Raw genomic sequence first — 72089 nt, forward strand, 5'->3', positions numbered from 1 at the left:
GATCGCCTATCCTGATAAGCTGGAAATCGGAACACGCCAACTTAACAACTGGCGACTACACGTGCCTCCCGACCTCCTTCCTTTCTGCCAACCTGGCGCCTTGCCAACACGCCTACACTGTAGCAGGATGCCACGTCATCACACCCGACCACCAGGGCGGTACAGTTAAATATCAAGATTCCAAAGTGTCTTGATAGAAGTTGGCAGCCCAAGGTGATTGCAATCATAAAATCCAGAGATTTATCAAAGCTTTCCACTGCTGCACTATTCAGGAAACTTAAAGAACATGAGTTAGAGCTCAACAGATTGAATGAGCAAGAATAAGTGGAAAGGAAAATCAAAAGCATTGCTCTGAAGACCAGTGTGTAAAATGAAATGAGTGAAGAAGAAGAAAATTCAGGACAAGATGAAACTCTGAGTCTTCTCACTAGAAAATTTAGCAGGTTCATGAAAAAGAAAAGTCGAGAAAGAACACAACCAAAGAAGAGGTACTCTAAACTTAATGAATCTAATTCCTCTAATTACACTTGCTTTGGCTGCGACAAATCAGTTCATATAAAAGTTGATTGTCCAAACAATCAAAACAAGGATAAACAAGCCAACAAGAAGGTTGAAAGAAGTAGAGGCAAAAGGGCATATATCTCCTGGGAAGATAATGAAGTATCTTCATCAGGTGACCCATCAACTGAAAGTGAAGAAACAAACCTGTGCTTTTTGGTGAACAATGAAGAATCAAGCTATGATTCGATTAGTAATTACTCAACTGATTCAGAAAGCTATGATCAACTGTTAATTACATTTAAAGAAACCCATGATGAAGCAAATAATCAACTTGAACCAAAGGTTAAATCATTAGAAAAGGAATTGTTTGAAGCTAAAACAAAGTTGGTTAACCTTGAATTAACATGTATACATGTTTCTATTAAAACATGTGAAAATTGTAAGGGTTTACAAAAGGAGGTTAAGTATATGTTAAAAACTTTGTCTAATTTCACTAAGGGTAGGGAAAACCTTGAAACGCTCTTAGGGTCACAAAATATTATCTTTAATAGGAATGGGATAGGATACAATTTAGGAAGAAAGAACAATGTTAAAATGTTGTCAAGTTTTTTTGTTCCTACAAAGACAGGTTTTTCTTCTTTCAACAGTTTCAAATCAAAGTACTTTATCTCTTGTTTTTACTGTATGAAATTAGGTCACACATCTAGAACATGTAAGTTTAGGAATTATCTTGTTCCAAAATGATTAGTCAAATGGCTTCCTAAGGAAAGGTGATAATTGGTTGGAGCCAATACTAAAGGGTATCATATGTATAGACTTTCCTTTTGCAGAAAAATGGCATGAAATCAAACAATTTTGACAGTGGTTGCTCCAAACATATGACTGGTGACCTTACTTAATTCACATATTTTGAAGCTTAAAGCATAAGGGCATGTAACCTATAGGGACAACAACCGTGGAAGGATCCTAGAAAGAGGAAATGTTGGAACCAAAGGATCAACATTAATAGAGAATGTGTTATATGTGGAAGGAATGAAACATAGTCTTCTAAGCATCAGTCAACTGTGTGACAAAGATTACAAAGTTAATTTGAAACCAATATGTGTACAATTTCAAATGAAGTCACTGGTAAGGTGATATTCACAGGTAAAAGGGTAAATAATATCTATCTCCTAGATATCATGCATAACTATTCTGTAAATGAGTTCCTTTTATCAAAGGATGATGAGTCATGGTTATGGCATAGGAGATTAGCCTGCATTCATACGAATCATTTAAACAAATTAAAAACTAAAGAGCTTGTTTCTAGTTTACCAAATATAAAATTCCAAGATAACAGATTGTGTGATGCATGTGTGAAGGGTAAGCAAACAAGAGTCTCTTTTAAACAAAAGAATGTAATTTCTTCAAATAAACCATTGGACGTCTTGCATATGGATTTGTTTAGGCCTTCCAGAAATGCTAGCTTAGCTGGAAACTTTTATGCTTTGGTGATTGTGGATGATTTCTCGAGATATACTTGGACTTTATTTTTAGTCTCTAAGAATGATGCCTATGAAACTTTCAAGAAATTGCCTAAAATATTGTAAAATGAAAATGGTTGCAACATAAAATCCATTCGAAGTGATCATAGGGGGAATTTCAAAATGCTAGATTTGATAAGTTTTGTGAAAAGCATGGTATCACACATAGTTTTCATCCCCTATGACTCCTTAACAAAACGGTGTGGTAGAAAGGAAAAATAAATCATTAGAGGAACTAGCCAGAACTATGTTAAACGAATCAAATCTCCATAAATATTTATGGGTTGATGCTATATACATTGCTTCATATGTGTAAAACAAAATTTTGATTAGGCCAATTCTAAAGAAAACTCCTTATGAAATTTATAAAGGTAGAAAGCCTAATATAAGCCATCTTAGAGTTTTTGGGTGCAAATGTTTTGTGTTGAATAATGGAAAAGATGATCTCAGAAAATTTGATCCTAAATCTGATTAGGGTATCACATTAGTTATGCTATAAATGGACATGCTTACAAGGTTTACAATAAAAGATTACTAATTGTGGATGAATCTATTCATGTTGTGTTTAATGAATCTGATAATTACTTACTTAAACCTATTGTGGATGCACTTGAAGCAAATGATTTAAGAACTGTACTTCAAAAGAATCAATTGATTGATTCAAATACAATTGATTCAAGTGCTTCCAAAGAACCTGCTGTGACAACAGAATTGCCCTGAGAATGGAAAACTCCTAAGGACTTGACACTTGAGAATGTGATAGGTACATTGAGAAAGGAGTTTCAACTAGGAATTCTCTAAATAATTTCTGTGAAATGATGGCTTTTGTCTCACAAATGGAACCCAAAAATCTGAATGAAGCTCTACAAGACAACAACTGGATTTTGGCTATGCAAGAAGAGTTAAATCAGTTTACAGGGAATGAGGTATGGTCTCTGGTTCCAAGAACATTCGAGATGAATATAATAGGTACTAAGTGGGTATATAAAAACAAAATGGATGAACATGGGATCATCACAAGAAACAAAGCAAGGTTGGTGGCCAAAGGTTATAACCAAGAAGAAGGAATCGATTATGAAGAGACCTATGTTCCGATGGCAAGGGTAGAAGTTGTCATACTTCTCCTAGCTTTCTCATGCATAAAGGGATTCAAACTATTTCAAATGGATGTCAAGAGCGCCTTTCTGAATAGTTATACAAATGAAGAAGTCTTTGTTTCATACCCACCTGGTTTTGAGGATCATAAATTTCTAAACCATGTGTTCAAACTCAAAAAGGCTCTATATGGTCTCAAACAAGCACCTAGGAAATGGTATGAAAGACTGAGAAATTTATTACTATCACAAGGCTATAAATATGGTACATCCGAAAAGACCTTATTCATTAAGAAAAATGGTGAAGATATTATACTTGTACAAGTATATGTGGATGATATCATTTTTGGTTCAACAAATGAGAGTTTATGTGAAACATTTGTAAAGGTCATGAAGATCAAATTTGAGATGTCTATGATGGGAGAGCTGAATTATTTCCTTGGCCTGCAAGTTAAATAGCTAAAAGATGGGATCTTTATAAATCAAGAAAATACTGCAAGGACCTTTTGAAGAAATTTGAGATGGATCAGTGCAAAGCAATCAACATCTATTTCTACAAGTTGTCATCTTGATCAAGACCCTGCTGGAAAACCGGTTGATCAAACTAAGTTCAGATGTTTAATTTGTTCTTTATTGTATCTAACAGCTAGTAGACCTGATATAATGTTTGCTATTTGTATGTGTGCCAGGTTCCAATCTGCACCCAAGGAGTCACATCTCAATGCTGCTAAAAGAATTTTGAAGTACTTACAAGGAAGCAAAGAAGTTGGTCTATGGTATCCATGTAATGTGTCTTTAAGTTTTATTGGTTTTTCTGACTCAGATTTTGCAGGTTGTAAAATAGACAGAAAAAGCACAAGTGGAACATGTCATATGCTTGGGTCAAGTTTAATATCTTGGCATTGCAAAAAACAAGTGTGTGTAGCTTTATCCACAGCTGAGGCAGGATACATTGTTGCAGGAAGTTGTTGTGTCCAAACTCTATGGTTAAAACAACAGCTAATTGACTTTGGTATTGTGTTAAGTAAAATACCTCTCTTATGTGATAATACTAGTGTTATTAACTTGACTAAAAATCCAATTATGCACTATAGAACTAAACATATAGAGATAAGGCGTCATTTTCTACGTGAACACATTGCGAATGGGAATTGTGAAATTAAATTCATAAGAACTAAACTACAGCTAGCTGATCTAATCACATTCTTGCAAAAGAAAGGTTTAATTTCTTAAGAAACGAATTAGGCATAATAAGCTTGAACTGCTATCTGCAATAAAACTATAATTTTTTACTTGTTGGTTTAACATGTTGTTTATCTGGTCCAGGATCACATGCATGATTAGGAAAGAGAAACATTTTTTTTCTGACCTTTGACTGACATTAAGGGGTGGTTATTGACCAACAGATTTATGATAGCATTGTTTAGGAAATCCTAACTGAAAAAATGCATTGATTGGTTTGTATGATTCAAATTGAAAATTGGTTTCCTAATATATTCTTCCTCTTTTCGAAATGGTACAACCCTGCACACAATAGAATAATATTTGTACTGCATATCTTCCATGACATTTTCTCCAGCTTCTCACTCCACCTTTTGAACCTTTTTTTTCTATATAAATTTGTGTTTGAACAAATTGCTCACTTCACTTAACTACATTAAAAACTCTCTCTTACTATCCAGGTTATTTCTTCTCTCTGTGACTTCTCTATCAGCACTACACTGATAGTGTTTCATTTCTTTATTCTCTAACATAGTTTCTAGCACTTCTCTCTATTATGTACAGACAAGTAGCATTAGAATGGCCTCCTCCTCACTCAAGAAAAGAATAGTCCCAGAGCAATCCAACAATAACCATGGTGTGCTCGAAAATTGGTTTGCTGGTGATGTAGAAGCAATGACAACCTTCATGCATGAGATGAGCAAAAAGCATATCAACATTCTGAAGGTACTAGAAATCTCTTGGTTGAAAAGAGAAAACTTGGAAGAACCAAGAGTTGTGCTGAAACATCAAAGGCTGAAACACTTATTGGAAATGACCGAGAACATATATCCTGATTTGATAAAGGTCTTCTACACAAATATCACTCTGGATGGGCGAAATCTAGTTTCATATGTCATGGGTGTCAAGCTACCATTTCAAATCATGTATGTAGCAACATAGAAGGAATAAAGTGCTATGTATTGAAGGTAAGCAAAGGGAACACTGTTGGAATTCAGGAATTCAACAAAATCCAGTTTTACAGAAGTTGTGTAAGGAACCTTGCTCTGTCTGAAAATCGGTTCCATGCATGTAATCTAAATGTAACCCCTCGTTTCCTGGCTTACATCATTGCATGGAAACTCACACCAAGAGGTAATAATCATGTTGTTCTTCGTGAGGAAGATTTAATTCTCATGTATTGCATAATGAACTGAATCAAAATCAATTGGGTCTGCATTATGATGGAACACATGTTGAAATCCATAAGACTTACTGATTATAAATTTCCATATGCTATTTTCATTTCCAAACTAATTGATTATTTTGAGGTGGACACTTCTGGTGAGAGGAATGAGACCATTGGGGCTGTTAATGAGATAGATAGGTCTACTCTCACCAAAATGGGTTTTCAAAAGGAGGAGAATGGATGGGTGAATACAGCTCCAAGAGTGGAACATGAAGGATTTAATCATGGCAATCAAGATGAAGGGCACAATGGTGGAAGCTGCAGAAGCATCATGCTCTGAGATGCACAACTTCTCTCCTCATGGAATACACTAAGGAACTCCTGTTTCATCCATGTATGAGGAGTATTTTGCAAATGATATGAATGCTCTCATTGCATATCAAGAACCTGAGTACCGTGGTGAACCATTATCCATCTTTGAAAGGCATGTTTTGTATCGAATGGACACACTATCTGCAGATCAAATAGCATACTTTGAGATGACATAAGCAAGGTTTCAGAACTTGGATCATTAGATTGAAGGTGTCCAGGAGCAAATGATAGAACTTTGTTATAGGGAGAAATAATTTTCTCTATCGATTTGGGAATTGTTTAAATCTGAACTGTGTTTTATGATTCTTGCACAAATTTTATTTTTTTTCCCTGCACTGGTTTTGTTTTGGACTGTAATGTGCTTAAGCACTTTGAATTTTTTTAAAACTATTCTGCTTGTATGTTCATTGGTGTTTGTTTATTTATATGTGCCCTAATTATGTTTGATGAAAACAAAGGTCCTTTGTTGGAAGATATTTTGTTTTGTTTTGTATTGTCAAAATGCAGGTGATATAGAACTGGTTGTGAGTCTTCCTTCAAAAATGGAGATTTGTCTCCATCAAACAATGGGAGACTGTTGGGATAAGTGAATATTCTACTCAACTTTCATGAAGAAATGTTTGATGAAGACAACTTGTTTGAAGGTGTATGAAAAATGTATTTCATGGCTTTAGTTAGGTTAGAATTATTTAAGTAGTCTTTTGCACTTTGATTCAACCTCATTTCATGGCTTTACAGCACAAAAATTTAATCTGTTGCTTAACAAAACAATTGATTCATTGGTACTGCATCAAAATTGTTTTGCTTTTTCAAGATTCTGTTTTGACTCCAAAATTATGTTTTGTTCACACTTTCAGTTTTCAACTAATCAGAAAGTGGTTATGTATCACCAAATGTATTTTCAAAATACAACTCGTTCTTTTAAACTTGAATATGTTATTTTATAACAATTTTTAACTATTTTTGGGAAAACTGTTTTGATTTTAAACCTATAGATAATGAGCTTAATCTCGGGTCAAATCACCCCTTGCAACTACAAAGTGTATATAGTTTTTGATGGGTTGATACCAAGGGCCTCTTCCATCAGTTTTCAAGTGCTTTTATTAACTTTTTCAAGTGATCTTAGTGTTTTGAAAGTTTTTCTTAAAAACTTTTAAGTGTTCTTATGTTGGTTCTTTTGGCTTGGAATTCAAGGTTCTGCCAAGTGTTGCAACTGTGAAGGTCCTGGTTTGAACACTTGAGTCTACAATCAAGGTGTTTCCTTTCCTAATTATTTTTTATTGTAAAAGTGTCTGTGTATGTTTCTTGATAGTTTTTCTTAAAGTAGAAAGCTACTGAAATAGGGGTTTCTTCAGTTTGTGTTTTTGGTTCTTGTAGGTTCAAGAATTGGATGGTTTGTAATCTTTTTGTAAAGATTGTTGTGGTTCTAGTGGAATCCATATTAGTATAAGGTAGGACTGGATGTAGCTCACATTGAGTGAACCAGTATAAACCTGTGTGTGCTTCTCTTCTCTCTCAATCGTTGCATTCAAAACTGAAATCTGGATATCTGTGATAAAATAAATCTGTTTTTCTAAAATTGAATCTGTTGTTTTAACTATCGTATTGGCATAAATCACATTCTATTTTCCATATTTTAATAAGTCTTTAATCAATCTTTGAACTTGAGGGAACCTTAATCTTTGACAGATTTACTCTTAAAGATAAGACTTTTAAAAGCATTCTTGGTTTAAGATTTGATATCCTTGTTTTTGTTCATAACAGTTCATTGTATAAAGATCATAATTGATAAGTCATAAATAAAATTTGTTGATTCTAAGTTAATCTATTCTATTCCTGAAACTACTTTCTGAAACCAGGAAATCAATATATTTTTCTTTAAATCAATTTTTTATTTTTCTGTCAGGATTTCTTAAGTAGTATTTTTGCAAAAATTTCTCTAAGTCCAATTCACCCCCTGTTAAGCTTAGACTCTCATAATCTCAACAAACACAACCCAAATACATAATAAGAAGACTACAAAGAAGTCACTGAAATTGACTATCGTCATCTGCTTTGAGTGATTAACAAAATTGGATATGATTCAGTACAAATCAAATTTGACACTAATGTTGCACAAATGATCAATAGTTGAGAAAATGCTCAATTCTACACACACGCGTGCAGTGTGAATAGACATGGAGCAACATATTTATCTAAACCAATGATTTACACAAAACAACTCTCATGAATTAATTCATGATTTAGAAAATAATACATATATCGACCACCTCGACATGTATTTCATTTATAAAAAAAAACTAAATAAAATTTCAATTTTTTTACTATAAATTATTTTTTCCTATCCATAATTATTTAAAAACTACTTTTTCAAATTTACCAATATTTTATTTATGTAATTCATTATTCACTATTCAATAATTTCAATTATATCAAATACTTTCCATTCGTATTTTAACAACCTCTCTTTTCTATTCTTGTTCACAAACTTTTCTTATTTACATATTTTTTTTAATTTAAATTTCTTTAAAATAATGTACTTGTAAAGAATTATTTATTCAAAACATTACTTCTCTAAATTAATGTATTAAATACACTTATTTTTTTAAAAAAAATAATCTACTTTTTACAACTTAATAATTTCAGTTATATCAAGCACTTTCCATTATTTTTTAAAATTCGTTCTTTTCTATTTTTTCATGATTTTTTCTTATTTACATATTTTTTAATTTAAACTTTCTTAAAATATATGCATTTATAAATATTTATTATCCAAATTTTTACTTGCATAAATTGTAATATTCTAAACATTTATTTTCTTAAAACAAATAAATTTTTACATTTTTTTCAAACCAATTGTATTTTATTATTTTTTGTCATAATCCTCCCTCTTTTATTTTAAAGAAATATATATATATATATATATATATATATATATATATATATATATATATATATATAAATTCCAGCTTATAATTCAGCTTTTCGAGAACTAGAAGACTGATTTTTCTGGTCTGTCAGCATCCAACCGCAGAAGAATTTGACTTCTGAAAAAAAACCTATTCTTCTTCAACTTAAACAATAAATTATATCTATGTATGTAAAAGGAACGATTTATTATTGGAAAGAAAATAAAGTGTTGTAGCTTGGTGAAAAATTCACAACACTGTTGTAGAAAAAAGTAGCCCAGAAATATCGTATTTTAATTATGAATAGAAAACCATGCTATTTTTGTAAATTTTTCCTAGAATATGCTAGCCGAGAAGAAAAACAGTGCTAAACAGGTAAAAATTTCAAAACAGTGTCATGAAAGCTGGCAACTTATGGTTTGGTCCCGTCCTACTTTTTTTTTTTTCTTTTAACGGGAACCTCGCCCTACTTTCTTTCTTTAACAGGTCTATATGCCCATACACATTTTAAATTTTTTTGAAAGTCTAAAACCGTGTAAATCAACTCAAAACTGTGACTTCCAAATATATAGAAATTTGTTAACTCGTTCTTTTTAAAAAATAAATAAGTATAACTTAATGAAAATATAGATTTCTTTTTAATAAAATTCTAAATAACTCAATATTTTTTTTCTAATTTATGGTTAACTATTGAACATGATAATATTTATCATTTAAATAAGTAAAACATTCTTTATTATCTTTAAAGTTAATTTATTCGTTAAAGTAACTAGAATATCTTTCCATATTAGGTTATATCTCTCTAACAAAAGAGATGTTTCAAAAACTATTACTTTAAACATTTTTTTTTCTAGATTCCTGGTATACAAAAAGTCTTATTTTCCTAACAACAGAAAGAAAGAAAAAAAATCTTAAAACCGTATTATTTGTAATGCTACAATATTTTGAAAAAAAAAACTTCAACTTGCCCAGACGCACTAAACATTTGCTACAACTCTATTATTTTATAATTACACCTAGTTTAACTCATATGTTTTTCTCATTAATCATGCATTAATGCTTTGTTTGAATCATAAATTAGATTTGAAGGAATAAATTTGAAATGATTTATGGAGAATTTTTTTTTAAAATGAGATGTTTTAGATTAAGATAAACAAAATGAAAAATGAAAAAAAATTATGAAAAATTGTAAGTAATATGAAATGTTTTTTATATTTATTATATATTAAATTAGTTTTACATAAATTTATTTAATTTTTTATTTTATAATATAATATAATTTAATATTATTTTATCTTTATTATATTACATTATATTATATAATACTATATAATCGATTATATTTAACTAATCAATTATATATATATATATATATGTGTGTGTGTGTTATGCTTATTTTTTAACATATAGTTGTTTATATATGAAATTTATAATATATAGTTAATTATATATATAATCAATTATATTATATATCATAATTAAATTAATATATTTTAAAATTAATTTATAATTTTATTTATAATTTAAAATTAAAATTATCATATTTAAATTTTGTTTTGAAAGTTATTGATATATAAAATATATTGATAATCGATTTGAATCGATGATATATTAAAAAAATATATAATCGATTTGCTTCAACGTAATTATTATCTTTCTAAAATACTTTTTATAATTGATTATGTATTAACGATTAATTGATTATTTCTCTAAATTTTTTATTATCATTTACTATCTCTTAAACAAAATTCATAATAGTAAGTAGATAATTATAGCATACATAACTGTCTTTTCTTGTAATTTAAACTAAAGAGCTAGGAATCCTTTTTCTTTTTGCTTTCCTACGCTTCTCCTTTCTAACATAGAAAGTGAAATGATTTCCATAAATGAATCAGGATGAATAGTATTTATTTGCTTTAAGATGGAGAAGTCAAATTGTTTTGAAAGCTGCCAAATTAGCAAGCAGAGATCCAGCACATATTATGGAGGAATAAATAATTCATTTCCACGAACCAAATAAAAGGACCCTACCCTTCTCCGAATGGTACACGGGATTTGTCTTCTTGTCCCCATGCCGTGTTGTTGTTATCCGCGCCATCTCTCCCCTTAGCTGGCCATGCTCTGTCCCCACCATTCACTCAATGCCAACCTACAAATCAATTCCCTTCAATTTCATTACCACTCACACTATCCCCAACTATATATATCCACCAACACTTCCCTCTTCTTCACCAACTACATTTCCCTTCTTTCTCAAACAACATCAACAAATGGCCTCTCTTACATCCTCAAGCCTTCTCCTCACTCTTCTTCTGGCTGTTTCCATTCTTGGTTTCAGTTCAGCCAGGAAGCTCAGTGAGTCAGATTCCCAGTTACAGTTCCAATACCACAGAGGACCTCTCCTCACAGGCAAAATCTCCGTCAACCTCATTTGGTACGGCAACTTCAAACCTTCCCAGAAAGCCATCGTCACTGACTTCATCACCTCCCTCTCCTCTCCCAAACCCCTCACACCCCAACCATCGGTTGCCACGTGGTGGAAAGCCACCCAAAAATACTACAAAACCTCATCCCCCAAACTCTCCCTCTCCCTTGGCTCTCAGATCCTCGATCAAAACTACTCCTTCGGCAAATCACTCACCAGCGATCAAATCCTCAAGCTCGCATCCAAGGGTCCTCAGAGAAACGCCATCAACGTGGTTCTCACGTCTGCTGACGTGGCAGTGGAAGGCTTCTGCTCCAGCAGGTGCGGGACTCACGGCTCCTCCATGGGGGCGCGCGTGAACGGGAAGAGGTACAAGTTCGCTTACGTGTGGGTGGGTAACTCCGAAAGCCAGTGCCCGGGGCAATGCGCGTGGCCATTCCACCAACCCATTTACGGTCCCCAGAACCCAGCTCTGATTGCGCCGAACAACGATGTTGGTGTTGATGGCATGGTCATCAACGTGGCTAGCCTCTTGGCTGGCACTGTCACTAACCCTTTCGGGAACGGATACTTCCAGGGACCCAAAGAGGCTCCTCTCGAAGCTGCCTCCGCCTGCACCGGTGTCTACGGGAAGGGCGCCTACCCTGGCTATGCAGGGAACCTCTTGGTGGACCCCACAACCGGTGCCAGCTACAACGCCAATGGTGTCAACGGAAGGAAGTATCTTTTGCCAGCTCTCTTTGACCCTAAAACCTCTGCTTGTTCAACCATAGTCTAAAACCACCACTCAGCTTTCACTTTTCACCCTCTTTAGCTGTTAGGCAACACGAACATTCTTTCATTTCTTCATTCATTCGGCCATGATACAAGAGAATTATAGTGTTAACTAGTACGATGCTTAGTTATAATAAACTTTTATATTGAGATGTATTAGAAACTATAGCACAATTATATTAATAATATTTTGATTGCTTTTTATTTTAATGAGTGTTTGCAGAAATTATAGCTGTCCACTTTACAAACATGAATAACTAAAAAGGTAGCCAACAGAAAACCTAAATAAATTTTCCCCACGGAAAATGAGTTAATAAAAAAATATACATGTTTCAAAATAAAGTAAGAAAAAAATTAACCATTACAATGGCAACCACATCATTTAAAAAGCACACAATCAAATATGAAAGCTTTTTTTTTTTATCATATTGGGCTAGATTTAAAACCTTATTATCAAAATGATGGGATAGATTTTTAAAACATTGCGAGTTTGGAGAGATAGTATAAATGTTACATGACTTTATTACTTTATTGTGAGAAAGTAATCAATGACAATTTTTTATCACATAAAAAAAAGTTGTGTTAATGTGATAATTTTAGTCTATGTTAAGTGGTGTTAAGGTGATATAATTTGAATTATATGTAATTGACACGATTTTAGTAATAAGTATAAAGTTATCTCAACCTAACATGATTTTGGTTAATAAATTTTTTTTAAAGTTACACTTTAAGTTTTATCACTTTAATAAGACTTGAGTTTTAGTATTTTTTTTTTTAAAAAAAAGTGTTTATTTCTTTATTTTTTTAAAAATGGAATTATTAATTTAACAAATTTTATAAAATTAAGAAAAAAAAATAATTGAAAAATGGTGTTAAAACCCTAAATATAAAATGTAAATTAAAAGCTTAAAATATATAAAAATGCCAAAAAATAATAAAAGTTAAACGGTTTATTTTTTGAAAATTTTGTAAACCCAATTCTCCTTCGGATATTGGTTGTTGCATTCCTTATCTCATTTTTAACGCGTTTCAATCTGAACTCTATCAAAAGTTAAGATCATATGAAGTTTTTTCATACAAAACTTTATAAAAATCATCAATTTCTTTCCTATCCTGATTTCTTTTACAAAAATTTCTTAATTTTATACAAATTTTCAAATTAATAATTCAATTAATTATTTCAATTTTTTAAAAACCAAAAGAAAACAAACATTTTTTTCAAAAAATAAATTCAGTGAAATTGAAAGTGTATCCTTAAAACAAAATTCGTTAATCAAAATCGTACCTCCTTACAACAACTCCACTTTGATATGGTCAAAATCATGTCACCTAACATGACTTACTGACAATGAAGTCGTGTCACATTGACACAACTTCTTCCAACTCATAATTTTTAAAACCAACCACATTTCGATAGTAAGCATGTAAAATTGTCCTAACATAGTAAAAAAAACAAATTATGAATAGTGAAATTTTGTCTAAAATGACTTTATAAAAAGATCGTACAACTTTGTTGAGATTTGTAGTATAACTTTAATAATTTTAAGTTTTTTTTTTCATTAAAGGTAGAAGTTATGTTTGTAAACATCATCTTAAGGTTTTTTCCTTTCAAAAATGGAATTAAAACATGATTTTAGAATGTTTATTTTTATTTTAAATTTAATTATAAAATTCATGATTAATACATCATTTCGTTAATCTTCTTTACGTCACCTTCAGTGAAAACCAACTCCACATTAGAACAGGAAATCAACCAGAGAGAGTGTTCCTTGAGTAGTGATCAACCTGAAAAATGCACGTGGTTTCGATTTCAAAATGAAAACATACTATTGTTCTGCAAATAAACTAATCAGAAAAATGAAAAGCAATCTTGAGAAACTAAACAGAAGAAAGGAAAGATAGATGGAGCTTCAACTAAGAGATGAAGATTTTCTAGGGCTTGAGATGCCTCCTCCGAAACTACGAAAGTGTGTAAAAAACATTAATGCCTCATTCGAAACGAAACTGAAAATAGTGGGAAACAAAAAACTTTCCTGCGACTCAATAAAAAATTGTGGAGAGATATCAGGATTTTCCAAACATCTGGTACTTGCGTGTTTAATGAAGGTTATTATAACCTCTAATAAAAAACCCCTCTTAAAATTAATTTTTTAGTGATTATTAACACAAATTTAGTTTTTGTTTTCTAGGTTTTAGTTGACTTCATGTTAGTAAGCACAATTTTAATATATTGTAATACATACTAAATTACAGTATTTGGAGTTAATTTTTTGTCATGTTTAGAACTTAAAAGTACACAATATTATTGAATAGATATAAAAAAGTTATATATGAGAGTTTGTGTTAATATTTTTTGTTTTTATTTTTGTGTGAGTATTGTTTTTGTTATAATTCTTATTAGGTAAGTCTTTGTTGTGTTGGTGTGGTAAGTGCTAGAATATTACGTGGAGGCTTGAATTTCCTTTTCTATGCTATGACCATGTACGTACTTTTTGTTATTATTATCTTCCATCAGTGTGGTTCTATTAGTTTATAAATGCCTTTGAATTGTGTACTTGGTATTTTGTCATGGAAGGGATGCCAAATATATTTGATCGAGATGGAATAATATTATACCTGTAAGGAACTTGTGAAAATTGATATTTTCCAAGCTGGTTGTGACGATAATCCATACATTCATATAATGGAAAAGGTTGAAAACTAGAGTAATCCATCATATTGTTTTTGATGTAGATGTATATTTGATGAAGAGCCAACAATTTTCCTCTATTTTTTTAGTATTGAGTGCTAAGGATTTGTTTTTTGTTTTTCTAGGCATCATGCTAAATAACCTTTTCATGAACTTTAAAGATCCAATGAGCTCCTCAATGTAAGCGCTAGAGGTCCATAAACGCTATTTGGGCTATTTCTTGAGATCTTCATGAAGTAAGCACAATTTTTAGAATACTCTTCCAAAGGAGTTAAACTTCTTTATAATGACTTGGAATCCGCAAAAAAAAATGCTTGAATGTTTTCATTCTCCTTCATGTTAAACAACTTATATTGGAGAGTCAAAAGAATAACTTTATTTCTCTTACTTCGTGTGTATAACTAGTGTGTTCCACATCTTTACACATTTAAGTGCATGAATTTTTGCATATTCATCTTTAGAGATGTCACACATGAGTATTAGACACATAGTTTTCATTCTGTTATTACAGTTACATATCACTGTTATATATACATGTATCCCATGCATCCCATGCATCCTTCTCAACACAATAACTTATATATTCAGATATACTTTTCTCTTTCTCCTTTCTTTTAACATGGTATCCAGAGCTACCTCTTTTCCATGACCTCTTCCGCTACCTCTCCTTCTACCCCTCCTTTATCACCTTCTTCCTCTATTTCTTCTCCTCCTTTGTTGCCAATGGCGTCTCCTTCCTTACGCCATTTTTCTAGTCCGATTACCCTCAAACTTACAACTGAAAATTTTATGATTTGGAAACAACAAATTTTTGCTACTTTTCGTGGTCTTGATCTCCTACATCTCCTTGATGGTACTCATATTCCATATGAGTTTCTCCCATCTAATGATCAGGATCAAGAACCCACCATCAACCCATTTTTTCTCCATTATCATAAGCAAGACCAGTTTATCGTCACCTGGTTGCTGGCCTCCATGTCCTCCTCCATCTTAACCAAAATGGTTGGTTTAGACTCTTCTGCTGCTATATGGACACACTTATCCACATATTACGCCTCCCATACAAGGGCCACCATCAAGAAACTTTGCCTTCTTCTTCGCACACCCAAGAATTACAGAACCGTTGCAAACTACCTTTTTGATATCAAAAAGACTGTTGATTCTCTATCTGCCTTTGGTGCTTCCATTTCTAACGTCGAACACATAGATGTCATTCTTAATGGTCTATCGGAGGAATATGATGATTTCATCATTGCGGTTCTCTCGCGTTCTGATCCCTACACTGCTGACGAACTGGAGTTTTTACTCCTTGCTCAAGAAGAAAGGTTTGAGAAACATAAACTCATTCAAAATTCCGTCATTCAAGCCAATTAGGTTTCCACGCAATGGTTTTCACCTCGTCCCACCAAGAAACCCAATTTTCACACCAAATCTTACTACGGTGGTCACAACCAGAGTCACCCATCGTATCCAAACTTTGTGCCTTTCTTTTCTGGACCAAGACCTATCACTCGTCCTCTTTTCCGCCATTCTGCACCTTGGAATTCAAGTAAACCCCATTGTCATATCTGCCACAAACAAGGGCACACTGTTGATACCTGCTGTCATAGGTATGATCCTCCTATTGCTTGTTCGATTACAGCTAACATTTCTCAATCTTCCATCTCAGTCGGTGATGATTCTGCTCCATCTATTCTGGGTGCTCCATCGACCATCAAAGATCCTCTTGGTACCCCAATAGTGATGCTACCAACCATGTCACTAGCGACCCATCTGTTTTTCACAACAAATTATCATAGCTCCGAATCTTTAAAGGTTGGCAACGATCAAGGTATGAATATTATACACACTAGCTCTACTTTCTATATTGCACCACACACACACATAAAGTTTCTTCTACATCATCTGTTACACGTACCACATATCACCAAAAACTTGATTAGTGTTGCTCAATTTACAAAAGAAAATAATGTTTATTTTGAATTTTATCCTCACTCTTGTTTTGTTAAACATCAGGACACTCATCAGATTCTCATTCAAGGAATAGTTAGATATTGTCTATATGTTTTTCCTTCTTCCCCTGATTCACTCTCTTACACCGCTAATCATGCTTCATACAAACCGAATGTTCCTCCCTTACAACTCTAGCATAACAGGCTTGGGCACAACAGTTTTGCTATTGTTCAGCGTGTTTTAAAATCTTGTAATATACAATATAACTCTCAGACTCAATTTTGTAATGCATGTGTGATCGATAAGACACACCAACTTCCTTTTCATGCTTTTGTTAACAGTTACACTCCACCTTTACAATTGGTTTTTGGGGACCTTCACCTGTATGTGCCTCCAATGGTTCACGCTATTATATCTCTTTCCTTAAATGAAAGGGGGTCACCATTTTCAATATCATCTATGGCCTCCCCTTGTTTTTTTCCGTGTAAAATGACATACCAATGTTCTGACATAGGATCTTTGATGTAGAAAACCTGAGATGCTTGTTGAACCATTATAAATGGCCCATCTCGATACCCTATCTTTCGAAAGTCCACTAGTGTGAATCCTGATTCAGCAATAAATGGAACAGAAAACTTACTATAGCCAACCTCCCATATCTCTTCTATAAACTCATAGTATGCCATTGATCCAAGTACAAAATTTGTATCTTTCGAAGTGGAAAATTGCATTGACTCAGTTTCAAGAGTAACACTAGAATTTTGAACTGTATTCTTTTCATCCATAGACTTCGTGTAAAATATACAATTGTTTACTTTGTACGCAGTACAAGAAATGACAACAAACTTCAATCCAACAACCAACAAGGTCAAGGTCTCTGATGTCGTTGAATCCTTTAACACCTCGTCTTTAAACCAAGGCATGAAAGTTCTATTATGTTCCATCAAGACCCATTTCTCTGCTTGTCTTGGTTTATATGCCTTCATAATGGCTTTATGAGCTTCTATGTAAGGTATAACTTCATCTGTGTTATTGTTGAACAAGCTGCTTTGATGTCTTCAAATCCAAGAGGAAAGCTTGAAGCCCTTGCTGCTGGGTGTGTGTGTGTTGTCTAGTTGTTTGAAACTTGTTAATTCACTCCTTAAGTCGATCCAAGTTCATTTGAATCTTAAACCTTTTGAAAAGATGTATCTTCTAAAAGGCTGTCAAAAATTCAACAGGTTGTTTTACCTTAGCTGTTTTTGAAAAACTTGGTTGACTTTGTTGTCAAACCAAAACAATCGATTGTTTCGACAAAACAACCGATTGTTTTCCTGCAAGCCTTAACAAAATTCTGTTAAGCGGTTTTAATATGTTTTAAATGATCCTAACTAACTTGGCTCCTTTATTAAATGCTTTTGACCACTTGGTGGGTCTATATAAATGTGGTTTTACGCTCCTAATCTTGGAGTAACAGAAAGAGTTTATCAAAACAGTTTTTCCAAGATTTGAAAGAGCTTTGGATCATTCTTAAGTGTGTGGAATAGGATTGGGTTGTAATTCTGAACTTTAAGCTTTGTAATACCCAGGTGTATTTTATTCCTTTCTTCCTTGATTACTGTATTTCTGTAGTTGTGTTGCCAAGGAGTGTTGTGTGTTCTTGAGGTGTTCAAGATCAACATTCTTGGTATGGTTTGCCAAAGGTAGTGTGTTTCATGAGGGGTTCAAGGTCACCACTGTGGTGTGTGGTGTTTGTAATCTGGTTTTGATTGCATAGTGGAATACCCAGTGGTTTTTGGGGACTGGATGTAGCTCTTGGTGTAAGAGTGAACCAGTATAAATTGCTTGCGTGCTTATATCTTACCCTTAACTCTTTAAATTTTGTTTTTAAGTTGTTTTTATAAACTGCTCATAAAAACAACCATTTGTTTCGACAAAACAACCGATTGTTTTTCTGATATCATCTTAAAACAGTTTTGGTTCTTTGTTTTCTTGATTCTTTTCTCTGTAATTCAGCATTGATTTTTCATTATACCTTCAAAGTTTGCAAAAATCCCTCTTAAACAATTCACCCCCTCTCGTTTAAGGCCATATATTCTAACAATTCAATATATACAAATGTGCTTGCAAGACTTTTGATCGAGATTTGCTTACAATATTCACACCACGTAAACATTTACTTGTAGAACGCTTGTGGTGCCATGAATTAGCTGGAAGACCTATTGGATTTTCTTTTGACATGTACTCTGAACAAAATTGAATACTTTCTTCAGCTATGTAGTTTTCAATCATTGAAGCTTCTAGACGATAATGATTTTTCACATAACCTTTCAAACTTTTCATATACTGCTCAACAAGATGCATCCATCTTAAGTACACTGGTCCACACAATCTAACCTCTCTTACCATATGCACAACTAGATGAACCATGATGTCAAAAAAAGATGGAGGAAAAACCATCTCCAATTCACACAACATAACAACAATTTCATCTTCAAGTTCATCTAGTTTTAATGGATCAATGACTTTACAACAGATGAAAGAGAAGAATGAGCACAAATGGGTTATGGTATGTCTAACATTTTTTAGTAAGATCCCACGAATAACTACCGGTAGCAACTGTTGCATCAAGATGTGGCAATCATGAGACTTCAACCCAATTAATGTCAAATCTTGCATTGACACTAGGCTCTTCATATTTGAGGAATGTCCTTGTGGAACTTTCACACCTTTTAGACATTGAAAAAAACTTATTTTTTCATATTTTGACATGGTGAAACAGGTTGGGGGCAAATATGTACACTTACCCATTTCTATGGGTGCCCGCTCGCATCTTATGTTCATCTCAATCAAATCTAAACGAGCATTTAGACCATCCATCATCTCAATCATATGTTAAGAAGTGTACCAATTAAGTTATCACATACATTCTTCTCAACATGCATTACATCTATACAATGGCTAACTTCTAACCTCGACCAATAGGAAAGATCAAAGAAGATTGATTTTTTCTTCCAAATGTTTGTCACAGATGACTTTTTTTTCGACTTATCGAAGGTATGATCTATGTTATTTACCTTTTCGTACCACAACACCGGTTAATAGAGTTGGTGGACTTGTTGAACAAGATGCTTTGATGTCTCCAAATCCAAGAGGAAAGCTTGAAGACCTTGCTACTAGGTGTGTGTGTGTGTTGTCTAGTTGTTTGAAACTTGTTAATTCACTCCTTAAGATGATCCAAGTTCATTTAAATCTTTAACCTTTTGAAAAGATATGTTTTCTGAAAAGCTGTCAAAAATTCTACAGGTTGTTTTACCTTAGCAGTTTTTGAAAAGGTTTTGAAGAACTTGGTTGACTTTGCTGTCAAACCAAAACAATCGATTGTTTCGACAAAACAACTGATTGTTTTCCTGCAAACCTTAACAGAATTCTGTTAAGCGGTTTTAATATGTTTTAAATGATCCTAACTGACTTGGCTCCTTTATTAAATGCTTTTGACCACTTGGTTGGTCTGTATAAAGGTGGTTTTACGCTCCTAATCTTGGAGTAACAGAAAGAGTTTATCAAAACAGTTTTTCCAAGATTTGAAAGAGCTTTGGATCATTCTTAAGTGTGTGAAATAGGATTGGGTTGTAATTCTGAACTTTAAGCTTTGTAATACCCAGGTGTATTCTATTCTCTTCTTCCTTGATTACTGTATTTTTGTAGTTGTGTTGCCAAGAAGTGTTGTGTGTTCTTGAGGTGTTCAAGATCAACATTCTTGGTGTGGCTTGCCAAAGGTAGTGTGTTTCTTGAGGGGTTCAAGGTCACTACTTTGGTGTGTGGTGTTTGTAATCTGGTTTTGATTGCATAGTGGAATACCCAGTGGTTTATGGGGACTGGATGTAGCTCTTGGTGTATGAGTGAACCAGTATAGATTGTTTGTGTGCTTATCTCTTACCCTTAACTCTTTAAATTCTGTTTTTAAGTTGTTTTTATAAACTGCTGATAAAAACATCCGATTGTTTTCACTAAACAACCGATTGTTTTTCTGATATCATCTTAAAACAGTTTTGGGTATTTGTTTCCTTGATTCTTTTCTCTGCAATTCAGCATTGATTTTCATTATACCTTCAAAGTTTGCAAAAATCCCTTTTAAACAATTCACCCCCCATCTCATTTAAGGCCATATATTCTAACAATTGGCATCAAGAGCTTGGTTCTTGAAAGTTATTCAAGTTTTGATCCTAAATCTTTGTTAAATGGTTGAAAAGTTTTCTTTTGGGGAGGGTGCCTGTTTAAGCAAACCACCTTTGTTCTATGGTATGAAATATGAATTGTGGTGCATAAGAATGAAATTCTTTGTTGAATATATAGAGAGAAAAATCTGGAATGTTATTACAAATAGCTATCTCATGCCTATATCTGAAAATGTTTCTTCTGAAAGAGAACATCTTGATTGTGTAGTTATGAACATCATTGTATCTGCACTTGATTCTAATGACTTTCTCAAAGTTTCAGAATGTAGTTCTTCCAAAGAAATGTGGAATACCCTTGAAGAGTATCACAAGAATCCAAGGAGTGCCTTGATGGACAAAGAAGAATCTTCTGCTGAATCTTTCTCTTCAAAATCCAAAAAGGAGGTTTGGATCAAGTCAAGCAAGAAGGAAAAGAAAGCAAAATAAAAAAGAAGCCAATCTGTGTTTGATGGCCAAAGAAGAAGATGATGCAAGTAGTGTAAGTTCTTGTACTTCTTTAAATGCTGAAAATTATAGTAAACTTCTTCAAGCCTTTAATGAAACTCATAAGGAAGCTAATAGGTTGGCCCTTTTAAATAAACGGTTGAAAGGTTTAAACAAATCATTGGAAAATAGAGTCAAGACTTTGGAAGAAGAGTTGAACCATTCAAAAACAGATTTTGAAAGTTTGGAAATGATTTACAAAAACTCTTCTTGCAAGTGTGATTCTAGCTTTTGTGAAAATTGTGAATCACTTGAAAAGAAAGTCCACTACCTTTTAAAAACCATGGACAAGTTTTCCAAAGACCAATCCAATCTTGAAACTGTTCTTGCTTCTCATAAATGTGTTTTTGGCAAGGCTGGGTTGGGGTTTAATCCAAACAGTAAGAACAAAGCTGTTTCAAAACCCTTTTCAAGTTTCTTTGAAAAACAACCTGTTTTATCGAAACAACCGATTGAAATTTGTCATTACTGCATGAAAAGGGGCCACACTATTAGATTCTGCAAAGTAAAAAGGTTTTCTGTTCCTAAAGGTATTTTGAAATGTGTTCCTAAGGTTTCTAAGGTTCCTACTAACATCATTGGACCCAAATTCATAAGGGGACCAAATCTTGCTTCTTAATCTTTTGTTGTAGGTATCCTTGGCAGCCAAGAATCAGTTTTGGACTTGAAGAGTGACTGCTAAAGGGAAAACCATCAAAAGCAAAGTTTGTCTATATGCCTGTACTTTCAATTGTATATGTCTTGCAAGGTTCTTTGAATGTCAAGAGACATCCTTGGCACATGCATAGTGTTGATCAAAAGAGAAACCTCAAAGAAAGTATGTGTGTTTGATGAAATCATTCATAGTGGTCAAAGTTCTACAAAGGTTTATGTAGAAGAAGATGAGCAGAACATCATTGGATGCAAATGGGTTTTTCATAAACAAGTTGTATGAATCTGGAGTAATTACAAGGAACAAGGCAAGGCTTGTGGCTAAAGGTTATAATCAAGAAGAAGGCATAGATTATGGTACAACCTTTGCTCTAGTTGCAAGATTAGAGGTTGTAAGGTTGTTGTTGGCCTATGCTTGTTTGAGTGGATTCAAATTGTTTCAAATGGATGATAAAAGTGATTTCCTTAATGGAATCATCAATGAGGAAGTCTATGTTGAAGAACCATCGGGCTTTGAAGATCATCAACATCCTAACCACGTATACAAGCTGAAAAAGGCCTTGTATGGTCTTAAGCAAGCTCCAAGGCAGTGTGAAGAAAGAATATTTCTACCAAATCCACCTCTTGAGTAATCATTTGACCAACTTGAATTGCTGGATGAAGAAAAGATAAGGGGAGAAATTGTGGTCTCCTTGCTAAAAATTTTGGGGTCTATGGTACTTTGATTCTACTGCTATCATAGCTCTGATACACCATAGATTTTTGCTGCAATTTTGATATGGTATCACAGGTTTGTTGCTGCAATAGTGTTGCTACACATACTGGTATTCTGGTTTTTCTTAATCCTGATTTTATCCCTTCTTTCATTCTATTTGAGAAGACAAATAGGGGGAGAATGGTGTGGTTTTATGTGTTGTATTATTGCAGCTACATTTGGTGTTATCTGGTTTTATCATGATTTAAATTCTGCTATTGCCATGCTCTTATTCACCATAGTTCTGTTGCACACAAGTCTCATTTTGGCACTAGTTTTTATGGTTATTTGACTAGTTTTTCTGCTTAAAGACTTATGCAGAAAACTGGTTTTGTGTGCCTTGGTATCCTGCTAGTATACTTGCTTTGTATATGCACAAATTCTGTTTTGTAGGACCTTTCAAGTTCAAAAACAACAACACAAACAAACCAGGGATTTGTCTTCATCAAATAGGGGGAGATTGTTGAACAAGATGCTTTGATGTCTCCAAATCCAAGAGGAAAGCTTGAAGACCTTGTTTTTGGGTGTGTGTGTGTTGTCTAGTTGTTTTGAAACTTGTTAATTCACTCCTTAAGATGATCCAAGTTCATTTGAATCTTTAACCTTTTGAAAAGATGTGTTTTCTAAAAAGCTGTCAAAAATTCAACAGGTTGTTTTACCTTAGAAGTTTTTGAAAAGGTTTTGAAAAACTTGGTTGACTTTGCTGTCAAACCAAAACAATCGATTGTTTCGACAAAACAACCGATTGTTTTCCTGCAAACCTTAACAAAATTCTGTTAAGCGGTTTTAATATGTTTTAAATGATCCTAACTAACTTGACTCCTTTATTAAATGCTTTTGACCACTTGGTTGGTCTGTATAAAGGTGGTTTTACGCTCCTAATCTTGGAGTAACAGAAAGAGTTTATCAAAACAGTTTTTCCAAGATTTGAAAGAGCTTTGGATCATTCTTAAGTGTGTGAAATAGGATTGGGTTGTAATTCTGAACTTTAAGCTTTGTAATACCAAGGTGTATTCTATTCCCTTCTTCCTTGATTACTGTATTTCTGTAGTTGTGTTGCCAAGGAGTGTTGTGTGTTCTTGATGTGTTTAAGATCAACATTCTTGGTGTGGTTTGCCAAAGGTAGTGTGTTTCTTGAGGGGTTCAAGGTCACTACTTTGGTGTGTGGTGTTTGTAATCTGGTTTTGATTGCATAGTGGAATACCCAGTGGTTTCTGGGGACTGGATGTAGCTCTTGGTGTAAGAATGAACCAGTATAGATTGTTTGTGTGCTTATATCTTACCATTAACTCTTTAAATTCTGTTTTTAAGTTGTTTTTATAAACTGCTCATAAAAACAACCGATTGTTTTTCTGATATCATCTTAAAACAGTTTTGGGTATTTGTTTCCTTGATTCTTTTCTCTGCAATTCAGCATTGATTTTCATGCGCTTCTTCAAAAGACTCAGCTCCCACATCACGAATCATGTCCTTCAATCGATCATCATCTACATCATCATTTATTGCATCATCCATGTTAGACCTCACATATTCTTCAGTTACGGAAACACGTGGTAAATTTAATAATTCACCATGCCATGTCCAAGTTGTATAAGATTGAAGAAACCCATCACACAGAAGGTTCTTCATGATTATCTTAACATCCAGTATCCTTCCATTCAAACAGTTAACACACAGATACCTAATCTTTTCTCCATCATGACCAGTATTATTCGCGTTACGCTGCACAAATTATATAAATTCTTCTACTCCTCTTTCGTACTCATCACTCATGAGAACAAAATTAATCCAATTTCAATCCATTATATTTTGTAATAGTCATTCAGGTGTTTTCTAATAAGTGTTCTATCTCACGCGTTTGCCGAGGGTCGAACACCCCCGGACTCTGTACCATCGCGTATCAATTATCGAGGGTCGAACACCCTCGAACTCAATACCAACACAATAATTCTATTCTAAACTAACAACTAACATAATATAAATTAATAATAAATACAAATTAAATAAATACTAAATAATATAAATTTAAAAAATACAAATTATAATAAATAAAAAATAAACAAATTCATATGATTAAAAAGATCAAAAAAATTTAAAACACCACCAACCTTGTGCGTGAAGGCAACATTGGTGAAGAGTGGCACGGGACCGACAGCAACAGCGGACACAGCAGCAACAAAGGAGCAAAGTAAAACCCACACAAGAAGCGACAAGGGCAATGAAACAGTACTTCGAGCAATGTAAGAAAACAAACCAAGTAAGAGAAACGAAAAAGATTTATAAACCATTGGTGAAGAAGAAAGAGAGCTTGAACAAACTTACAATGGCACAACAACACAATGAAGCTCGCAGAAGAAGAGAGGAACACCAGAGCAGGAACAGAGCAAAGCGCAAAGAAGAGAAAGAAAATATGAAAATGTAAGTGGCGCGCTTTAGAGTTAGGGTAAAAAATGATTTAAGAATGCAACTATTTGTAATAGTTGCATTCTTAAAATCATGCATTTTGATTTAAGAATTGCATTAATTTAAGAATGCAACTATTAAAATAATTACATTCGTAAATGAAGTTAATTTAAAAAATGTCACCACGTTTTAAATAAATGCATTTAACCGTAAAAGCACATTAAATAAATATTCGTTGTTTTTTTAATTTTCGGTTCCTTCACATAAAAACTGTACAAAAGAAATATGTGAAGTAACGAACATGCATTTGAGAAATTCATGCCTGCATGTTGAAATTGGAAGGATGGATCAATTGCAAATATTGTAGACCCCATTAATCAACGGTTCTCGAAAGGAAATAATGAGATGTATCCACATTGGGTGAGTATGTGTTCAAGAATGGGTGAGTATGTGTTCAAGAAGATAGGGATGTCAGACCAACCATGGCTACTGTTGTACTCATGCTTAATAGTTATTCTCTCACTCTCCCATTGCCTTCAGAACCTACATTTGTTGTGGATAGTAGCACAAGAAGCTTTCCAAACATGTTGGCATGGGAGCATAATTAAAGGGAAAGTGGATCGAGTGAAACCACAAACAAATAAAGTCAATATTCAGTAAATGAGGAGGCTTCAATTATTGAGTCATACTCTAGCTAATTTGATATAACATGGGTAATTTGAGACTTAAGTTACATGTTTCTACGTATAATGAAAAATTAATTGTGCTTGTCTTGTTTTTTAAGGGCTTCCAATCAATGGAACTTTTTAATTAAAATTATTCTTATAGTATATTGATATTAACTTTAAGATCAATCCATTTAACACTACAAAAAAACTAATATATTAAGATAGCATAAAATTTAACATATCATTCATAGTTGTTACCATTATATAAGTTATCTAAACTAAAAATATCAAACTCTTATACTAATATTTTAACATTATGTGTATCATTAATCACTCAGTCAATGACATAGTCTTTCTTGAAATTGTTTTATCACATACAACTTATCTCTTACGAATGGATAACTAATACCAATCATAAGTTGTGTATGAAATTCACGACTTCAATATAAAATAATATCATTAAAGTTAGATACGAGTGACACAAGTTCAATTATATTAATTTACACTAAGTCGTGTTTCAATAATATGACTTTAATTATCAATAATCACTTAGTCAAGCAAATTTGTGTCTCACTTTTTTTTATTGTTTTTGAAACAAAATTATGTATGTATAACATGATTATAATATGATTATAATATGGACCGACATTAACATAAATACTGAAGTAGTGTTGGTACTAAAGGACTTCTTCATATGAAAATAAAAAAATTGTGAAACAACTTATCCATTTTAGTAAATAAAAAAAGTTATTCATTAGATTAATAATAATAATAATAATTGGTGCAAAACCTCTCTTGTGAGTGATACTTGAAAGTTTAATATATTTGTAAGGAAGTAAATTTTCACCTTTAGTTATTTAAGGACTGCAGTTCGAATGGTTAGTCTCAATAAGAAGCAATTCTAATCTATCATGGATTTATTAGAAGTGATTTTTATCGTGATGACACTTCTATACAGTTCAGACTCGGATAGATGAATTTTTAGAATACTTAACCAAGAGGCCGATCCATTGATGGTCATTGTATTCCGTCCCAACTATAATCAGAAAAAAAGTGATCTTGGCTTTCACAAATTACAAAATGAACACGGGTTTCTCCAATGGTCCCGCTGGACAGCTATCCATGCCCTGTCTCCGCGTAACTTTGCGACTATACAAAAACATTTTTCAATTATTCGCTCCAAACTCCAAAACCTTGCCGCACAATTTGGTTAACTATAGCACAAGAGAAACGCGTTATCAAGCTGCCACTTAGCTCCACTCCACTCACCATCCCTCATAATTCTTCACTTCATCAATACGCCTTCTCCCTTCAATCACCACCCTCACTATATATATATATATATATATATATATATATATATATATATATATATATATATATATATATATATATATATCTACTACCACCCCAATCAAATCACATCACTTCTTACTCTTTTACCAATTTCTTTCCTCTCTCTACAAAACACAAATGGCCTCTCTTACATCCTCAAGCCTTCTCCTCACTCTTCTTCTGGCTGTTTCCATTCTTGGTTTCAGTTCAGCCAGGAAGCTCAGTGAGTCAGATTCCCAGTTACAGTTCCAATACCACAGAGGACCTCTCCTCACAGGCAAAATCTCCGTCAACCTCATTTGGTACGGCAACTTCAAACCTTCCCAGAAAGCCATCGTCACTGACTTCATCACCTCCCTCTCCTCTCCCAAACCCCTCACACCCCAACCATCGGTTGCCACGTGGTGGAAAGCCACCCAAAAATACTACAAAACCTCATCCCCTAAACTCTCCCTCTCCCTTGGCTCTCAGATCCTCGATCAAAACTACTCCTTCGGCAAATCACTCACCAACGATCAAATCCTCAAGCTCGCATCCAAGGGTCCTCAGAGAAACGCCATCAACGTGGTTCTCACGTCTGCTGACGTGGCAGTCGAAGGTTTCTGTTCAAGCAGGTGCGGGACTCACGGTTCCTCCATGGGGGCGCGCGTGAACGGGAAGAGGTACAAGTTCGCGTACGTGTGGGTGGGTAACTCCGAAACCCAGTGCCCGGGGCAATGCGCGTGGCCATTCCACCAACCTATTTACGGTCCCCAGAACCCAGCTCTGATTGCGCCGAACAACGATGTTGGTGTTGACGGCATGGTCATCAACGTGGCTAGCCTCTTGGCTGGCACTGTCACTAACCCTTTCGGGAACGGCTACTTCCAGGGACCCAAAGAGGCTCCTCTCGAAGCTGCCTCCGCCTGCACCGGTGTCTACGGGAAGGGCGCCTACCCTGGCTATGCAGGGAACCTCTTGGTGGACCCCACAACCGGTGCCAGCTACAACGCCAATGGGGTCAACGGAAGGAAGTATCTTTTGCCAGCTCTCTTTGACCCTAAAACCTCTGCCTGTTCAACCATCGTCTAGAAACCATCACTCAACGTGTCATCTACCTTTAGCTTCTTAGTCAATACCAAATATTCTTTTATTTGTTCATTCCTTTTGAAAAATTTGCCATGTAACGAAACAGATACAATAATAGATATTCGTTTTACAACAATCATTTCTTTCATTTTTCATGAAATTTTAAAAACTTTTTTATTTTTTTTCTATTCTTACAATAACTCTATAATTGTTTATAATACACAATAATTATCATTAGTTATTCAGAAATGAGCATATTATTCCATCGGAAAAAATATTAAAAGTTATATAATTTTACAAAGTTTCTCAAATGATTAATGTAACTAACTAAAAAATTATACCTATAGTGAAGTTATATTTTGAATAAATTTTTTGTTCATATTTTCAATAGAATTTCTAAATAATATACATTATTTATACTTTAAACAATTTAAAAATTAGAGTTTTGCTGAATAATTATTATTGAAATTAACAAATTTATCATATTGAACGACTTTGTAAAAAAACTTGACACGCTGTATTTTTTTTCTCATATTTTAAAAAATATCTATTATAGTGTGTGCTCTTTTATACTATTAATTAATAAATTTAGTCCTAAGTTTTACTTTTAAAATAATTATTTCAAAATCGCTAAATTTAAAATTTACAGTAAGTTATGATTTTATGAAATTAAAAAATTGTTTTACACTGTATTGTAAAACTTATTTTTTCATTTAAAATGTTTAATGATTTAAATGGTTGATGTATAAAATTTTAGTATACTGACATGTAAAGTCTTTTATATTGTCATTCAAATTGCAAGTAACTATCTATACTAAACTTGTTAATTTTAGTATTTCTTAAAAGACATATAAAACATGATATTTAATTGATCGATAGTGTAAAATACATTAATAATACACGCCTATTAAATTAAAAAAATGAATTTGTGTAACAGATTTAAATTAACTTTAGTTACTGATTTTGTATTAAAATATTGATTTTTTGTGATAGTAACAGGCAGGTCCATCTCGTCTTAAACATCTACACTTTTTTCTTACTCTTCATACTAACTAATTAAGCCATTTTGACTCCAAACATAGTGTTAAATTCTTAGTAAATTACAGATACACCTTTTTATTGAGAAATGAGGTTGAATTATAACTATTTTAATAATTAAAGTCCGTAAGTGTTTATTTTTTTGTATGAAATATTACTAAATTATGACATTTATCAATCGTGCCATAAAAAATGGGTGTATATTGGTCTTTGATTATGTTAGAGGGGTTGAGAATTGTTTGCTGGAACAAGTTGTTCCAGTATGGGAGTTGAATATAGCCTTAGACTCTTTTTATGTAGGACTAGACTAGACCATCTGGTGAAAAATAGATCAAGCAACACAACAGTTTTCCTTAAGCAAGCTAACCAGGAGGTTTCACTAATCAAATCAATTATTACAAGTCGAGTAGAGGAACCAAATTCTAGTTCACACTAATACACTAATCACTCCCGGTTTAACCATTTTAATCTCCCCTTAAGATTAAGAACTCTCAACCAATAGAAAACACTCTAAAAAAGAGCACAAGTTAAGCTCACAAGGATAACTTCACAAAGTGAAGAATTTACAAATAATTGCATACCAACATATAATATTAAGATTTCAATAAGCTTGATAAGACTGATGTATTATACTTTTATACTTTATCTTTATATTTTAGAAGATGACTCTTGCAGCTTGAATTAGTTAACTCTGGATTCTGTAAGATTTTCATGCATAACTTCAATGTGTATCTTAAAAACAATGAATTAATTTAAACTTCCAAAAAAAATAGGCATAAGACCTCCAAAAACAGATTAATCCAAGAAAAAATTATATGTATATTTTCAATCAATAAGATTTGATATATACTATGAGACAATTAATTAACCTTAAAAATTTATTTTACCAACAACATTGAGAATCAAAATCATTATCTAAGCATTAATACCAATTTTTACAACGTATAAACAACAATTTATTTTACCACCAACTACAACATTCAGAATCGAAATCATTATCTAAGCATTAATACCAACTTTTACAAATATAAACAACAATGATTGTTCTTTATTTATTTTTGATCTCCCAAAAATTTTAATTGTGTAAAAGAAATAGTGAAATTCATTCAAGAGTTATTTATTAATCTAGGAATAATCCACAATAATATTATGATTATAAAAGAATTACTTTTAGTTAAAACGCTAATTATAGTAAAAAAAAATAATTAAAGTACATGAAACAGTAAAAGATGTACTATTTAGAGGAGAAATGAAAAATTATTATTATTTTGAACAGCTCAGAAGTTTATCCCTTAAGTTAAGATGGTTTGTTAGTGTTTTTAGTACCAAGACAAACCCAAGGAATCCATAATGGTGAGAGTACAAGTGTATGCCCATAAATTCAAGGGTCGGTTGTCTTTGGCCCACCCATTACCGTCCCAGTTTCCCAAAGCAAAAAGGCAAGGACCATTACTGCATCTTCATATGCTACGTGTTGAATCAGTTTGTGTTGTGGCACCATTTATATTTGGAGCCACCACCACACACAACACAGGGTTTGTTCCCCCAAATCTGATGAACCCAACAGTGCCTCACATTCATTGACTACTGTTCACCGACCAAACCAGAGTTGGAACAGGTGTTGGTCAGAGTAATCTTTCCAACTTTTATCTTAGGTTTCTGTGTATCCTCATTCGGCTTTTGCCAACCCCACTTACTTACAATTACCACCACTCAAAACTCTGCTCTTACCAACCGCACTTTCAACGCTATCTTCTTCTTCTTCTTCATCTTCACCAAAACCAAATACGTGCCGTATAATTCATTCCACACCTCTCCCAAATTGCTTATCATACTACATTCCATCTATTTATTTTAAAATTTTAACTCGACAAAAAATAAAAAATAAAAACATTTTATAATAAATAAATAAATTCAAATATCATCTTATCAATTTTATAAGATTAAATTAAATTTAAAATTCACTTTTTACTATACCATTTCATATTTATTTTTGGAACATTCTTAGGTGATAGCAGCTACCATTAAACTTACGCACCTCAAACTGAATCAACCTAATCCTCATTTGAGTTTATTCGGATCTCATCATCCTCTCATATAATCATAAAAACTTAAAATAAAAGAAAAATAATTTTTTATAATAAATTGAAAGAAGATTAAATAATTCTATTACTTTAGAATCACACAATATAAAATTTTAAATTTTTTAATAATATAATTTTGGATTAATCCAGATTAATTTATGTTTTACGTTTTAAAAATCAATATCTGAACTGATATCAACGGATTTATAATTTTAAAATCTGAATCCGACAAATTATTCAAACCCCACTCTATTTTTTTTTTAATTTGATTTATATTGAATAGTAAAACTATTTGGAGCCGTGTCTACTGGTAAATGGAACCAACATCATGATTGGGAAATTGAACTCAATCAGGATACACATTATGAATACGATCTCATATAAGATTTAATAGCTCCTTATCTCTTGGAATAATGGTATGATTATATTAAGTCTCATGATGCTGATTAAAAAAATATTAAGTCTATTTTTGTAATTGAATAATAAAAGATAAGAAAACTGTTAGGTTTTATATTTAAGTGATTAATAATTTATATGTTGATAATAACTTATTTATAAGATATTTAATTTATATTTTGAATTCAAGTAAAAAGTACTTTATACAAGTAAATGATTTGTTTGAATTGATATTTTTATCAAAAATAAAAGAATTCTAAAAAAAAATTAAATGACTTAGTTATAAATAAGCAATATTTGAGTTTAAAATGCGACACAATCTATTATTGCATGATATCAAGATGTTTGATAGTAACAATTTTGTTTGATTTCTGTAAGAACTAATGGAAGGAAATAAATAAGAGAAGGCAAAAGGTTGTAGCAACTGATTGAACGTAATTGCACAAAATTGCAAAACTAATCTTATTCATTTTGATTTACTCAATCATATATATAATAAAATTACAATTACTGGAAGCTATAATAGGAATACTAACAGGCCTGTAAACTAACCATTCATGCAATATAACGGTAAAATAGTTTAAGGGTAATAAAATCAGAATTAATAATAATAAAATCTGAATAACCAACATCCTCCCTTAATTCTGATTTGGAACAACCTTCCCAATCCAATTTGAGTTATGATATTGTTTTTCTCAATCGCCATCAATTCTTCATTCATATCATTTTGCCATTTTGGGTGTTGAATGGCATCGGCAAGTCTCACAGGTTCTGATTCTGCAAGAAAAGCAAAGTGAACCAAATCTCCATTGTTATCAACTTCACCATCAAGATTTACTTCGCAATCTTGAAGATGTACAGGTTGTCGCTGCTGCCTTATTGGTCGTTCCATCATAGTTGCAATTGGAGTTGCAACTTCAGGTTGAATTACAACTTCAGGTTGAACTGCAGGTGCTTCAAGAGTGACTCCATCTTCCACATCGTCGTTCAAAACGTAAATATATCGTTTTTCGAATCCATTTCAGCTGTTGCATTCCATTGTCATTCCTCATCTTCGGCAAATGTAACATCACGACTGATCATCACCTTCTTTGTCATTGGATTGTACAGTTTGAATCCCCATGCTTATGTCCAATGAAAATGGTCTTCACTGCCTTATCATCCAACTTCGATCTTGCTGCCTTGGGAACATGAGCATAAGTAATTGACCTAAATACCTTCAAGTGTTGCACATTGGGTTTGAATCCACTTCATGCCTCAATCGGAGTTGTGTTAGGAACACTCCGAGTGGGTGATCTGTTTATCAAATATACCGCACATGTTACGGCCTCAGCCCAAAAATAATTTGGCATACCTTTCGCTTTAAGCATGCTCCTTGCCATTGTTCTATTCTCTCTCTCAGCAACTCCGTTGTGTTGAGGTGTGTAGGGGCAAAATATGTTATGTTGCAACCCAAGTTCTTCACAGTGCCTCTTGAATTCATTAGACTTGTACTCACCTCCTCCATCACTACGCACCATCTTAATTTTTCTGCCACTCTCTCTTTCAACAAATGCTTTAAATATTTTAAAGTAGTGGAATACATCATCCTTGCTTTTCAATACATAAATCCAGGTTTTCCTTGAAAAATCATCAATAAAGGTTAAAAAATACTTATTACCTCCAACTGATGATATGTTCATCGGGCCACAAACATCTGTATGAACAAGCTCCAAAGGAAATTGTGCACGCCAAGACTCCTTAACAAATGGTATCCTGTGACTCTTTCCAAAAATGCAAGTCTCACACATCAGGATGATGAATATGGGGTAAACCATTCACTAAATTTCTTTTGGAAAGATTTTCCAAACTCTGAAAATTTAAGTGCCCAAAGCGTAAATGTCATAACCATGATTCATTATTCACTATTGCATTCAAGCACTTGAAATCACCCATATGAATATCTACTGGAAATATGCGGTTTTTTGATAAAAAGGATTTAAGAATCAAACTACCTTTTTTTATCAAAAATTTATAATTTATTTTCAACTATGTGCATCACATAACCCTTCTCGCCCAGCTGCCTTATACTCAACAAATTACTTTTCATACCAGGTACATAGAAAACATCATAGATGTGCCTGTAATCACCATTCTTCAATGTGATAAGAATCCGCCCTTTTCCAGTCACCGAAACGAACCTGCCATCACCGAATTTCACTTTTGTGCGAAATGAGTCATCCAAATCTGCAAACAACTCCTTCTTACCACACATGTGATTTGTACAACATGTATCCAAATACCAAGTCTGATTGTTTGGAGTTTCATTTGATGTGGCTGCCATTAGTACTGCATGATCCTCTTCATCTTGTTCGTGATTACTTTCTTCTTGAGCACAATTGACAGCATGATTATCACATTTTGATCTGCACTCATTTGCATAATGGCCACGTTTATGGCAATTATAACACTCAACTCAACATTTGATTTATTATAAATACCTCCTCGTCCTCCGCAACCACGTTCTCCGCGCCAAGTGCCTCCATGATTTTGGCCACCACGACCTTTACTGAAATAGCTACCATGTTCATGATAGGAGCTACTAATTGAGACTTGTGCTTGTAAAGCCTGTTCAATTGGTTTTTCAATCTTATTGTCATTCATCCATTGCTCATGCGCTCGTAGAGAACCAGACAATAACCTTACTGTCATTTTTTAAATGTCATTGACCTCTTCAATTGCGGCAACAACATGTTCAAATCTGGGAGTTAAAGATCTCAAAATCTTCTCCACCTTTGTCTGCTCCGAATGTGTTTCACCATTGGTCTTCATCTGATTTGTCAAGGCAATAACTTTATTTATATAGACATCAATAGTTTATGTGGTTTCCATATGCAACAATTCATATTGGCGTCTTAGGGTTTGAAGACACACCCTTTTGATCTTGTTATCACCTTTATAATTGGTTGACAAAATGATCCAAGCCTCACTGACAGTTGTTGCTCCTTCTATCTGCTCAAACGTATCGTCATTCATCCCTTGATGGATGAGATACAAAGTCTTATTGTCCTTCTTCTTCTGATCACGATGCGCTACTCGTTGCGCCTCAGTTGCATTATCACCTAATGCAGTCACTCCACTCTCAACGACATCCCATAACTCATGATAATCAAAGAAAACTCTCATTTGCACACACCACCGATTGTAATTTTTTCCATTAAGAATAGAGATTGATAATTGGGTAAAGTTCATGATAACAGACTAGCTCTGATACCAGTTGTAAGAAATAATGGAAGGAAATAAGAGAAGGCAAGAAGGTTGTAGCAACTGGGAGCTATAATAGGAATACTAACCGGGCCTGTAAACTAATCATTAACGCAATATGACAGTGAAATAGTTTAAGAGTAATAAAATCAAAATTAATAATAATAAAATCTGAATAACCTACAATTTCACAAATATTAAATGTTTTTTAATATCTTTGATATAATATCTTTTATGAGTAATAATTTGTAACACAATATTAAATGTTTTTTAATGAGAGATTTTCACAAATTATAACTTTTTTTTTATATAAAATTACTAATTTTTTTAAACACTTCAAATAAGAGATTTACTTTTTTTAAAAACATTCCTTGAGTTTCTCTACATGAATCACATAATTAAGACCATAATTTAATAATCTTACATTAAAGATTATCATTATTTCCAACATCTATATGATTTTGTTTCATAATTTGTTTTTATGTTTTTGTGAGTTATTGGTCTTGACTAAGGTTATTATTAAAATTTATTTGTTATAAATTTTTACAAGTGGTGGTGTAAATCTTTGCGGGATTCAAAATCTTATCTTGCGTTGAATAATTTTTTTCTTAAAAGATTATTATAGAACTTAAAAATTAATAAAGGGATTAAATAATTAGACATATATATATATATATCATAAGAATAAATAAATATAATTTTTAGTGTTTTTTTTCTCACCCTTACCCATTACAATTACAACTCTTATTTAGATTGGACTCATATTACATTATCAAAAATCTTAAAAAAATATTAAATATAACATTGAATTAAAAAAAAAATTCTTTAAGTAATTCAAAGTTATTTTTTTACTCAAGTTTCTCGATTCACCCTTCTTAAACTTAATCAATATTTCTAACATCATTATAGAGGTGAAATACAAAAGACCTAAAAACAAGTGGATAATGAAACACATATCCATACTAAAAAAAATTAATTACTAAAATTAATTAAATTAAATATTATTTTAGATATTAATTATTTAGTATGTGAAGTAATTTTTATTGAAATAAGATGTTACCTATCAAATAATTTAAATTATCAAATAGTTTAAATTTTGAAATAGTACCTAAATCTTGTAACTAATTAAATATTAATTTATAAATTTAATTAATAATAGAAATTATTTTAGATATTAATAATATTTTTTTTAATTTTTAAAATAATATATATTTTAATTAATATAATAATTTTTAAAATTAATTTTTACTTAATAATTTTTTTGATAGTAATAGAGTGCATTTACTAATATAAAATATTTGAAGTTTTATATTATCACTTATCTAAAGTCACATCATATAAACTAAGTTCTTATATATTATAGTCCCAATGCAATCCATCATTTGAAGAAGGGGACCATGAAGCTTAGATGATAGATGGATGTAAACAGGCAGGGAAGAACCATGACTACACCATACTTCACCCATTGCCATTCACACTGTTCATTCTATCTCCCTGCAAATGCAACCAACTACAATTTGGACTACAACCTCCAAACAATACCTCACATTTATAATAAAAGTGCATGCACCTCTAAATATGCCCCATACTTTTCCAATCTTCTCTCTGTGCTTTTTTGTATCACAACAAAGACGAAACAATTGGGAAGAATACCTATATATTTAACTCTTATAGTTTTACAAATTTATCTTTTAGTTTTTATGCTTTCTACAATCTTAATATTTTAATTCCTTAAATAAAAATATAAATAATAATTCTGAGTGACACATTGTATTACAATATTAACATGTGTGATTTAAAAAAAATCTCCTACCAAAATTTTATAAAATAAAATTTATTCAATTACTTAAAAACAAATTAGGGATTACAAATATTTATTTGAATTTTTGGAGAGATAAAAATCAAAGAAAAACATTTTATGGGTCTAAAAATTAAAATTTATATATTTTATAAGAACTAAAAAATAACTGTGTACTTTCTAAGAAAATGTTTTCAGTGAAAATATATTTTAAATATTTTAAAAATTAAATATGATTTTGAATTATTTTTATTTAATTTATAATTTTGAACTTAGATTATGATACTTCATGGATTTAAAGGAATATACTACATGTGAGTAGTTAATTTATCACTATTAAGCATTTCAGTTTATATCTAGTTATCAGAAATTCTGCATTTGAATTTTCGAGTAAAAATTTTGTAAGTAGAACTCATTCCTTTTTATTATTTAATAGTTTTATGATGAAAACTTTAGAGTTTGAAGAAGAAGAAATTTCGACTAAAAGATAGAAATAATAAAGATAAATTAAAGTAACTATATTGGAAAAGAAAATAATTGTAAATAATGCATATAAATTTGTGACAATGCAAACGAAGTTAAAAGTAAGTGTAAAAGAGTTGCAAGAATGTAAATTGTAAAACACGTAAAATAAATGAACAAAAGAATAAACTAGATCTTAGTTCAATAAAGTAAAATCGATTAAATATAAAATAAAGTAAAAAAATAAAGGATAAAAAATACTAACGTAAAGTAAAAATAAATAACATATGTAAGAAATGTATGATTACTACATCAAAGATATTTAAGATGGGTTAATTATTTTAGATATTTTGTATCAATTGTTGAATCAATGTAGATAACATGTTGAAAATGGAGAGTTTCAAACATTAGTTATCAGTTGATATAGAGAAGGACACATCTTACATAAATTATAATGGGAAAATGATGTAGAATATGTCACTTCAATATTGATTACGCCTTATAACTAATGTATAATATTATCCTTCTCGCTTACATGACTGACTTCCATAACCTCTCAGTCTCTGGATGAGCATTGCAACTCCATTGTCTCAACCTAACATGTGCTCCTCACTCTCTCTCCAAAATAGCCCAAACGCAACACATTCTTTGTTGATGTCCTCTTTACCAAGGAGTTTGTTAAAATATCTTACTTTATGTTCTCTTTGGTTTTGATATCCTATGCTTGCTCTGCATGTTAAGTCCCCAAAGGACGCCCAACATGCTAAATGCCTCTTTTTTTTCTTCAAGAAGGTTTTAATAGATGACACTACCACCATAGCATTAATAAGTTTGTCAATATCTTACAATGGAATAGTAAAGACGAGTTTTAATTTTGGTTTATATGATTTATTGTATAATTTTTTTTACTTTATATATTAATTTATAATTTTGTTTGAGTCATTATATATTATTTTATAAGTATTTATAAGTTTTTTACTATTGAATCTGGTTGAGCTTTTAAACAATACAGGTTAATTAAGAGGAGGAAACGTAATAAATAAATTGAACATAAAAAAAAATCTTCATACAGACGATAATTTTGACTAAAAACATAGACTGTGAGGCACTATAGGCGATGATTTTGATGGTTTATGTGAGCCTTTTGTCATATACAGAAAGAGCATAAGTGACAGTTAAGATAATAATCGTCATCTATGACTCCCTTTTGTGTTCTTTTACATGGTTCACGTTATATGATGATTGATCAAGTAATTGTCATTTATGAATTATAAGTAGACGATGGTTTAGACAACAATCGTCGTCTATATAGAAAAATATGAATTGCGACTTGAGTCTTCGTTTATATTAAATTGCTTTAGATGACGTCTGGATATATTATGATTTTAAAATTGTCACCTAACGACTTTAAAAACCATAGTCCAAACACCTTTCTACACTAGTGTTAAATCAAAATCTTTATCGTCACAAACTACCTTATGATCGAATCTTTCCTACCTTCTTGGATGTTGATATGATCATTAAAATAAAACCTAAAAAAAAAATATAAAAACAAGAAAACTTGTGGTGATTTCCTCTCAACCCATTATCCTTTATCATGCAAGGTGAAAAAAAAAACTCTTAAACTCGAACTAATATATGCTTAAAAAAAATAGTTGGATAGTTTTGTTAAATTGCCCAAAACTTTAGTCAAAACTCATATTGTCAAAGCATTGCAAGGGCAATTTTTCACATGTACATACTTGCAATTGTAGCGATTGATTATAGAATGGTTCTTCTTTTATCACGAAATATAAGAATAAGGATAACCAAATTACCGAACACGACGTAAAGTAAAATCCATATGTGTATTTTAGAGTAAAATCCATATGGCCATCTTTACTGTATACTTTTTTTCTTTTTAACACGCAAATATTGTTAGTCAATGTATGCATAGCAATGTTTGGTATTCCTGAAGGACGAAAGCGACTATACATAAAGTTAAATCTTAACGATATATACCTACACTACATGTTGCCCAAAAGTTAATTAGTGTTAATTTATTAATCCGCGTTTCCATATTGATACACAGTGGGGCAAATTTATTTTTTGCTATATCATCAATTTCATTTATTTTGTGTGTTTTTGCATAGTTGTAGTAAGACGTGTAACTTGATGATGAGACCGAATAGTTGGGTGCTTATGCCTATTCAAAGCAATTCATTAAGCTGTAATGAATAAGAGGGAACTAATTCTTAATCTTTTCTCTCTGTTTGGTACCAATCAACAAACCTACACTTCATCTGTCAATATTTATTCATCATCAACTTTGTTCCATTTATTCATAGCCAGCCAAAAATGAACCTTCCTATTATTAATTACTACTACCTTCACTTTTCTTTTTCTTTTATTCATCAGTCTTAGAACATAATATAAAAATTAAAAACACAATTAATATCCTCCATTATGATAAACAACTATTTTACTTTTCAAATACTGGTATAAGTACATCATCCTACTCATAAAAGATCAATCTAATTCAATCCAAATATTATCTTTAAGTTAAACTCATTTTTTATTCAGGTATTGGATTTTTAATATTGAATCTTGAACTCGTTATTCATTAATTATTTTTATGTTTTATAAAAAAATTAGAAAAATTACGTATATTAAACTTCATTTTCTTTCTTTCTTATTCCAACATCTTACTGATTCTAAGAACATATTTAATAGAAAACTAATTCATGGATTCTTGAACTACATTTTCTAAATCTCATATTTTCATATCATGTTTAAGAACTATGTTATTTTTTACTCCAATGACGAATTCTTATATTTTTTTTAAGAAAGAAATATAGTTTTTTATTTGTAAAAACTTATTTTTATATAATGTGAAACTCGAAAACCTATTGAAAAGCAAATTTGTAGCTTACGAAGTTCTATAAATATGATTTTATGTTTTCTCACCTCTGTATCGATTTTTTTTTAATTTAATTTTTTCTCAAATACATTATTTAATCAAAATACATATATATAAAAAAATATTTAAAAGTTATATAAAATAAATTTGTTATAAAATTTAATATATTCTTAAAATTGTAAAAAATAAGGGTTTTATTTTTTCCATATTTATTTGCTGAGTTTAACTCAACTTACCTTTTGATCGAACTGATTTGACAGAAAAACTTTAAATATCTAATTCAATATAACTCAAACTATTATCAAATTGTCAATGATCACTTTATGGAAATCCAACGTAACCATGAAAATTAATACTTTTTACATTTTAATAACAAATATGAAGCATTACTAAAATGGCACATTTTTTTCTAACATATCTTTATAATAATTACTTTGATAAATGGATTAAAAGGTTTAAAATTAATTTTGAGTCAAAGTTGTATTCAATCTTAGTAACAACGGCGGATGAGAACGATACATCGTGCCAGCAAACTGCCAACAAGCACACATCCAGAGATGCCTATCCGCTCATACGTCCATTAACTTTTATAATTGCAAATATTATTTTCATTCTTTAAATTTTTAAATATAAATTCTTCTTATGCTGATAATTTTAAGAATTATATCAATCTATTAGCACTGCTATAATCTTGTTGAATGTGGGAGGACACTTATGTTCTATTGATATTTAGAGAGCTAAAGAAATAAAAGAATGACAAATATATATATAATAACTATTATGACATAATAAGAAAATTTTGATTTAGCTATTTTGCGTTGAAAAATACTTCAGTACTTTATAATTTGATAATAATTAACAAAAGTGAATTTTTATACTTCAAAAAATAATCTTTAATTTCTAATTAAGGATAACATGCCACCCAAAGAATAAAATTTGGCCTGACATCAATTTGTCTCATTTTTTTTTCTTACATTTTTTATTCATTTAAAAAATAATACTAAATCAAATTAACATGATAATTTTATGTTTTTTTTAAAGAAAAAATAAAAAATATATGAAAAGTAAACAAAAAATGGATGTTTAATTGCAAAGAGGAGAAGGGTTATTTTATTTATTAATATAATTTTATTTATAAATATTATTATTTTAATTATTCATTAGGTATAAATAAAATAGCCTCAATTTTTATCCACATTTTATCTATTTCAAGTAATTTCAGTCCGTGGTAAAGTCATCATTCGTTATTCGTTTGTATTTAGCATCAAATATCAAATAAATTCCAACATTTATCTGAACCTTATCATACTCTTAAATTATAAAAAGAAATTAATTAATTTATTATTTTTCTTTTAAATATTATTTTTTTCAATATCAGTTCATTTAAATTAAAAGATACAAATACACAAACCCGACCGCAGCGTCGTGTTTCCGCTAACCATAATAAAATAAGTAAATTTTAAAAAAAAATTAATTATGAGTGTGATTCAAGTTTAAAAATACATTTCAATCTATCACACTCTAATTACATAGCAAACTTTCACATTTTTTGTTTGCATTTTTCAGTGGAAAATATATGTGGAACCCACCATCTCCTTTCTCTTCTTTTTCTTCATTCTTCCCTCCAACTAAACCACACAACTTTCTCCCATTCCTCCTCTCTCTCTCTTCCAATTAATATTTTTTTTTATTAACAAAAGAATTAATTGAATTTAAAGTTTAAAAATGCTTAAAATCAAAGTTTAGTTGCCTAAATCCATTTTATTTAAACTTCTCCAAGTCTACCGAAAATTCTCCAAATCTATAAGTTGGATATTTTTTAATAGATTATGATATTTTGACATTCTTATTCCATTTTACACTACGATAAATATTAATATTTATAATAAAAAAATTTAATAAAAATACAAGTAAAATATAAAATATTTTAAAATTAAAAAAATATAAAATATTTTAAAATTAAAAAAATGTAAATTTTTATAAATAATTAAAATATTAATATTTATTGAATGTAAAGTGGAGTATGGATGTAAACATTTTTGTTTTTTAGTGTTCAATACCTCCTTGTGAAAAGAGAGGATAAAAGGCTTAAATGCATGTGTTTCAAACTTTTTTTTACCACAACTTAAAACCAAACAGAGAATAAAAAAAAGTATTGGTGTTAAGAAGATATTTATGACAGAAAAGTGTTGGTGTATCATTTATCTAAAATATCCATCTAACCATTAATTAAGCATTACATGGCATATTTATTTACGTTAAAGAGAGATTTATAATAGAAAAAGGTTGACAGTGTTGCTCTAAAATCTCTATCGGAACATTAACTAATTAATTATTACATGACAATATATACCATAAGATGAAGCATGCACGTAGCAGTTGACAGAGACAGTAGTGCTTCCTCTGGTTAAAAATACACACTTTCTACTAATTAACATAACACAAAACAAAACCATATCCAAATCAAATCACACTCCCTCTTCCTCACACCTATATAAACAACACAAACCCTTTCTGAAACTCCCAAACACTCACAACAACTCTAAAATGGCTATTCTCAACCCATTTTGCTTTCTCCTCTTCTTCCTCCTCCTCTCAACATGCTGCGTTCCAAACCTTTCCAAACCCGCTTCTCGTGCCCCCAACCGCATGTTAGCTTTGGTTCAGAAGCAGCCACTTGTGTTAAAGTACCACAAAGGTACCCTCCTCAAGGGTAACATCACCCTCCATTTATTCTGGTACGGCACATTCACCTCCACGCAACGCTCCATACTCATCGACTTCGTCCAATCATTAAGCTCCACCTCATCATCTCATACCCCTTCCTCCGTCTCTTCATGGTGGCGAACCACCGAGAGCTACAGGGGAGGTCCCTGCACCCTCGTCGTAGGGAACCAAACCCTTGACGCCAAGTACTCCCTCGGGAAGTCGCTAAACACAAGCAACCTCCTCGCGTTGGCGTCCAAGGTGAACTCCGAGGCTCACGTGGTGCACGTGATCATGACATCCGCTGACGTGGCGGTGGAGGACTTCTGCATGAACCAGTGCGGGACCCACGGGTGGGGGAAGAGTAAACACGGCGAGAGGGTGGCCTACGCTTGGGTGGGTAACCCAATCGCGCAGTGTCCGGGGCAGTGCGCGTGGCCCTTTCACCAACCCGTTTACGGGCCCCAAACGCCGCCGTTAGTGGCGCCCAACGGCGACGTAGGCGTCGATGGCATGGTGATAAATTTGGCCACGGTTCTTGCGGGGTTGGTAACGAACCCGTTCGAGGACGGGTACTACCAGGGGCCGCCGAGTGCGCCGATGGAGGCGGTGTCGGCGTGCGCCGGGATCTTTGGGAAAGGGGCGTATCCGGGTTACGCTGGGAACGTTCTGGTGGAGAAGCCGACGGGAGCGAGCTACAACGCCGTCGGGGTGCGCGGGCGGAAGTTTTTGCTGCCGGCGATGTGGGACCCGCTCAGCTCCAGCTGCAAGACGCTGGTGTGAAAAGGAATAACGAGTGTGTGGATAGAGCATTTGGGTTTGTGAACTTGTGTGTAAGAGAAGAATGATTTGAAAGTTTGCCTGGTAGGCTTTTCATTATTTTTTTTTGTTTTATTTGGAATCTTAGTTTATTTCTGAAAATAACTAATAGAGTAAACTACAGTAAGATATCTAATATTTTCTAAAATTATAATTATAATAACCTTCGTTAGGTACTTGTAAAAGATTTTATTTATGTAATATTTTTAAAATTCAAAGTGATATATGTTTAATGTAAAAAAAGTCAGTATAATTATTCTAAAATAAAGAAGAGGGTTATGTAAAATTTTAAGGAAACCTGAGTATTAATATAATTTAAGAAAATATTTATGTAATTTATTCCGTTCAATATTTGTTGAGCTTCATACTTGAAAAAAAAATGGAAATTAGTTATTAGTTCTGATTTTAATCAAGATTTTTATTTACAGTAATTTTAAAATAATGGAGTTTGAATTTGGGATCTTGTTATTTTTTATTGTATAAAATTTAAATTATTATTTTAAGTACATGTGAGTGAATTCTTATTTAATTTTTATAAAGTTATACTTTTTATTTTTATTTCTAAAGTTTAGAGACACTATTTTTTATTTTTGTAATTTATTCTGTGATAAGTAATAAATTTATAGTTTTTTTTTTATTTTTTTAGTAAACTTTTATATTAGACATCATAATAAATATATAGTTTAAAAGGACTCTTTATCCTTTATGAAGAATGAAAACAAGAAAAATATTTTATAAAGACACAACTCAAAGCTACAGAAAGACTAAAAGGGTAGAAAATTGTATACTATTAATTAATTAAAAATGGTTTTATTTTATATAATATAAATGCAGTAGTCTGATTTTACATGATAATGTAATCTTTTATAATTAAATTTATATAACTATTTCTTATTTCTTTTAAAAATATGTTTTATAGTTGTAACATTATTTAAAAAAAATAATAATATAGAAACAGTTGGACACATTTTTAATTAAGTGAAAGCAGCTTTGTGTAGTTTTCATTCTCCTTCGGATGGGTTTTTCGGTTGATTATTACAATTTGGATTACTATGAACTCATGAGATACATTAGTGTGAGATTTGTTCACAATTTTATCCTAATCATTATAATTACGACGTTTTACTCAGATTCAAGGGTAACAAAGGTTCAACTTGGCCCATTTTAATTTGTTTGTCACTAACTCCTTAAAAATGGATCTCTGTTTCTTCCTGCACCTCCATAGTTGTTGTTCTGGACATCCATGATATTTCTGGACATCCAGATTTTGTTCTTAAAAAAAATATTTTATAGATTATACAATCTAAAAATGTTATTTTTTCTATTTATAACTCAGAGAATAAAATTTAGAATATATATTTTTTTAAGAAAATCTATTATGGTAATAACTTTTTTATTGTATAATCTGTAATGTAATACTCTCTTACTATGTATTTTGAATTATACAATTTAGAATATAGTTTTAAAATGTATTTTGGATTTTACAATACAAAATGTATTTTTAGATTTAGAATTATCTTTCAAAATATACAATCCATAATACATATTATAATAAGAAGTGTTACAAATTTCACAATCCGATTTACACAAAAAAAAATGAAAAAAAAAGTGAAAAACGATTGGTAAAATCATCATAAAACTTATTTTAATCAGCAACTTTCATCACTAGTAACTATTAACCATCATCGACTACCACAAGTAACTACCACAAACAACCAAGATCACTTGAAACAACCAAGACCACTTGAAAAAGAAGAAGAAACACCCTCTTCACTAAAATAAAAACCATAACATATATTCATAAGGATAGAGTTGAAATTAAAAACAAAATGGAAGTGTAGGGAGAAGGTTTGGAGATGCAGAGATAATTTGCCAAAATGGATTGGTTGGTTAAAAGTTTCTATTCGTTCTATTTAGAAAGCCCAACTTTAAAAAAGAAAAAATACTTTTTAATTCATAAAATTAACTTAAATTGACAAATTTAACCTAAATTATAAAACATGTTAATAACTTAACCAAAATTTGAGTATAATTTTTTATTAAAAATGGTTTATTTTATAAAATTAACTAATAATGATAATAAAAACATATTTTGAAGACTACTAAAATGTTAATTTTATCTCACGGCCCATCCTTCTACATAAGCCTCTCAGTTGGGCTTCCAAATTATGATGGGGTAGTTTCTTCCTGCATCTCTACACTTTTCTTTCTGCACCTCTACATTCTTTAAAAATACCGAAATTACCCTTTACAGTTTTAGGTGTTTTCAGAATAGTAGTTCCATAAACAAATAATATTTCCAGAATAGAAAATCTGGAAGACAAAAACTCGTTCTGAAACATCTTTTCTGGAACACATTTTTTTTATTTCCGGATTTATAAATCCAAAATTCATAAAACATGTTCCAGAAAAGACGATCATCCTAAAAGTGTGTCACACACTATCATCAAGATTTCAACTTCTTCCATCAACAATGTATTTCCATTAGATGAAAAACAAAAGTTTAGTTTGACCTTACGGGCTAACTCTCCCTCTAGTTGGCCAAGTTGAACCTCCTGCTGAGTGGCCCTCTCCTTGAGCCTGACCATCTTGGCTTGTGACCCCTCCATTTTTTCCTGCAAGTCAATAACCTCTTTGCAGAGATCCAAGATCTTAGTATGGGCGCGCAGAGCCTCTTGGGACTTTTGAAATATAAGCTTCTTGGTCTCCTTGTCGGCTTGGCGAAGGGAAGACACCTCCAGATATAGGGCAGTTTCGCGCTGAGAGAGGTTCTTGATCTGGAGGATGTCTTGACCTACGGCCTCCTTCAGCTTGTGCACCTCAGTCTACAAAACTTGCACCTTGGTCATCGCGAGGTTGGACGCGATGAGGAACTCCCCAAGGCCTTTGGCTGCGCAACCTTGTAGGGATCCTCACGCAGGCTCTCCACCACCTCCCGGTTTTGTAAGCACTTGAGGGCCTGCTGGAGGAAGGCGGGAAAATCAGCAGCAGGAGGCATGTCGTGATCACCTCCAGGGGCGCTCCCCCCCCCCCCCCCCCCTCCGAGCATCACGAGGTAGCGGGGGGAGGAGGCGCTGGGAGGGTTTTCCCTGAAGGAGGGAGCGTGGCCATCTGAAGATGAGTGCGATGGAGCCACGACATTAGTCGCTCTTTTCCTCTTAAAGACGAGGCCTATGCAGGTATCCTCGTCTTCGGAGGGCAGCCTCCACCACCCATTTCTGCCTTTGATCGATGGGGGCTGGATCAGGAGAGATTGGAGTAGAGGTAGCAACAGGAAGGGTGCCCGCAGGGGTAGAGGCACCAACAAGAGTAGCCTTGCGTCGAGAGACCAACTCAACCAATTTCCTCCTCTTCTCCGCATCAAGCACCATATCTGCATGAGAAACAACAAAGCATAAAAAGCTATATCCACACAACATGCAACTAGCAACAAATATGAAGCAGAAATAGGAAAGGTACTAATGTAGCTCTTGAGAGCCTTGGCGCAGTACTCGAGCTTGATCAGTTCAATAGTGTTAAACACCACTCCCAAGCTCGAAAGGAGCTGACACACCTCACGATCAGGTGGGGCCAAGTCTTCGAGGCTCTTAGGTTTCTTAATTTCCGGTTTCTCCACCCAGTAGAGCGAGAACCCATCTAGCAAAGTGCGGTCATGGATGCTGCAACATATCTTCAAGAAGTTTCATTTGAGAAGTGGACTCGTCTTGCTTGTACGTCTCTATGTCCTTAAAGGTTTTCATTTGAGAAGTTTCAACCAAAAGGTCATTAGTAGCCCATCGGTAGAGGGCTCTGTAATCAATGGAGGGAGGAGGTTTTGGTGTGGTTTTGGTAAGAGCCATCGAGAGGAAAGCTAAAGAGGGATGAGGAGAAATAGGAAAAAACGAAGGCTCAGAAGAAGAAGATAGACGTGACTTAAGAAACCCAGAAAACAGAGAGTGCGAGAAAATGAAAGAGCAGAAAAACATAAAGTGCAGAAATATAAACTGTCCCAGAACAGTTATAACATGTTATGAGCATCGAAATCATAAAGCAAGAGAAATCAGGGGTTTCCGATTTTCCGCACTACAAAGCTAGCCAATTCGTTACCGGCTAACTAGAGGCCGAACAAAAGTGCGGCTACGACAAACAACGAGTTTCCTTCCCAAACGGGGGCACGTGTAACAACCCCGCAGGGAAATCAGAGTTGCCAATAAACTTTTCAGCCTCATATGAGAATGGAAAACTGGAGAAAGCAACAAAGAGTCTTAGCCGTTGATCTTGCCACGTGTACGCTAATTGAAAAATATGGTGAGATGTCACTTCGGTGCACTGTTCACGTCCTATCACCCAGTGCCACGTAGGTCACCCTAGGCGATCACTTAAGCCTCTTCGCTGAAGCAAGTTACAACTTGAGACTAGGGGGCTTGTGTACCGACCAGTCCTCGGTCATCGGCGCCAGAAAAGACATCAGCCATCGGACATTGGTGTCTGATAGTAATGATGGGCCACGTAAGATGGGCCCCAAAAATCATATCAGATACTAGTTAAACACCAGATATAAGAGAAGACCTAAGTCACGAGAGGATTATGCATGGGGTGTGTATGGTACATTAGGGTACGACACAAACAAGTGTTCCTTGGAGGCACTAAGGCCCGTTAGGGTTAGGGTTTCCAAGGAAAGACTACATGCATGACACGTGAATACTTAGGGCACTCATAGAACAGATGGCCCCGTAGCAGTGGTGCATGAATTGGACCTTGGTGGCCATATTGTTAGTTGTTGCACTCCAATAAGAGGAAGTCTGATGTGTCAGATTATGCTAAGATTGTGTAATAGCGGCGCAAGAACGTTCTCCCAGGAACCCTAGATGTGGGTAACAAAAAGAAGTAAACCCTAGCCACAACCTATATAAAGGGTGGTAAGAACCCTAGCAAGGTACATCGTTTCTAAGACTGAAACTACTTTATTCACTTACTATTTCTTTGCCCCAGTACTGACTTGAGCGTCGGAGTGCAAAGGGCTGCCAAGGCGCCCTTTTGTCTTTACAAGTGAGAAGTTCTTCAACCCAAGGAAGTTCGATTCTCTGGTGGAGACAGGAGGGCCAGAGAATGTCGTTCGAGTCAACCGACAATCGAGTTAACTGGCGAGAACACAGCTCTTCATGCGATAAGTTGAGTCTCGTCAATGTTGGAACTGGCGCTAGCCTTCCCTAGGTAATTTTGGCCATAGCTCTCCCATAGTGGGATGTAATGCTAATGGAGTCTATGAACAAGTGATTCATCTTCTTGTAGCACGTTGTTGGTGTTGTTGGTTCCTCAGTTCAAATTGTAAAAGAAGACACTTTGACACTCGAGTCAGTAAAGGTATTCGACACTCGGTTGTTAGAGCACGGTATATGATGGGATACCTGGATCTTGGAATCTGTGTTATTTATATTATTTTAATAGACCTTTCTTATTGGGCCAGATTAGAGAGTTGGACCGTGTTTAGGGATACATTACCTATTTTTAATCATGGGTTAACTTAACTGACTCTACTTAAGCGCAATTGAATTTATGTTGTCGGTCGACCCATTGATAGAGACCTAATCATCGGTCGGTCCAATGACGAAAGTCGAAACATGTGATCAGTCGTACGGCTTTTACCAGTACAATATATAACAATGTAAAGATTAATGACAAATTATTTTAAAAAAAAAATATGTTAGATAACAAGAAGTTTCCCGTCATCTATATTAATGATTTGTTTTATCACTACATTAATGATAATAATGGTGATAGTTTATTGATTATTGTAAATGATGGTGGAAGTTAATGGTGTATGATTACTTTGTTATTTAATAATTTGTTTATGAAAAATATGAAAGTCACTTATTATTTTACATTAAAATATAATATTATTTTTTATTAATCACAAGGCGTCACGTTTATTAATAAGCTAAGATAACAATTATGTCACAAATTTAATGAAAAATTAAACTATAGAAATTAATTGAAAAATGTAAAATTACAAATACTCAATAGAATAACAAATTCAATAAAAACTTAATTTAAAATATCCAAATTTATAGGAAATTTAATTAATCTTTATATATGTATATATATATATATATATATATATATATATATATATATATATATATTACAAAAAAGCATGTGTTTGGTATGTGTATTACTGTATATCTATTAAATGGAGCAATCACTGAAGGGAAATAGTTAAAATAGAAGGACATCTTCAAACTACTATCCCTGACAATGTAATTTTTGTCCTCACATTGTACAACTTGTGTGTTGTTACACTGTATTATGTGTATTGGATTCGATGATACTATTGTAGAATTTTAATAGAACTGTAGAATTTTATTTTAATAGAATATTAATATTTTTTTTTTACAGATTGAAATATCATTTAAATACTCTACTTTAATTTTGTGATTCTTTATCAATAAAAAGAATAATAGAAGTATGACCAGAAAAATGAGTCATGATGGTAGACTCCGCATTGCTATATGCTAATTGATATTCTTCTCATGATTAATAGGTAGGACCAATAAGTTGGACTAGGTCCAATTGTTGGACTCATAATTAATTTGTGCTTTTTGACAAGACTATTATAGTGCTTTCTTAGTTGGGATAAACTACGTATTTAAAATAAAATTAATTTAATGCATTGAGTTAATATATAAAAAAATTCATATTAATTTTTCATTATTTTTAATTTATGCATGAATTAAATTAATTTGCTATTTTATTTTATTGTAATGCTTCCAAAATAGTTTATGGGTGATAGAAAAGCTAGTTGAATTTTGAAGAGACTAGAAAGCTATCCCTGGTTGCAAATTTTAGTTATTTATTAGACCTACATTAAGTATCTACTTCCACCTTCTAATTTGTATCTTAGTCCATAACCACTATGTCATCAACCCCGTCTTCTGAAACTTAACACGATCAATGACTTCAACACAATAATGAGTTCAAATTCACAACATTTAACTCGATTTAATTCGATTATTTACAAGAAAATCATGAAATAAAAACTAATTTTTAGAAACCAAAATAATTAGTTGCAATAGTAACTAAATTAGAGAGCATTTTAGAAACTACAAAAAATTGATTTCTAAATTAGTTTCTATTATTGTTAAATAATTTCTAAATTAGTAGCAAAAACCTTAGTTGCTAATTAGATATAAATTTAGAAACTATTTAACAATAATATAAACTAATTTAGAAACTAAATTTTTTTTATTTATAAAATAGTCTCTAATTTAATTATTATTGTAACTAATTATTTTGGTCTCTAAAAATTGATTTTTATTTCATGATTTTCTTGTAGTGGTCTAATATATATCTATATATGTAACATAATTAGATTAATTCACTATAAAATAAATTTTATGAAATATAATTCCAAAAGGTATTAAAACATAATTCATGATTAAATAACTCAAGTTCACAAACAAACAAAAATAAGCTAGTAAAAATTAGTAATATTTCTAAAACCTATCTATACATTATAGAATTCAAGATATGATTTGTTTGTAAATAATTTTTAAAGTTATTTCAACAGCCATTACAAAATCTATTTACAAATAACAGCAATTCAAGATTACGAAGCCTTCTTGGAGTGATAACATATTATGTATTTAGATTTTCGATCCTCTTATACAAAGTTTTTGTAAATTGAATAGGAAAATATTATTTTTATCTAAAATATATTATATTCAATTAATTATAATACATTATAATTTTTAAAAATTAAATTGTTTCTTTCTTAAGAATAGCCTTACATGCTCTCTGCATCTTACAATTATTGGGTTTAGGGTCTTAATTAGGTGTGAAGTAACTTGCATTTCGGCATCAGATCTCATGGACGTCGGCGACGTGTTGGGCTTACCAGATTTTGTTGTCGATGATGCGATGACCTTTTCTGCATCGAGCACTGGTACACTGACCGACACGACTGTTCCCACGACTATAAGACTATCAAGAGGGCCATCGCGAGGGAGAATCTCATTGTGAAGATCGTGAAGGTCAGAAAACCCTAAAATCTAAGAAGGAAAAACATTTTGGTCGATCATTGAGACAAAATCCTAAAATCGGAGAAGGGAAAACACTTTTGACTACTAATCAACCTGCTTGATCACAACTAATTTCGGTCCAAAATAAAAGTAGTGAGGGTGAAGGGTGGAGGTCTTGATGGGGGAGAATGGATGGACTAGACACACATTACCACTAGTTTTGGTTCAAAATCAAAGCGGTGAGGGTGAAGGGTGGGGTCTTGGGAGAGAATGGATGGAGGAAAAAGATTTTAGGATGTGAAAAAGATAAAACCCTAAAAGTTGGTGTCTACGTGTACATTCCACATTTGCATACTAATGATATTTTGTATGCTAAATCATCACCAGTTAACGCCGTTTGTGAAAATTTAATAGAAAAGACCAAATTACATATGTTTTTTTAAAATCTTAGGACTAAATTGATTTTTTTTAAATTACTGTAATAAATTGAATATTGACCTTAAATGTAGAGATGAAAATGTAATTATACCTTAATTATTTTTTATTTTTTATTTTTAAAATTATTTTTTATTGAATAATTTTTTTTATAGTAATATATAATGTGTACATGATATTGAATAGTGTCAGATGAAAAATACAATGCATATAAATAGAGGAACTCAATGTTAAAACTCCACCTCCATTATCGGAATAAAGTTATTGGTAAACTAAATTTTACCAAATGCTTTTAGAAATGGGAAAACATTGGAAATTAACATTGTGCTTCAATTTCATTGGATAGAACCGACAGTATCTTAAGTAAATTAGCAATAAAAAATACATAATAACATCAATAAAGATTTATGGAGTTGGCCATACTTTTTTTTATGTAAGCATCTTTGCATATGCATGTAATTTGTAAATGTAAAAATATGAAGATGGAAGAAATACTCATCATTATCCTAACGCAAAGGATTTAGTTACATATTAAAATAAAAAAGATGAAAAACTCATAAAAAGTCATGGTGGACTAAGAAGCAATGAAGGAACCTTTGTTGTACATTGGTTTTGTGCATGTTAGATGCTCATGTCCATGTAATTATGACACGTGATTATGTAGACTTCTCATGACATGCTAAGTGACCTATTCTACACCAAATCTTATAGACTTTCCTAAAAGTGGAAATACTCACTTAGATACGTTAATATAGCATGAACTGTTCTAGTTAATATCCCAAATTATCATGTAAAATGGAAGTCATTTTCAGCATTATACACATTACCTATTAGAGGAGTCCAAAAGAACTTTACAATCTTTAGAAGCAATCAAATCCTATTAAGTCAACATAATTATAGTCTTTAATTCTCATTCCATTATCGAGAAATATTGAAGTTAGTCCACTTAATTCATAAAAAAATTAAATTCGTATTATTTAAATAAATCTATTTTTTTTAATATATTTGCTATAGTGGTAGGTTACCTAAAAATGGATATTATTTTATTGAGAAATATGGAGATATTATGATTACTTCTCTTGAGATTATAACTAAGTTACCTACATTTGAGTCTACAATATTTTATTTTTCTCTATCAAAAGTCCTTTTAATAAGTTCATTTCATTTCATTATTAGCCTTTAATAACTAATACGAGTTTGATTGATTATTGGATTGATATTAAGGATAGTGGGATTTCACATGACTACCATTTGGGAATAATCTTATATTTTTTATTGTGACGTTGATGAAAAGACTTCTAAATGTGTCGATAGATGGTTATCAACACACAATTTCCTAATCTTAAGTGTAAATGCAAATATTACTAAATATGTCGACAAAATAAAGCAACATTTAGTCCTCGTGTTCTTGATTGAAAGTTAAAAGACATTAAAAGACTACTAAATAGGTTAGTAAGATGTCTACCAACACATAGACTCCTCGATTTTAAGTATTGTTGAAACCTAGACAATTTGAACAATATGTTTAGACAATCTATTAAACATCCAGACAGTCTATTGGCTCGTGGACGGTCTATATTAGACTAGACGATCTAATGACTAGAAGATCATATCTGGACTTTATGTTTTGATGCTAACAAAAACAAACTAAATGATTTATTTGTGTTTTGAATGTTCTAACAATGTTTTATACAAAACCAATGTGCTGTCGGGCCACTATCAGACCACCCATAATATATAGTCTCATGCACAAGTTGGTCGGTCTCAGCGTGAGGGGGTGTGTTGGATAGTGCCCAATAGCAGGGTGGCCTGATAAGTCCAACAAACTTTCGCTAGGATAAGCTCTAAATGAATCTGATACCATATTAAAAAGTGGACTTTAAATCGGTTTTGTAAGATTGAGTTAGACTTAAAGTCTACTTCTTAATAATTACAATGTTAGTATGAATTATGTTTGCAAAACCTATTTTTTGTTTTTTTTTTCATAGTATTCACACAAAAATCATCAACTTGGATGATTGATTTTCCAAGATACATTACATATCGACATATAATCGCATTCAATGTATATTTAAACTAATCTAGACGAGATACCACGTTCAATATAAATTTGAACTTATTTAGATGAGAGCTTTAATTTTTAATACTAACCTTAGTTAATTCTAATAAAAGTTCATTCCCTATATATTGTCTCGCTTCTTGATTGTCTCTATAGTCGAGCTGGAGTCTTTTTATTATTGACCTTAATTTATTTAAAGTTGGACTCTAGTCAAGTTGGAGTCGTTTTATCGTCGACCTTAGTTTACCTATATCTAGACTAGCTAAGACGAAACTTTTTTTATTTTCAAAACATAGTTTATCTAAGGCCAGATTGCAACTAAGCTAAAGTTGTTTTATCGGCGACCTTCATTTATCTAAGGTCGAACTTAGGCCGAGCTGAATTCATTTTATCATCGATCTTAGTTTATCTAAGGCTAGACTCTAGTCGAGTTAGAGCCATTTTGTTGTTGACCTTAACGTTTCAACCAATTATAGATGAGATATTTATTGAATAAGAAACAACTGATATAGTTAAATTTCCTTGAAAAAAAACTTCCAAAAAAACTTGTAGAAAAAAGTATCGGGTTCCAATACATAAAATAAAAAAACATCAACTAAAATAAAAATGAAGACATGTTGCATTCCAAGCCATAGGAATTTGACTTCCATCCGAAGTCTCCAACCTAATTCCTCGCATGCCAATGAATTCCTTGATCCTAAAAGGTCCTACCCAATTTGGAGATAGTATGTTCTCAATCTAATTAGGTTAAGCCTTTCGCAAGATGAGGTATGACACTTTAAAGCTTCTGGGTATCACTTTAGTCATGTATTTTAATTTGAATCTTAATTTCGTAACTTTTCCCTTAATCCGAGCACTTTCTCTAACTTCATTATTCATGTCCAAGTCTGCTTTAGACCATCATCTGAATGAGTAGAGAAAAATTCATCACTCGAATAGATGGCTCATTCACTTCAACTAGTAGCAGGCATAAGTACCATAGACAAGGTTGAAAGGAATCTCATTACTTGTAAGATCACCCAATTTGAAACCTTTACTTCTCTATCGGCCGAGGGTGTTCAACTGATGTAAAAACCTATTTTATGCCCAAAGTATGGCACGTCTATTTAACTTGATTGTTTGCAAATTGTGTCCCATTATCTGATACGAATATCCTCAGAACACTAAATCTACATACAATATGCTTCCATATGAAACAATGGATCTATGTAGCAGAAATTGAGACTAAAGTATCGACCACAGTCCATTTGGTGAAATATTTTATGGCTACAAGCATGAATTTTATCTACCGAACTCTTACTGGAAAAGGTCTTAGAATATCAATCCCACAAGTATGAATAGGTTATGAAATACTGATGGAATGCAAATTTTATGCTAGGATGAGGTCCACCAATTGATAACTCTCGATTTTCTCATATTTTTCTAAACTTATTGCATCTCCTAAAGGTTTCTTTGTTCTTATTTTTTGTTTTTAGTTTAGATTTTTATTTTCCTTAAGAAATTAGGATTTTAACAAAAATCAAATAAAAATTGTCTTTTTCAGCATAAATTTTGCTTGATCTGTCTAATAGTTTCTTATGATTGTTTGTAGGGACATTTTTTAATTGGTCTTTGGCATGATGAATTTTAATGAAGATATGTATACCATCAAGAGTGGAAAAGTTGAGTTTAAATAGAGAAAATCAACAAAATGAACATTAGGCGGTCAAAGGTCAACAACACTCAACAAAACACTAAATGGTTGACACAAGTCAAAGTAGTTGAAGATAATTCATGTAGTTAGTTTTATATTAGTTTTGTGAACCTGATTTCAATTGGAATCAAGACCCACCCATTTCTAAAGTTTCGAAACTCTATAAATAGGTTGTAGTTGTAGAAGTAAAAAAAATCAATCACTTAGGTGTGACAATAAAAAATCAATAGATGTAGTTTTCAGTTTTTAGTTTTATGTCAACAATTTTTGTTATTTCTAGTTCTATGAAAGTTCTTCATTTTTCTTCTTCATTCTCTATTAGGTCTTCTTCTCTTTACTTTCTACATTACTTTACATTCTGTTTTTTTTTTTATCTTTAGAACTGAATTGAATTTTGGAATTGGGTAACAATAAATTAAAATGCATGTTTGACAATGCGCTACTTTAGTTGTTTTCTCTTCAAATTCACTTTGGAATTCTATTTTTGATTGAAAATGGTTTTCTAAGAAAACACAAAATGATTGATTTTGTTTTCTGCAGTAACAAGGAATCCATATTTGGGTCTCTTGCTTTCGAAGTTGAAGATTACTGAACCATGATTTTGTTCCCTGTTTCACATTCCTCAATTGAATTTCACTTTTCTTTTTGTAATTCTTGTTTGTTTTCAGTTCCTCAATTTAAATTTTCAATTTACACATCAAATTTGTTTTTGTTTCATGTTAACTCAGTTGCAATTTATGTTTCCAATCATGCTTTGTTTTACATTTCCATTCTTCATAATTTCTATAATTTACTTTTTTGCACTTATTTTCCAATCATTTACACTTTCTGCAATTTATCATTTCAGTCTTTTATGTTTCTCTCAATTTACACTCAAGTCGTTTTCATTTCTGCAATTTGATATTAGAGGTTGTCTCGCTCTATCCCATTTTCTCTCAGTAAAATTACTAGACGGTCTAATAAGGTTTTCTGACTAGAGGGTCTAACAATTGTGCTTAGGTTCTTTTTATACGAACCTAATTTATTTGTTCGTCTTTACTAATCCGCCATTTACATTTCATTTGTTTATATTTCCTGCGTTGATAGACTATTATCTATAAACGGTCTATTATACACACGATTTTACATTTCATATCATTTTTCATTTCAAAATTCAACATCAATTCCCCCATTTTAATTTGTGAAAGAAAGAATATCATACAATGATTCTCATATAACATGTTTTCCTTGACTCACCTTTACAATAGGGAAAATGTAGTTTTATTTGAAAACGTAATGCAACTAAGTATATAGGTTGAAATCCTATATTACAATGATTCCATTTTTTTTTATGATTTCCTTTTTTTTTTCTTCAATTTTTGTTTTATTTATGTTATTTCATTGTTAAACTCTATTGGGTGTTCGTTTTATTGAGTATCTGTTATAATTGTACTTATTAGACGGTCCAAAATAGGGGTATGACCAGAAACAAATCAAATTCACTATACCCTTTGGACCCAAATATAGACAGAACATATAGAAGGCTAAATAGAGGGATTGAGGACAACCATTTGATCTTTGACACTGCTTCTTCAAATTCAGAAACTAATTACATTGAAATTGAATACACTGAAACTAAAATAATGGTGTTAAATAGGGAAAGAACTTTAAAAGATCTTGTCAACCTTTATATTGGATATCAACCATTATGCATCCAAATTCCAATTAGGCATGAGGGATCAACTAGTTATGAACTCAAGTCAAGATTATTTCATTTGCTACCAATATTTCATTGCCTGGTTGGAGAAGACCCTCACAAATATCTTACGAAATTTCACATAGTTTGCCCAACCATTCCAGACAATGTTCCTAATGAGTTGGTAAAACTGAAGGCATTTTCGTTCTCTTTTAGTCATACATCAAAATACAATTTCTATTTACACTCGGTTTTACATTCTAGTTCATTTTTCATTTCAATTTTGATACCAATTCCCCATTTTAATTTGTGAAAGAAAGAATATCATATAATGATTCCCATATAACATATTTTCCTTGGACTAACCTAGGTTGACCCTATATTATATTAACAGAAACTTAGTTTTATTTGAAAACCTAATGTGACTAAGGCTACATAACCAATCAACATGTTGTTGACATTTGTCACATTTCTTTACACATGTCATGTTATCTTCCTTTAGTGTTAGTCAATAATATGTTTCTCGAGTGACTTTATAAGATAGAGTGTGCCCCCTAATATGACTTCCACATATTTCTTCATGTAGTTTGGCCAATACCCACTTGACCTATGATGTCGTCAAACACCTCAATAATGGTGCTGAGTGCCTCTGTTGAAAAAGAAATTTGTCACTCATAGTAAATCTACAGGCATTCTTTCATAAGAGCTTGGCTTTTATGGATTCATGGATACGATTCCACTTGCCAAATATCGAAGGTAAGGAGTCATCCATGTCTCTTCTCTAGCTACTTGCAAAATTAACACATGTTCTTCCTTATGCTCGCCCAACTTCACTCTTAGGTTGCGAGACTTTCTTGTATTACTAATTTGTGAGTTCCAGGTTTCATGGCACTAGCCAATTTGGAGAGTAAATAAACTCAAGCATTTTATTCTCTAAATACATATAAAAGTTTGAAAGACGAAAACATATCAGCTAAAGAAAGTACATAACTTAGATACCAAGTTAAATGAGGGTTTCTTGCTTGAAATTCTCCTAACACCTGCCCAGTCACTAATTGGGAGTCACTCCTAGTTGTGACATCTTTCAATACCTATTTCTTTGGCTGAGAGCATTTTGGCTATTAAGGCTTCATACTCTGCTTTGGTGTTACTTGCTTTGAAATAAAAATAGAGTGATGGTTCAATAAGGACTCGATCAAGGCCCTCTAATATGACCCATGCACCATTATCCTTGAGATTGGATGCACCATCAACGAATAAGATCCAATCTGAGTTTTCTCCCTATGACATGTCGATTGGAGCATTGAATTTTGCAATAAAATCCACTAATACTTGCCCTTTAATGCCCCCCCGAGGTACAAACTTCATGTCATACTTTGATACTTTATCAACCAATTTTTCATTTGGTCGGCCACACAAAGTTTCTGGTGAACCTGTCTGATGAAGAGTGATAACTGTCATAATTCAATAATGTTTCATATAAAAATATAGACACTTATGGACTTTAATTGATAAAATAGTTGTAATGCAACCTTTAGTTTAGGAATTTGAACATTTTTACATATTTTTGGATTATGAGATGAATAAGAATGATTTATTTCTAATTTTGTATTATTTTCAGGAATTTAAGGAGAGATGAAGTAAAAGAACATATTATGAATAAATATGTCACTTAGTTCAAGCCCAATTAGGTTAAACAGAAGGTGTGAAGCATAACTCTGTACATTATTGGGAGGAACCAAAGGAAAGAAACCCTAAAGGAGGTATTCAAGGAGAAACGTTCTAGATCTTCTTCTTTTTTTGTTCATACTTGTAATAGTCATCATGAGGTCTAATTTTTTTCTTTCTTTGGGATTGGGAGTAATATGTTCAAAGTATTATGTATTGAGGTGATATTTATGTATAATATTCAATTCTTGATTGATGATTGGTATTATCATTTAATTCTCAAAGCTTGAAACTATTCGTGATTTTGATCCTTAGATTTGATTGAAAAGTATTTCTAAGCATATGAACTAAATGATAATTTTTAACATATTTGAATGCTAGGAATAGATTTGAGATGTTAATTGTTTCATAACATTTGTTCGTAATGATAAGAAGTTTTTATAAATATGTGGGGTTTTGTAACATATTCAACTCCTATTTATTAATTATCAACGGATTTTTTCCTTCGGTAATTTCCATTTATCGACAGATTTTAACCGTCAATAAAACCAATTTTTTTATAGTGACGAGATTTTGTAAATTTTACTCTCCAATTATTTTTCTCATATTTTGTTTCCAATTTTCTAGATTTCGTGAATCTGTTTCCAAATCTATTTCAAATAAGTGAATTGGACTTTGACTTATTAGGCCCACGTGCATTAATGCATTAAACTCTTTCATAAGATTGTCTGTTGCAACATAGATTAGACCATCTTTTGTATTGATAATATGAGATTAATCAATAATTTCAATTAAAGCCAAAATAAACCAAAATAGATAAATTCCAATTAAAATAGTAAATTTATTCATAGTTATAGTCCAAGAAAGCTAAGATTAAATGTTCTAAGTGAGTAAAAATGTGATCATCACTAAGGCGCCTATTATACTAAGAGATGGATGACCGAAGAGTAAATATTATGATGAGGGAGTTTTACCATAATTAACTTTACAACTATGGTACTCGCCTCATGATCATTTGTGAAGGTCGTCCTCAAATTGGCACAACCTTGTACTTCAACATGTTCGCCCTTCAAAAAGATTTAGTTGACTCTTCGAGACCTGACGTCCCACGAACTTGCTCCATAACATAAAATCGGTTGAATTTCCTTGGTCGACTAATACTCAATGTGCATTCCTACTCATCATGATAATGGATATTACCATTAACTCATCCTTATGGGGACCTATCTCCTCTAAATCAGCATAGGAAATAATGGGCATTGTTTGTGGTCTTCTTGTCTCCAAAGACAACACTATTTAGGAGTAGCATTATCAGTCAAGCCACCTTCAAAAAGCCTTCCAACATTTTATTTATGTCCCCTAAGGTAGGCATTTCATGCTCACCACTTGATAAGGGTCAGTTGTCAAATACATCAAATGGCGACCTTCAACTTTGCAAAGTTGTTTTCTCAAAACGATGTAGGAAACCCTCTTTGACCAACCTAGCTAACTAAGTATTTAGGGTATAACACTTCTCCATGTCATGGCCATGAGTTCATTGAAACTCACACCAAGCGTTGTGGCCAGGGCCTAAAATTTGGTGGGTTTGTCCCGGAAACTGAAGTCTACTGACCACGTTATCATCTTAGAGGATCTCCTTTTGAGACACTATTAAGGGAGGACAAGTGACGTCAGCTAAAGGTCTTTAGGAAACATGATGTGATTTCACTAGCACAATTAAAATGATTCTTGACATTCTTAGGAATCATCTTGAGTTGGTTATGAGATAGGCACTTTATCATAGAATTGGATCAAGGTTCTATGAACAAGAACTCACCAAAACTAGTGCCAAAACACAAACTCATATGGAAGTTCCAAATATTGTCAAATTGAACCGGTTAAATTGGAAAGAAAAGCAAATGCACCGAACAAAATGGCTTAGAAATGAAATGTACCGAACATAAAAGCTAGAAGATGAAAAAGAAGTAAGAATGAATCGGCAGAAACATAAAACAGAAACAAAAACAGCAAGAACACCAAAGGAACCGAACAGAATTTCAAAGGAAAAAGCTATGGAATGAACATAAAAAGAGAAGGAAGGAAGGAGAAGAGAAAGCTCATGAAGATGGAGGTATGGTTGGATGATCACGCCACTAGGAGGATGGAGACTCCAAGATAAGTGTGCAAGCCGCCACTTGAGGTAACCATTGAACCATCAAGATAAGACTAGTGAAGAAGGCACATAGCTCTCCAATGCTCTCTCAAAAATTGAGTATAGTTTCTTTAGTCTAAATTCAAATATGAAAAATACAAAGGCAGCACCTTAATTTATAGCCTAGAGGTGCTGAAATGCAAAGCTAATTAAATTCAAAATTCCCCCCAAATACAAATGAAAGTGGCGCCAACTATAGTCATGAGGAAGGTGTGACTTCCTCTCTTACTTTGGCACCTCCCTATTATGTCTACACCACTCTACTAAGCTCACACCCCCTAAGCTTCCTATTATTTTCCTAAACTAAAGATCTAAAGATGCTTTTACAAAAGAGGTGTCTTATGTTTCCCTCTAAGCACCTTTCTAAACAATATTCTTTATTATTTAAAACTTGGCCTTGCCCTTCATGGGATGGACTCGGGCTCTTTGGGCTTTGGCCTTCTTGGGCTTTGGGCTTGGGCCTCATCTTTATTTTATGTCTTCTTTTAATTTTGAGAAGACTAGAAGGAAGAACTTTAGATGTGAAGGCGAATGACCTCTTCCTTCATCAATAAAAGCCTCCTTTACTTGATTCTCATCAAAACATGAGTACACATAGCTTGTCCACTCGTCGATTTGCACAATTCTCCTTCTTTGGCTTCCATTTTTTGTGATCTTCTTTACAATGACGTCTTTCTTTTCCTTTGACTTCTCTGGCTTCAATGTGAGACGATACCCTATTTTGGATTTCAACCATAGATTATGCTTTATTCCGACCAAGGATTCCCTGAATGGGGAAGCCCTAAGACTTTTGATAAAGGTATCGACAAACATCTCCTTGTTCGGCTAATGTATATGTACCATGTCACAAAAGCGATTGAGATAATCTTTCAAGGGTTATTTCTCTTGTTGCTTGACATCAAAGAACAATTATCTTATGGTTTTGATTTTATTAGTTGTGAACTATAGAACAAACACATGTGTAAATTGGGGAAAATAGGTGGCCCCGTTGGGGATTCCACTAAACCATTGCAAAGCACTTCCAAAGAAGGTCCCCACGAGCATCTTGCATTGTACAATGTTTGATCCACTTGGGAGTGGCATCTGGGCTTGGAAAGCTTTTAGGTGATTTTAAGGATCTCTTGACCCTAGAAAATGAGTCAGCTTTGGTACCATGTCATGGGGTGGTATAGGCTCGTCCATGATTTGTTGGGAAAATGATTGTGCTTCTACTATATGAAGGGTACATTGACACCAATCTTCCTTTGGAGGGTCATTTGTCTTCTGTTGCAGCTACTCACTTACTTTCTATAGCTCTTCATGATCCCTTAGGGTTTCTTCCATAAGTAAATGAGGCTCAGCTTCATGGCAAAATGTCTTTTGCTCTAGCTTTGATTCCTCCGTTATTCTTCTATTTTCTTCGTTGTTGGGTCGTAATTCTTGCATTGATTCCATTATCTATTACAAGGTAGGAGTATCACTCTTCTGACTGAACTGTGTTTCATTGGTTCCTCATGATATTTGTTGGTTGATTGAAAATTTTATTCAACCCCACGATAGACGCCAAAATATTCTAGTTCAAAGTTATGAAAAGGCTTCAAGCCAAAAAGTTTGAGTGTCTTATTAAGTCACATAGTATTTATAGGAAATATTCATTAAGTCCCTCCAAAGGGACTGTGGGGTACCACAATTCACAACTACAAAAATGATTTTTTATGACGGTTCTATAAGACTTTCTATGACGATTCTACAAGCGACAGAGATACAGGTGATATAGAAACTTTACACTTTCATAGTTAAAAACCTATCATAGTAAGTCGTTTTCTATAACATGTATTTTTAGAACCGACATAAAAAGTATAACTTACTATGATAGGTAGTACCACAACCGTCATAGTAAGTTAGTATATTTTTTTTAAGAAAATTAATTTGTTTTTTAGGTTTCCTTCATTCCTTAATAGTATCATCCCCTTACATAATAATTTCTTGATACACTAATTCATTGGTAATTAAATGGTATAATCTAATAAACATTGTACAAATATAGCATTTAATAATATATTTAAATAAACTAAAAAATTTACAATTTATTAGAATCACTTAAAAATAATGAAGTGCTTTGTATTCCAATATCTTCTATATCGTTATTCTTTAATGCAGATGAATAGTTGAATAAAAAAAATATTTAACCAATAAAAGGCAAATTTTAAAATTAAATAATTAAAATTTTTAAGAAATTTTTTTATTACCTCTCTGCAATAATATTTGCATATATGATTTATATATGATTTGTACATGTGTTTCATTACCTAATATCCACATTTATAATTTTTGTGTGTGAATACTTAAATCAAAATAAAGATAATTAAAATAAACTCCACTACCGTCATCACCAATTTTGATCCCATTTCGAGAATTCTATATCACATTTTTTTTTCTTTATCTCATAAAGGATATATTACCAATCTTTGCATAATAAAAAAAACTACAACTACAATTTTCATTTATTTTCTACACTTAAATAGTTCAAGAATAAAATTTTAAAAAAAACTAAACATTTTTCAAGATTAAATTTCAGTTGCCAAGCCTGGTCATGAGGTGTTTCACCAATTGTTTGCAAAAACTACATTGTTTTGACAATAATATAACATCAAATTACTTGGACTCTTAAGAATGTAATTTGCAAATTTTTGACTTTGAAATAATTCACCTTGTCAATACACGTAGATTTACGTGAAACCATCACCATTAGAGAGGATGAAATAAAAATACTAAAACCATAATTTATTCAATGTAGGGTCAAACTAAAGAACTCTAATTTATCAAATAGTAGGAGAATAATTCTCCATTTTTAACTTACTTAACTATAATAATAGCATACTCCAACTACTAATTTAAAAGGATGTCACAATCCAAAGTGAAAAACTCATTAATGTATGTGTATCCTTATTGTTATATGGTATAATTTTAATATTTTTTTATAGCTCAGTCAAAAAAAAAAAAGACCATTTTAGAAACTTAAGTGGTTAAATTGAAATTGTTAAACCATTAAGGATCTTACTAAACATAAAACGTAAGTTAACAAATTAAAAAAAATTAAATTAAAATATGTTTTAATTCATAATATTGTCTTTAAATAAAATTATATTTTTATTACTGTTATTGATATTAATTATAGCCTCATTTATAATTCGATGGCCACATTAACATATAATTAAAATAAAGAAGATTATTTTATTAAAATTTAAAATGATAAAAAAACACAATGGGAATGGATACTAAGGTTGATACATACTCCTGCACCTTTATTCTTGGATGCTAATAACAATAAAATATTTTGTTCACTTGCACTTTTATTCTCGAGTGCTAACTATACTTTATTCCTTACAACTTTTATAGATATTTAATTAGCGTATGTATTATAAACAATTAAAATATTTCTTCTATTTTAATTATCTTTTTCAAGTTGTCTATCAGCATCTGGGTCGAACTTATGATCCACCCTTTGAACCCATACTGCCCCAAAAATCGAGCTTACCTAAACTCTTGGACCGATGTTCAAGCACTCCTGACCAATACAATATCTATTAGTTATGATTATTATTTATAATTATTATTTACTATTATTGTTTATGAATATTATTTATGATTTTATAATTATTCATACTATAATATTTTCAATATTATGTATATAATCATAATTATTATGATTAATATTATTATATTATTAAAACTTTTAAAACCTTTAAAACTATTAAGATTATTTATATTCTTAATATTGTTAATAAAATTATTTATATTAATAATAATAATAATAATGAATTTATTTTAGATATAGATTCGTGAGTAAAATTTGTGAATAATGTAAAATTTACCTACGGATAGAGATTTGTGGGTAATAATCTGTAGGCAAAACTGAATTTACCTATTATTTGAAATTTGTGTGTAATATTCAAAAAAAATTTGAATTTATCTACAAATTCATATCAATAAATAATATAGGTAGATTATGCTAAATTTAGCTACGGATTATCATGTCCGTGGATAAAAATTCGTAAGTAAATTTTGATTTTTTTTAGTGACACTTCATAAAATAAACACATTTTTCACCTCACTGCACCCTTATTCTTTGGCTCACAATTTTTCTCCACCTCAACCAAGCTAATATTATATTGGAGATGAATGTTTTAAATAACATTTTGTTTTATAGCGGGTTTATAATTTGTGTTGCAATAAATGATATTTTATATCAAAATATTTTCTATTCTCGGAAAAACTTAGATTTATTTATTTTATTTAATCACTAAAATCTTAAACTAAATGATCATTTGTGATTTTTTATATTAAATAAATTTTATTCAGAATATTTTATTTTGAAAATACTTATATTATGAATATTTTATGAAATTTAGAAAACTATTAAATATATAGTTTAGAATTTTAAAAAAAGGTATTCAAATTTGATTTGTTTATTTAATTTAAAAATAAAGTGAATACAAAGAAAAAAAGTAAAAAAGTGAGATGGTTTTTAATGGGTAAAATAAATCAAAATAAAAAAGCTAAAATTATCTCTTATCTAATTTGGCTGCATAAAAAGTAAAAGAAGAAAGAAAAAGACATACAAAAAGAGAATCATTTCTAACAAAGTAAGCTAATAAAAAAGGGTAATTTACTTTATTTTATAAAAAAAAAGAGAGAGAATTTTCATGTTTAACTTGTGCCATGTGTAGGTTCACAAGTAACCAGATATGAACAATAACGGTTAATTAATGAAACAAATATTTCTCCATCCATCCACCTTTTTCTATTGATTTTTCTAAGATGGACCAAGTTAAAATGTTGAATATTAGCCGTTAATTAATGCGTTTAAGGTGACTCATTTATTTAGAATGAATTTCTGTGGATGTTGGTAAGAATTTCACTACTTTCACAGCATATTCGAAATAACCTGTAACAATGTTATCGATGCTTATACAATATTAACATGAGTTAATCCTAACACAGCCACAAATATACAAGATTAACATGAGTTAATCCTAACACAGCCACAAAGTCTTTAAAGAAAAAATATTTCTTAGCTTACAACAATAAGAGTATGACTTTACTCTCATACATGTTTTGTCTATTATATTATTTTAAAAAATATATTAAATATGTTTTTCATCTAATAGTATAATATGAAATTAATTTTTTTTTATTTTCAAATTTTAAATTATTTGAACATTTATAATAAAAAAGTTATTAAAATGAGATTTTGTTTATATTTTGTTGTACGTAACAAACGGATATCTAAAATGTAGTATTACAATATTACAACATTCACATTCTTCAGCATAAAATATTTTAAGTTACATCAGAAATCGATTTCTCATGACAATAATTTATTTCAATAATTTTTTATTATTTAAAATTTAGATTAGAAACAAAACTAATTTCACGCAAAAATGTAGAAAGAAAAATATATTTAATCCTTAAAAAATTTACTCCTATTCATAAATTTGAGTTGATAATACATTTGGAGTAAAGTGAGGTGCTAAATAAGTAGAATCTCCAAATTCAGTGAATACAGAAATCTCCAGAAACAAATACACTAGAATAAGAATTTGACTATTGAAATTTTGTTAGTGCAATTAATGTAGTAAAACACAACATTCATATAAAACAAAGTATCTAACATTCAATTTTGTCATCTAAGTCCATTAAGTATTTTATATCACATATTCCCTATTCATGTGTATAGATATAAGTTGTGAAAATATGTTTATAGATTGATTTGGTGGTAGTAGAAGTTGGTTGAGAATAGGTGGGGTAGGAGAAGAAGAGTGATAGCAGAAAAGGAAAAGGAGTTAAAGTGGGTTGGTGGGAGAAGACTTGGATCCATTTGAATACAAAAATCTTGAGCTTCAAAATATTGGGTATAATAGTCAATTGAGTATAAGCTTAAGACCATAACACGCCTACACCTCGTTGCACGTGTGCTAACTTCGAACCCCAAACTTCCACTTATTTTCCACGTGGAAATATGATTGTCACCAGCTTTGACTCTTTCTGGCTGACTCTGTTCTTTACTCTGAAGACTCAGATATGGCTGCCACTGTTGTGATCAACAAAAACAAATAGTAGGATGAAGATGATGCGAATGTAGCTAAGCTTTTGATGGCTTTTAATATAATAATTATAAAAACTAATATAATTTTAAATAGAGTACGTAAAATGAGTAACTGTTCATCTTAATCTTTTATCTCATTTTAAATTAGCTGTTCAGATTAATTATGTTAAGATTAATTAAGTAATAACTGCACTAAATTATTTCTCAGAAAATCATTCATATTTTTCTTTCATAATATTAATTTCTATCAGCATGTATTCTAAATGATATAACTATATTTAAATATTTATTTGAAATTTAATTTTAATAAAAAAAAAATATTTTTTAGTACTTTTTTTATAGAATCAAAATTAGAATATAAATATGTTCTAAATGTAATTTTGATCAAAATATATATTTTTAGTACTATTTTATAGAATCAAAATTATAATATAAATATATTTAATTTTTTTTATTTATTCTAATTGAAAAAGGAGATATTTTTTTCATTTATTTTGATTGAAAATATAACGTATTATTATTTTTATTAATACTTTTAATAATTAATAAATATAATATTTTTATTCATAGTTTTGTAAAAGATTATTATATTTGTAAAATAATTAAGTAAAAAAATTATATAAATGCATGTTTTCTTACTTATTTTATTATATAACTATCTATAAAAGACTAATTAATATTTTAAAGAACTAAATTTTATATTATTTAAAAACTAATTAAAATATAAAAAAAAGTATTACGGACATTAATCATTTTGATAAACTGATAACATTGTATTAAACTTTCATATTTGATTGTTGTAAATAACATTATCTAATTATAATAATATTATTAATTTTAAAATAATTATAATGTAACTATATCTAATTAAAATGTATGTATTTTATAAAATAAAGTAATCTTTTTTTAAATAAAATTTTGTCTGAAAAATAAATTTCTCAAAGAGAAATATTTTCATAATATTTTCTTTAGAAATAATTATTGAATACGTATTAATAAAGAGAAAAATACAAGATTGCAATACTCTGACATACGTAGCAGAAAAAACTGCCAATGATTCCGTAAATAATTAAATGCACCTATTATCTAATAAATCCAAATATTCAATTTAAATAAAATAGAAGGTTAAAATTAGGAGTTAGTTATTTCACTTACTCTTGTTTGAACTAAGTGGATCTTCATTCTTTTAAATAATAAAAAATAAATTTTACATTACTAGAATAAATAATATGGTTTCAAACAATTGTGAATTATTTTATTCATGAATGTATTGTGAGGAATATGTATAAATAAAATTTAAGAATTTTTAACTTAAAAACAAATTTCCTATTAGATGAGAGTTTCCTTTATTAAGTTAGGTTAAAATTAAAGTGATGGTGCGCTTAGGGGTTATGGTATTTTCTATGAAAGTATGAAGGAGTTTATTGATAGTTTTTCTACGTTTATTGACGTTCATACTGCTTTAGTTGTTGAATTTTATGAAGTTATATATGAATGTAGGAAACTCAAAAGATGAGTATTATTAATGTATGACTTGAATGTGATTCTACCTTAGTTAGTTAGTGATGCATTTACTTGAAGGTTCCGTGAATGTTTCATAATTGATGGAACACTTATCTTAATTACTATAGAAAAATAAGGTTTATGGTTATTCATATTTTTCGTGAAGGGAATGCGTATATGAATAAGTTAGCTAACTTAGGATTTATTCATAGAGACTAATTTTATTAGTATAATAGGCTTCCATCCAGTCTATTTTTAGAATTCTTTATGAATATGTATAATTTACCTATATGAGTTTTGGTCTAATCTCTCCATATTTTTTTGTATTTTTTTTTTCTTTTAATAATATTATTTTTCATGTGATGACTGATGATTGTTGTTATTTGAAATATCAGCTTAACTGAGATGTCAAATTGAATAATGACGTGTAACATCAAAATTTTATATATAAAAAGAAAACTAAGAAAGCAAATTAATAAAATGGTAGCATAGCAACCAATTTATTATTCACCAACCCTCTTAGCACCAACCAAACCAAATACAAGATTTTCATTTTTGTTTTAAGAGATAAGGCCTTCTTTTGTGTTTTTCGGCTCGGTCGATTTTGTCCTTTTGTTGTAATTTTTTTTACGAAATCAATTTTATTTGAGTATATTTAGAGAAACTTTATTCTAAGGATTCTGGAATATAAAATTAAAAAAATTAAATTAATTAATTTATTTATAAATTAAAATTAAGTCTTGTGTGATACTTTTCATATTTTTATCTTAGATTTTTCTTGAATTTTGTTTTAATTAAATATGATCTTAATTTAACTATTAATTAGGAATAAATTTACTTAAACATATTATTGTAAATTTATTTTTTTAAAATAAAGAAGAAAAAATGAAGAAATACTTTTGAAAGATAAAGACAAATCCACTATGAAAGCTAATTTTATGTTTCAAGATTAAATTTGTCATTCTTAGTTGTTAGTATTCTACGAATGACCGTGAAATTGTTAGAAGTTGAAACACGAGAATTCTAGGTTGACTGTTAGTGAGGCTCACTGTCAAATTTTCTAAGGTTGGATGTGAGACTTTTTTTTCGGAGTGGAAAGTTTTTCATGACTTTAATAAGTAGGTATAAAAGATATTTTTGTACCCATTGAAAGTGTTAGTGTATTTGGGTTTCAACTTAAGCTTTGGAGAAAAAGAAAAAGAAGCTTTTAAGATATTAGGTGTAGAAAATTTACATTGTACTTGGATGGTTACTCAACCAAGTTTTTCAATTTTTTTATCACCTCTTCTTCCTTTTTCATTAATAAATAGGTAAACCTTTTTTTATTTGATTAAATGTAGTTATACTAAACACTCTTATATATTAATATACATAATTTTTTTTAATCTTCAACACTATTGTTTTAATTTTATGTTTCATGAATCTTGTGAGATATTAATCATAGCTTTTGTTGAGTTTTGATTGTGACTTCAATTCAAATATTTGAAGTGATGTAAAACACCATTGTCCATCTTTAAAAATGAGTATTAATTTATTGGTCATATTTTAGTAATTGATCTTAAAACAAGTTACTTTGTTAAGTTACGCAAAGGATTGAGGCTTAATAAAGAAACTTAAGTCCTTTTCACTAAAAGAATTAGGTTTATAATGATTAATATTAATATTAAAAGTCAAAATGTTGGATTAAGTATCACATTGTAATAAAGTGATCTTTAATAAAGTTTAACCACAACATTTCACTTAGCAGGAATTATTTTTTAATACTTTCATATTTTCTTAGGTTATCATTTTAGTGGCGGGTAAAAACGCATTAATCCCTTTTACTTTGATATTTTGTAAATGATTTAGTTTTGCAGTAAGACTTGAAGTTTTCATTTTACTACCTATACGATGTAGTATGCTTGTTAAGGACGTTGTTAAACAGACAATCTTACCAAGACGATATTATTTCAATAGTCTAATCAATGACAAATTAGTTTTTATAGTCTAGAAGAGCCTTGACAAGACGTCCTATGATTTGAATGATAATAAATAATATCAAGTTTTGATGAACTAGTGATTTGTTATAAGTGTTTATAATATTTGTAAGATCATAAGACTCAAGATGAAGTTTATAATAAAATAAAATTTCAAGTTTAATTTGTTAAGATTGTCTTAGAAGTCGTCGATAGTTGACTTATACATCCAAATAAAGCTTATGAGCAACAAACCAATTTTCTTGTTGTTATATGCTAAGTTTTGTAATGTCAATATAAAAAAAGAATGTTTAGTATGAAATGTAATTTAAGCGTAACAAGTTGAGTACATTAGAGATCTATCATCTAAAAAGGTTACCAATCTCTACTATGTTTAACACAAAAATCAAATATCATCACGTAAGTCACAATGCTCTTATTCAATATGTCTATAAATATAAAATCTCGCAATGCCAAAAATAACTAATAATGTTAATGCAAGATCGTCTTTTAAACAAAATAAAGTGAGTACAACATAATCTTTCTAAATCATTCATTTTGTAAAATTATTTCTCAACAAAAAAGTATTCATTTGTATTCTCCTTTTTTACCTTCACTTATTGTAGCTAAGATTGACAATAATAGAATACTCATCAAACTTAAAAGTGATTTAATATTAATCAATACATTTGTTCTTTATTTTCATGGAGTTAAAAGAAGATTACTAAAAATAACTTTTTATACTAATATAAGTTAAAATGGCATGAAAAATACTTATAATAATTTTAATTAGTAGTTTTTATAGGTTGTAAAGAAAGACCATACACAATTCAATATTGAATTGAACCACTATAAAATTCTAAGTTATTTGTGCTTCAATTTTATATTTATACAAACTTCTAGTATTTGTCACAAACTATTTACAGTAATATCTTTTTATAACTAGTAAAGAATCCTTTTTAGACCAACTACTTTTTGGTATCTAGTGAGAAACTTTCAAATAATTTTTTTTTCCAATCTTTTTATATAACTAATATATTAACAATACACAAACTATATAAAAGTTCTTTATATAATTGTTCTCGTCGGTTGACTCTGGTGATAAGCTCTAGCTCCGGTATGTCTCTTCTGAAATCTGTTTTACGTCTTGTTGCACTGAAACGTGGTTTCGT

General features: G+C 31.3%; 3 protein-coding genes across 3 annotated transcripts; all 3 read left to right on the forward strand.

The window, feature by feature from the left end:
* Positions 1-10929: 10929 nt before the first annotated feature.
* LOC137824469 (protein PHOSPHATE-INDUCED 1-like) lies at positions 10930-12197 on the forward strand. Its single transcript, XM_068630119.1, has one exon. It carries the CDS (start codon positions 10930-10932, stop codon positions 11989-11991), a length of 1062 nt encoding a protein of 353 aa, XP_068486220.1. The 3' UTR covers positions 11992-12197.
* A 14998-nt stretch (positions 12198-27195) lies between these two features.
* On the forward strand, positions 27196-28344 carry LOC137824312 (protein PHOSPHATE-INDUCED 1-like). The gene has a single exon (XM_068629893.1). The coding sequence runs from the start codon at positions 27279-27281 to the stop codon at positions 28209-28211; it is 933 nt and encodes a 310-aa protein (XP_068485994.1). The 5' UTR covers positions 27196-27278; the 3' UTR covers positions 28212-28344.
* A 14291-nt stretch (positions 28345-42635) lies between these two features.
* On the forward strand, positions 42636-43713 carry LOC137826664 (protein EXORDIUM-like 2). The gene has a single exon (XM_068632732.1). The coding sequence runs from the start codon at positions 42676-42678 to the stop codon at positions 43615-43617; it is 942 nt and encodes a 313-aa protein (XP_068488833.1). The 5' UTR covers positions 42636-42675; the 3' UTR covers positions 43618-43713.
* The last annotated feature ends 28376 nt before the right edge of the window (positions 43714-72089 follow it).

The sequence above is a fragment of the Phaseolus vulgaris genome, chromosome 8 (assembly GCF_000499845.2).
Source record: "Phaseolus vulgaris cultivar G19833 chromosome 8, P. vulgaris v2.0, whole genome shotgun sequence".
Classification (NCBI taxonomy): Eukaryota; Viridiplantae; Streptophyta; class Magnoliopsida; order Fabales; family Fabaceae; genus Phaseolus; species Phaseolus vulgaris.

Bases quoted from the DNA above. Each gene is read 5' to 3' on its own strand.
- LOC137826664 (XM_068632732.1), top strand. From the start codon at position 42,676: ATGGCTATTCTCAACCCATTTTGCTTTCTCCTCTTCTTCCTCCTCCTC.
- LOC137824469 (XM_068630119.1), top strand. From the start codon at position 10,930: ATGCCAACCTACAAATCAATTCCCTTCAATTTCATTACCACTCACACT.
- LOC137824312 (XM_068629893.1), top strand. From the start codon at position 27,279: ATGGCCTCTCTTACATCCTCAAGCCTTCTCCTCACTCTTCTTCTGGCT.